At 43.3% G+C, this 64208-nt stretch overlaps 1 protein-coding gene across 5 annotated transcripts; it reads left to right on the top strand.

The window, feature by feature from the left end:
- Positions 1 to 5302: 5302 nt before the first annotated feature.
- Positions 5303 to 46577, top strand: RBM15 (RNA binding motif protein 15). Of its 5 annotated transcripts, none has more exons than XR_003852193.1 (4): positions 5303 to 8071; positions 13324 to 14771; positions 16469 to 16518; positions 43762 to 46577. XR_003852193.1 is itself a non-coding variant. In XM_029573362.1 (4 exons), exons 1-3 carry the CDS (start codon positions 5540 to 5542, stop codon positions 16754 to 16756), a joined length of 2619 nt encoding a protein of 872 aa, XP_029429222.1. In that variant the 5' UTR covers positions 5303 to 5539; the 3' UTR covers positions 16757 to 16793; positions 43762 to 46577. The 5 variants fall into 5 exon arrangements, 2 of the variants coding, with proteins under 2 accessions (XP_029429222.1, XP_029429221.1); XR_003852192.1 differs by having other exon boundaries at positions 13324 to 14846; XM_029573362.1 differs by lacking the exon at positions 13324 to 14771 and adding an exon at positions 16720 to 16793.
- Positions 46578 to 64208: the final 17631 nt, after the last annotated feature.

Here is a 64208-nt window from a genome sequence, read left to right as displayed (position 1 = left end):
TGGGTTCCAGAAATCTGATTCCGTATGCAGCCTGAGGACAAAAAAGCAAATACGTTGTGAATGGAGAATACAATGGAAAATATCATATTGCCTCTGAAATAATCCTTGCTCATCCCATGAGGGACTAGGAAAGGTGCAGAGTAGTGCGTACTGATTGTTATTACCTGAGGAAGGAGATGCAACATCTCTCCTATGATGAGAGGGCTTTTGAGCTGACTGAGAGGAAACATGCTAGAAGTTTACAAAATCATAGTGGAGTGGGGTGGAATGGGCAAATAAAGGAGGCTTATCTACCCTTTCAAATACAACTAAAACAAGAAGACGCTGCATGAAAATAACATCAGCAGATTCAAAACAAATAATAGAAAGTACTTTTTCACTCTGCGCACTATCGAGCTGTCAAATCTGTTGCCAGAGGATGTGGTGAAGATGACAAGCATAGCGGGATTTAAAAGAGGAGGAGAACTCCATAGCCCATTATTAGCCAGGGAGACTAAAGAAAGCCCTGGGAGTGAGTACAGGAATTAGATCTACTTGTGACCTGGACTGACCACTGTTGGAGATAGAATGCTGGGCTCGATGGACCTTGGTCTGACCCAGCACGGCACTTCTTATGACCAATGTGACTAGAAAAATAAAATGTCTAGACCACAAAAGTACAACAAATAATTTTATTTTCATTTTAGGAATTGTATATGTAAACTTTGAGAATGTTCCTTCATATATGTTTGTATTTTACATAGTATAAGTATGGATGCTCACGTGTGCTAAGCTTACTGAAGGTAAATGTGATATTCTGCGATGGCTACTGGCTCGATTAGGCAAGATTGAGGGGGAGAGAGCCGGAGCCAGTCAGAAACACATCTTCACCGGAACATCACACCGCGTGACCCTCCTCTTCTGGCTTTTAGTTGTCACCTTATCACATTGGTTCACCACCTGCAGAGCCCCAGACACTATCACACCAAGTTCCCTTTCTTGGTCTGTGCACATCAGTCTTTCACCCGCTATCACACTCAGCTCTTTTGTATTACCGCATCACAGATGCATAAATCTGTAGTTCTTGGCATTGAATCCCAGCTGCCAAATCTTCAATCACTCAGACTTTCTTAAATCACTTTTCATTCTCTCTACTCCTTCAGATGTGTCCACTCTGTTGCAGATCCTAGTATCATCTGCAAACAGACATACTTTAACTTGTATCCCTTCTGAAATGTTGCTCACAAAAGGTCTTGAACAGAACTGGTTCCAACACCAATCCCTGTGGCACTCTCATCACGTTTCTCTCTTCAGAGTAGGTTCCATTTACCTTTACACGCTGTCTCCTATTGGTCAACCAGTTTGTAATCCATGCCACCACCTTGGTGCCCACTCCCAAGCTTTGCTGAAATCCAACTAAATCACATCAAGCGCTCTTCCTTGATCCAATTCTATAGTCACCCAAACAAAAAAAAAATCTATCAGATTTGTCTGCCAGGATCTTCCCCTGGTGAATTCATGCTGCCTCAGGTCCAGCAACCCACCAGATTGTAGATAGTTCACTATCCTTTCCATTAATTTTCCCACCACCGATGTGAAGCTATAACCGGCCTGAAGTTTCCAACCTCTTCTCTGTTACCACTCTTGTGAAGCGAGGCCACCACTGTTCTTCTCCAATTCTGTGGCACCACTTCTGTTTCCAGGGATCTATTCAGGGCCAGCGCATCACAATAAGCAAACTAGGTGGTCACCTAGGGGGGCAGCAAGAGCAGCCATATGGGGCTGTAAGCGGAGCTTATCCCACTCATAGCCGAGAGAGAACAGACCTGGTGGGCCGCAAGCAGAGCTTATCCCACTCGCGGCCAAGAAGAATAGAGACACAGCGGACCGTGAGCAGCGCCCATCCTGCTTGTGGCTGAGAGAAGCAGAGTCTTGGCGGGCCACAAGCGTAGCCTCTATGTATGTGTGTGAATGAGAGGGATTGTGTGTACAAGAGAGCAATGGTGTTAGTGAGAGGGAGGGAGCCTGTGTAAGGGTGTGCGTGTGTAAGAAAGGGGGTGTCTGAGTGAATGAGGTCGGGGCAGAGCCTGGACCTGGGGGGCAGGGGAACATAAGAACATAAGATAATGCCACACTGGGTCAGACCAAGGGTCCATCAAGCCCAGCATCCTGTTTCCAACAGTGGCCAATCCAGGCCATAAGAACCTGGCAAGTACCCAAAAACCAAGTCTATTCCATGCAACCATTGCTAATGGCAGTGGCTATTCTCTAAGTGAACTTAATAGCAGGTAATGGACTTCTCCTCCAAGAACTTATCCAATCCTTTTTTAAACACAGCTATACTAACTGCACGAACCACATTCTCTGGCAACAAATTCCAGTTTAATTGTGCGTTGAGTAAAAAAGAACTTTCTCCGATTAGTTTTAAATGTGCCCCATGCTAACTTCATACATTTCTTGTATAATTTGTTTGTGCCTACGGTCATTATAAGTGACTGGTTTGTTATGTTCTACTTATGAAAATAATAATATAGCTTCTTACTTAGTCAGTATATCACAATAAATAGTCAGGAGTCATTTTTTCCTTTGGGGAATTTGGTTGTTCCTGGTGTGGTCTTCCAGTACCTTCTCACTCATAACCCCACCACTCAGCTCCACCCTATGACAGTGCCCAGCTAGGCACCAGTGATCAGCAGACAATATGGTTTGATATATCAGCCAAGATAGAGGGAAGTCGCACTAAGATCAAGGTTCTGGATTTAAAAATATAGACTTTGGTAAAATGGCAAAGTACCTTGAAAGGAGGAGATGAGTGAGGTGGAACCAAAATGGGCCATATTAAAAGAAGCAATAGAATAGGTGACATCTTTATTTTAAAAAAATTAAATAAAAGTAAGAAAAAAGGGAAATCAATATTGTTTTCCAAGGTGGTGGCTGAGAAAATAAAGGCAAAAAATGTGGCATTCAAAAAGTTCAAAGGAACACAAAGAGGCACACAGAGAATAATATCTGGTGAAACCGAAAGAGAAGAAAAGGAATCAGAACAGCAAACGTTCGAGTAGAAGAAAAGATTACCAAAGAGGTGAAGAATGGTGACAAAACATTTTTTCAGATATTATTTATTTTATTTAGGTTTTTTATATACCGGCATTCTTGAAAAAATCACATTATGCCGGTTTACATTCGAACAGGGTGTGCAAAAAGTACAAAACTGAATTTAGTGCAGAGGAGTTGCAGTTACAATGAAACAGGGGAACTGGGACGAGAAAATACAGTAGAAGGTTAGACTCATAAATTAATAATTATTTACAGAACCGGAGTGGCCACATTCTTTGAATAGATGGTTGTGATTCAGATGTGGTCTGGGAAGGCTTGTTTGAAAAGCCAAGTTTTCAATCTTTTTCGGAAAGTTGGCAGGCAAGGCTCCTGGCGAAGGTTAGTAGGGATGGAGTTCCAGAGTGATAGTCCGGCTGTCAAGAGAGCTCGTTCTCTTGAGGTTATGTGTCGTGTGAATTTCGAATTGGGTATCTGGAGGGATCCTCTGTAGGCTTCTCTGGTCGGTCTAAGGGAGTTGTGTAGGCTGAGCGGGTATTGAAGGTCAAGTGAAGTAAGGTGGTGGATGGACTTATATATGATGGTAACGGATTTGTAGATGATTCTGAAGTGAATAGGGAGCCAGTGGAGATGAATTAAGATAGGTGAGATGTGATCTCTTCTTCTGGTATTCGTGAGTATTCTTGCTGCTGCGTTTTGGACCATCTGTAGAGGTTTAGTATATGAGGATGGGAGTCCTAGTAGGATAGCATTGCAGTAATCTAACTTTGCGAAGATTATTGCTTGTAATATTGTTCTAAAGTCTTGAAAATGGAAAAGCGGTTTTATCCTTTTCAGCACTTGGAGTTTGTGGAAACAGTCCTTTGAAGTGCGGTTGACAAATGCTTTCAAATTCATATTGTTATCAATTATAGCTCCTAAGTCTCTCACTTGAGGGGAGAGTGGAATGTTTGGGGGGGTGCTGGAATTATTGTTGTTTTCCCGAGAAATTAGCATGAGTTCTGTTTTGGTGGTGTTTAAAATGAGGTTTAGGCTGGCGAGCAGGTCATTGATCGTTGAGTGGCATGATTCCCAGAATTCGAGAGTTTTGACGAGAGATTCTTTAAGAGGGATCACTATCTGGATGTCGTCAGCATAGACAAAGTGTTTGAGTTTTAGGTCGGTTAGAAGCTGGCACAGCGGGAGTAGGTAAATATTGAAGATCCTTGTGGGGCGTCATGGCGGGGAGATTCTTTGTTCTGGATTTTCACTTTGTAGCCTCTGTTATTGAGGAATGTTTTGAACCAGGCTAGAGCTGTACCTGTTATTCCAATGGATGAGAGTTGGTTTATGAGGATGGCGTGGTTAACGGTATCGAAAGCTGCTGAAAGGTCTAACATAATCAGAAGGAAGGATTGTCCTTTGTCGAAGCCCAAAATCAGGTAGTCTGTCAGTGAAACAAGGAGGGATTCTGTGCTGGAAGCTTTGCGGATATATCGGAGAAACGAGGAAGACCAGAAGTGGCATTGTAAGATTGAAAGGCAACAAGGAACAAGGTGTGGAGAAGGATGAAGAAATAGCAGAAATATTAAACAAAAACTTCAATCTGGTTTTTACTAAGGAAGAAGTTAGAGAAGGACTATTGCTGGCTAGCAAGAATACTGATGAAAGTGGGTTAGATACTTCCTATTTACAGAAGAGAGTGTATGGGTGGAACCAGGAAACCTGAAAGTGGACAAGAGCAGGGATCTGAATGAGATAATTAGAAAACTTGTGTCTTCTTATGTTCTTAAACTCTGAGAGGTGCTGGTGCATCTACTGAAAGACCTGTTCAAGAGAATCTTGGACACAAGAGGAGTGGTGCAGGACTGGAAAAGGGAGAATGCAGTCCTGTTTCACAAAACTGGTAGCAGGGAGGCTGGAAGCTGCAGGCTGGTTAGTGTTACCTTGATGGTGGGAAAATGAATGGAAAGACTGAAAAGTAAAGAATGAACTATCTACAATCCAATAGGGTACAGGATGCGAGGCAGCATCCTGTTAAATGAATCTGATTGATTCTTTTGATTGGGTGACTAGAGAAGTCGACCAATGACGAACACTCGCTGCGATTTACTTGCATTTCAGACGTCCTTAAAGAAAGGCTGCTTTGCATGAGATTGATCCCCACCCCCGCTCCGGTAACGATTGACAGCTGCTTCATCCACTCCCAAACGGAAAGGGTCTAGCCCCGACCAACCTCGTGCCAAGCGGGCTGCGCTTGCGCAGCTTTTTCGGTCGGCAATAAGGTGTAGAAGCAGCTGCAGAGTCTCCCGCAGCCTATGACGCAAGGACGGCAGGGCCAACGCCAGGGCTGCAGCCCGCCCCTTCAGCGGTTAGGACGAGCAGCAGCTCCAGCCAATCGCATACCAAGACGGCCGTCAGTCCACCAATCAGCACATTAGACGGGGGTCACGTGGCGGGTCAAGCAGAAAATGGCGTCCGCTTGGTGTGTGTGAGTGGAGCGGGTGGACGGCGGCGTTGGCTCATCATGAAGGGTAAAGAGCGCTCCCCGGCCAAGGCGAAGCGATCCCGGGGCACCGAGGACGCGGTGCGGGAGCGCGCTAATAAGAAGTTGAGCTCTTCGGGCGGCAGTAACGGGAGCAGCTCGGCCGGAAAGCCGCCGGAGAGCGGCGGGGGCCGGCGCAGCCTGCACCTAGACAAGGGCCGTGCTGGCAGCAGAGAGTACGAGGCCCCGAGCTCGGGCAGATCCGGCGGGCTGCACAGCTACGTGTCCCCCGGCGCGACGAGCAGTAAGAGCGCCGACTCCCGCGGAGGCGCAGCGGGCCGCGCCGGCGGCGGCGAGGCCCGGGGCGCGGCGGCGGCGGCGGCGGCGGCCGAGAGTGAGTACAAAACCCTGAAGATCAGCGAGCTGGGCTCGCAGCTCAGCGACGAGGCGGTCGAGGACGGCCTCTTCCACGAGTTTAAGAAGTTCGGTGACGTCAGCGTGAAGATGAACCGGACGGGCGACGAGCGCGTGGCCTTTGTCAACTTTCGGAGGCCGGAGGACGCACGCGCAGCCAAGCACGCGCGGGGGCGGCTGGTGCTCTACGACCGGCCCCTGAAGATCGAAGCGGTGTATGCGAGCCGGCGCCGTAGCCGCTCCCCGCTGGTGAAGGACGCATACCCGCTAGCAGGGGCAGCAGCTGCGTCTGTGGCAACCGTGCCCGGGCACCGTCACCCGCATGCACAGAGGGCACTGTCTCCGGGAGGACTTGGCTACCGAGATTACCGTCTGCAGCAGCTGGCCCTGGGACGCCTTCCTCCGCCACCGCCCCCTCCCTTGCCTCGAGACTTGGAAAGGGAGCGAGACTATAGTTTCTATGGAAGCCGGGTGCGACCGACGTACACTTTGGAGCAACGAGTGGGCTTTCGAGAGGAGGAGATCTCCCCAGAAGACGATCAAAGGGCAAACCGGACACTGTTCCTGGGTAATCTCGATATCACAGTGAGCGAGAACGATCTACGCAGGGCATTTGACCGCTTTGGGGTTATCACAGAAGTGGATATAAAGCGCCCTGCCAGAGGACAAGCCAGTACCTATGGCTTCCTCAAGTTTGAGAATCTGGACATGGCTCACCGGGCAAAGATGGCAATGTCTGGCAAAGTTGTTGTTCGCAACCCTATCAAGATTGGCTATGGCAAAGCAACGCCTACAACCCGTCTTTGGGTTGGAGGGTTGGGCCCTTGGGTCCCCCTGGCAGCCCTGGCTCGGGAATTTGACCGATTTGGTACTATCAGGACTATAGATTACCGTAAAGGAGATAGTTGGGCCTATATACAGTATGAAAGCCTGGATGCTGCTCAGGCTGCTTGCACCCACATGCGTGGCTTCCCCTTGGGTGGTCAAGATCGTCGACTTCGGGTGGATTTTGCAGATACAGAACATCTGTATCAACAGCAATACCTGCAACCATTGCCTCTACCTCATTATGATCTGGTGGGAGAGACTTTTGGCCACCGGGCTCCTGATCCGCTAAGGACCAGAGACCGCACTCCTCCACTGTTATATAGGGACAGAGAGCGTGACTTATATCCAGAGACTGACTGGATACCACCACCCATGAGAGACAGAAATCGTGCGGTATATGACCCCTTAGAAACCTTGGAACGCAGGCGGGATGGCTGGTCCTTAGAAAGAGAAAGGGATCTTCCAAATCGAGACCAGCCCAGGAAACGAAGATTACTTGATGAAGGACGCCATTTGGACCGTTCCCCAGATAGTGATCGTTCCAGAAAGCGACACTGTGCTTCCTCTGAACGTAGCCCTGAGGGCAGCAGTGGACGTGATGGCCGCTATAGTGACACTGAACGCACAGTCTCCCGCATTGAGCGTCCTTCTCCTTCCAGAGATCGCCGGAACAGTTTGGAACGAGGACAAGGCGATAAACGTGACAGGAAGAATTCTAACTCTGCAGAGAGGGAACGGAAGCATAGAGTGGCTGAAAGTAAAAGTCCTTTGAAAAAAGATGAGAGGCCTGAAAGTATTAGTGCCAGGGTGAAATCTCCTCAGAAACCGGATGGCACTCATAAACTATGCCTAGCCTGGCAGGGCATGCTACTACTCAAAAACAGCAACTTCCCGTCCAATATGCATCTTCTGCAGGGTGACCTGAATGTGGCCAGCAGCTTGCTGGTTGAGGGTTCTACTGGAGGAAAAGTAGCCCAGCTAAAGATCACGCAACGTTTACGACTTGATCAGCCCAAACTAGATGAGGTAACTCGACGCATCAAAGTGGCAGGGCCCAGTGGATATGCCATTTTACTTGCTGTGCCTGGAACCTCAGCTGCCTCTGTTGGGGAGCAAGCCACTTCTACCCAACGGCCTTTGCGGAACTTGGTGTCCTATCTAAAACAAAAACAAGCAGCTGGGGTCATCAGCCTCCCTGTGGGGGGGAATAAGGACAAAGAGAATAGCGGTGTTCTACATGCCTTTCCACCTTGTGATTTCTCACAGCAGTTCCTCGATTCAACTGCAAAGGCTTTGGCAAAATCAGAAGATGACTACCTTGTTATGATCATTGTACGTGGGGCATCCTGATTCATTGTGATTGTATCTGCTACTTCATGCTTCATAATGTGATGTATTATGGGATACAGTATAATCTGTTTTATAAGGTTTATGTTATGTTTAAGAGTTCCAGGTTATGTGCTACTGTTCCATAAAGTAGTCCATAGAAGATTAACTTTGAGACCGTTAAGATAACCTTGGTGAGTACTTCCTAAATGGAACAGGAAGCTAGATCTGCCCTTAGTCCAGGACTTCTGTCCATTTTTTTTAAGAACTTCAATTTTAAAGTATGCTTTCCCAGTTAACATGCATGATATTCTTAATAGCCTGAAGTTCTGCATGAAAGATATACACACATTAGCAAATTAACATTGCATTGTTTAAATGTGATCTGAAATCCTCAAACATATTCCCTTCTCGTGTGCTGGGAACGGGTTCCTTTGTTAGGGAATCATTTCTTAGGATTTCATTTGAATGTACATTGGCGCAGAGCTAATTTCTGGGATATTTGAGGCCATTTTTACTTCTTGATTGGGTATTCTTTTGAAGATTTAGCGCTGCTTACATCTTGCATGTTTTAAGTATGTAAGCTAGAAAAAAATTCTTAGCATGTTTTCCTCATTTGCGTGAATTTCGCTGTATCCCATAATACACCTTAAGATTGTAGTAGTAAGAATATTTGGTTAAATATAGTTCAAAGAATTGTTACCTACCATGAATGTTTTGTGCTTACTAGTATGCAAGTAACTTAGAGGTGCTTAAAGAAACATTTAGACATCTAGGTGGTTTATTTTTCTTTTTCAATAAGACAGTTGCGAGGTAGATTCCACAACTTACTGTAAAGCCAGTGTGGTCCTTTGGTCCAGGAAATGCGAGTGAATTCAGTAGCACTTCATAAATGATCTAGAGATTTCAATCCAGTGTTCTCAATGAGAAGCTGTTGAATAGTGTGGAAAATGCATTTTAGTGGGTATTATTTGGGCGGGGGAGGCTTTTGAGTGGAATATACTAAATACAAGTTCTCCCAAATAGTTTATTTTTAAAGGCAGTTGTGTACTTGAGAAATAAGAAAAGCACATTATCCTAGAATCCCATTTCTCGTGATATGATTAATATGCATAACAGTGTTTCTATTCCATTTATAGCAGCTAAAATAGGATATAAATGGAAAAGTTACATTTTTCTTTCCTTTTACAGAGTTCTTGAGGCCTGCTGATTTCATCCCTCTTAAAAATAGTTGCAAATAAAAGTTATGGGTATGTCATTCGTAAATTTGCAAATTAATTTTTGGCCAAGGGGCTGATTAAAAGATCTTGTGCTGTGCATTTAGAAGAATAGGGATAATTATGTGGGTGCATAACTTCCAAACAAAAGGCAATGGAAAAGTATATCATACAATCAAAATCATATTACAAAAAAGATATATTTAAAAATATTTATAATAGTTTTATTTATACAAAGATAAAATATATAAATCACTTTTGCAATGTCTACCAACCATAGCACTGACCATTAAAACATCAAAAAAGAAAGCCACACCATGAAACAGTTTAAAAAAACAAAACACTACACAATCACACAACCTTGAACTCACATGAAGAAGTTTTATTGTGTGAAACACATTGGGAGAAATAAGTCTTTTTATTATTTTTGTGTGTGAGTTTGATGTGTGATTGAATAAGGTGTGTGGTGTTTTCTAACGTTTTTGATGGTTAGTGTTGTGGTTGGATGTATTGCAAAATTGAATTTATATATTTTATATATATGTTCTATTATAAATATTTTTTATATTATAGTGAGTGACTTCTGGCATATGTGGCACACGGAACCCTTCTAAATGCTGGCACCATGCATAGTTTTAAACTCGTGAGCTGGCTGTGCTAGTCTCGCAATGCAGAAAACCTGCAAGTTTGGAACCGGCTCCCGGTGGGAGTGGGTGCTGCTGATGTTTTTTGGGGGATCCTCCTGGCAGATAATTATTGGTGAGGGTCTTCCCATAATGTGGTGGCTTTGCTAGCATTAAGTTTTTGTCTACCCCTGCTAGATTTCTGTAGTGAATAATGCTTTAGCAAGGTTTAGAGGGCCCACTGTGCAAGAACTTTTTCAACTTCAGTTCCAGTGGTAGCAATTATAGACCATATAAACAGCCACTTGGAAAATATTTTTCATGTTTGAACTTTATTAATTTTACATACACTTTTGGTTCCCCTTATTGGCTGCCTATCTCACCCCACTTTTGTTAACCCTTCCAAAATTAATTTCCATTTAAATATCACAATTTACTTTTCCTTAGCCACAGAATGTTCAGGTTCATGCCTGTGTGTATTTATGGGTCGTATAAGAATGTAAATGTGACAATGTTATCTGCATGCTAGTTCATTCTACTAAAATGTCAGGGTGAATGGTAGTGTTGTAAAACATTATTTGAGGGTGCAGAGAGTCAGGTGATTATCCTTCAGCCATTAAAAACATCTTGTCTGGTGGCTGCCATAATCCCTTTTGTATATAATACTTCAAAGTTGATTTGTATGCATTTGTATCAACTATTTTTTTCACTAAATTGATAAAATTCAAAATTACATATTTAGGGATAAATTTGTGAATCAAGATCAGCCTGATTTTAGTTTTCACTGCTTATGAAGTGGATAATTACCTGCTGAATTTACATTCTGAAGAAAAATCCAGAGCATTTATAAAGTGCTTTAAGTAAGACTTATATTTGGGATAAAATTGTGATGACCTTATAGTCTAGCCCTCATATGCTTTCAGAGGTTATTTAGTAAATTGACTTGTGGTGTAGTTTAAATACCAGAATATATTTTATAACATCTTTGACCTCTCCGAAGTCCTGATTTGCTAAGACTTATTTCCCATTCTCTCTCTATGGGATAACAGCTTAGTAAATCAGTGTTAAATTTGAAATTAATCCCCATAACCAGAAATTGGCTGCTAAGAACATGCCAGTTTGTTTGTAAGTAAGGACTTTGTTGCTTGTGACAGTGAATAGGTCTTGTAAGATAACAACTTGCTTGTGTAACATGTTAAAATACTCTCAGGTAATAGAGTATCTACATTTTGAAGGCCTTTGTTTCTTACTGACCTGCATTTAATGTTTCTAATATTTCACTAAGATGGAAAAAAGCTGTAGTTCCTCTGGGGAATGCGAGACTTTAGTGAATGTTAAACTTGGCTGTTTTTCAGTGTTTGTAATTGAAAACTTTCCTTTTTCGTGAATTGGCACCAGTAATACCCCAAATAACAGTTTTATCTATATGGGCTTTCTATCCTGCTCACTGTGTCTTTCTGTGCAGAGAATTTTGCATCTCATGTTAGGTAGGTGTCTGTGAATGCTAGAAATCATTTCTTGTACAATCCTCATGTATGTTTGAGTTGGAAGATGTTCGTCCTTACACTAATGATGGGAATATCCACCGCTTGATGCTAATTTTGTAAAAAGAAATGCAGAGCATTTTAAGTGATGTAATTTTGTTGAAAGCATAGCTAGATTAGCATATCCCTTCTCATTTCCAGCACTTGGAGCAGGTTGTATTGTTAAAACTCCTGGCTTAAAACCCTAATTAAAACAAGAGAGTGGTGGAGGCATGGCTGAGAGTTTGACTCTTAATAACTGAACAATGTAGTTAGTTTCCTGACTTTCCATAGGTTTCTGTTCCTAATGCTAACCATGAAATGAATGCACTTGTTGCCACTTAAATTAAATATTGGTCTGTGTTAAATTTGCTGTTGTGGTTGCTACTGAAAGTATTTTGAAGAGAAATCTTATGCATTATACTATTTCATTGCCATGTTTGGTACAGCCTTTGGGAACGACAGAGCCTATTATGCTTTGAATTGTTCACAAAACACCAACAACCCATTGAATATATTTCCTTTATGTGCACTTGTCTTTAAATGTCTTATTGGTTATTTGGACCAGATATTCCTCATAGTATAGTTTTTGAGACTTGTTTCCTTTTGTCTCGTCAAAAAGGCACTTGTCCAAGATATTTTACATTTAAAATTAACTTGGCTACCACTTCTGTACACTTTCTATTAATCAAACGTGTTAAAGCATTTCGGGAGATTTAAATGCAATTCATCCTAAATTCCATAGTTGGAGCTGCCTCCTTGACCCCCATACAAGGACCAGAAAAAAATAACAAGAGAATGAGGAGTTTTCATTATGTTCTCGTTGGATCCAGAAGAGTATCAGGATGGGGCTCTGTTAGACCAAATTCAAGATGTAAGGCTTTGGACATTTTAATGGATTTGATTAGTAAAAAGTGTATATTGCATACATGTTCTTGTAGTTGGAAAATTGATGATTTGAAGCAGAGAAACAGAAAAAACTTCAAAAGACTGAATTCAATAATGTGCTTGCTATAGTGTGTTTTTTTTATTGGCAGTCAAAACATTTGCTTTTGGAACTTGAGTCTTCTCTATGTCTCTAGAAGACTCAGCATTACGTAGCCATAAAGTCGGACGGTTTTAGGGTGATCATGTTCTCTACACCATGGCTTACTGGATGTAACGTTGAATGAACTTGTTCCCATGGGAAGTTTATGCTGCATGGTGTTTTCTAGCACCACTAGTTGAAAAGGGTTTACTGTTTTGGGCAGAAAGACATATAAAAAAACCTCATATTACAGATTGGGCAATAATGTGAGTCGGGTTATTATATGAACTGATGAAGGAAGGGAAATCTTGCACTGTTTAACTAGTTGTCTTTCATTGGCTGCTACTTTTTAGACCGTTTTATGCAAATTTACGATGCCACCACATGGATAAGAAGTAAATTAGCCCAAACTAAGCTTGAATTACAATATGCATCATTGGCTTGTATAGAAAGTCAGATATTGCATGTTCTAAGATGTTATAAATAACTGTAAACAGACTTCTAAGAAAGTTTGTTTAAATACAGATGTGATTTAAAAAAACAAATTTGTATTTTGTTAGCTTCTTTTTAAGATATATTTGGGTTGTAAACTTTGATTTTAGAAGAGCTTGTTTGGTCACCTTCAGTCTCAGAGGATTTATCTTAAATTAATAGCCATTCAACAACATTCGCACATGAAACAAATTTATGCTACATTTTATGTACAGAAAGGTTCAAGGCTTGGTGACTGGGTATTATTGGTGCCAATTTCAGTGATGGATGTGATAGCTGTAAAAAATGTGACACTCCATTTTGTTCACCTAAATAATGCAGAAAACCCGCTGATGTCTCTTCTATACTTATAATCCTCTTTATTTTCTCCTACAAGATAATCTGCTGGACTTGTGGCAAAGAACACAGGATGCTAAGTTCTAATGGACAGTTCAGAAGTGGAACTTACCTGGGCCTCCATTGGAAGAAAATGTCTGTTTAGTATTAGTGCATTTTACTAAAATGGCAGCTTTAAAAGTTGTGTATCTGGTGTTGTGATGCCAATTCCCGTGTTTAAGTGGAAAAGTGATGACTTCTGTGCTTTGTGCTGTGTACACAAGATTTCTGGAAAAGTAAGGAGTACCTTTTTTATGGCTCACACAGCTGAAAAGTAGCTGTCACAAACCGTACACAGAGTTGAGCTGATTTTGTTTCATTCTAAATAAATTTGTTTCTTTTGAGGAAAATGTTTTTCTGCCTGGAAGTGAATTGACGACACAACTTTGAGCCCTTGTGGTGTGCTGCTAACTGCTTGACTTGTAGCAGAAAACTGCTGAGAGTCATAAGCAAGAAGCAGGGAGAACATCAGTTACTTATTGACCAGCCTGTTTTTGCCAAACCTGGAAAATCTAGTGCATTTCTTGCTGTGCTCCCATTGTATGCAGTGAAGGGGATTATTTGCTGTGATCTCCCTATCTTTAGATGCATCGATGCTGTCACTGGCATACAACTGGGAAACATGTTAAAGTCTCCAGACAGTGACCAAGGCAGAGTCGTCGCTGGCTTCAAGAGCCCAAGTTTCTGAATTAAGTTTTCAATTTATTTTGTTCACCCAGCTCATGGGCTTTAGTTTGATTTAATTTGAAGAAAAAGTTTGAGATTTCTTTGAGTTTTGCACTTAAACCTTTGCAGCAAGTTGCCAAAAGAGAGAAGGCTGCGAATTTTCTTACAAAATGTTAATTGTAATAAAACCTTTGACAAGTTCAGGAGCTTTGACCAGAGTTTTGCAGCAATGGGGTTTTAGTTCTGAATGGAAGAAACATTCCTGAGGGGCTCAGATTTGTAATTTATCCTTTGCCCTGGTTTCAGTGCCTTCATGTGTCCCTTTCCACCTGCTACGGATGTGCATGCACCCTGAGCTTGTAACTAGGTACGAAAAAACACAGTCTTTCCCAGATACCTTGGTTTATAATACAGATTGTGAAAAAAAATGGAGGCACCATTTTAATATAATGTTCTGCTGCTGCAGTTTCAGCATTACTTTGTGCTGTTTTGTACTCCTGCGTTTTGAAAGGCTATTCACAGTACAGGAGTACGGTGCAGTGTTTTCAGCAGGGGATTTCTTGGCACAATGGCAACACCTAAGCTCAAGAAGAAATTAAAATCACTACATCATTTATCTTCAGAACCCTTTTCTTGATCTGAATTAACTAGTTTGCCTGGCTGACAGTCCAAACGAAGACCTCTTCAGGATGAACGTTTCTTCCTTTTGCCTGATAACTTTTCAGTGGATAAAGAGCCTCTACCAGTCCATCTTGAAACAGGATTGCAGCTAATAGGCAACAGGTGATTATCAGCTAAGGACTCCACGCTGGTGGCTACAAGTTTTGTGTTCTCTTGCTGTAAATCCCTTAGAAACAGGTAAGAGGGTTTAACAGGGCAAACTAAATGATTGCTTAAAGGGATGGTGTCCAATACTGCTTAAGTATGTAGAATTTATGAGTTATGTTCCCTTAATTATTCATTAGTCTTGCATGATGCAGCAGTAAGGGTACCCAGGTTCATTTGGAGGCCCTTTTTTGGCTGGAAATAGTTTAAATACCCTGCAAGTGGACGATTTTTATACTTTTGTCAGGTTATAGACATGTGCTGGTATGCTTTTCTGTCCCTCTGTGATCATCACTACTTTTAAAATCAATCCTAGTGTTAAATTGAGCTCAGTATCAAGCCACCATCCAACTGTTGACACCAGCAGCTGCCATCTGGTAGGAGCATGACAGGAACATATGAAAATTAATAGGTAGCACTACAGTTTATTGAAATGGACCTACTTTGGTCTTCAGTAACAAAGACCTGCAAGTGACCATAATTAGAAGCATGAAAACCTTAATTATTAATATCTTGAGAGCATGTAAATAGCATAAATACAATTTCACTTGTGTGCTGTTAATTTTGGTGATATCCTTCCCCAAGTTGTGCAGAACAAGTTTGAGAAAGCAAGGCCTGTGCCTTTTTCGTCAGCTGAAATGACACTTTGCTGCTTAAAAATGCTGGTGATGCTATAGTTTGAGGAGAAACAGCAGGCATGAATATATTAAAAATATTCTAATTTAATTTAGAACAAAAAGAAAATTGAATACAGTAAATCTGTTTATGTAAACTCAGTGTTATAGTGTGCCCTGAACAGAGATACCTCTCATTTCTTGCTAAATATTAATTACGTAGAATAATTTTTTGCCTTTAAAAAGCAATTGTATATTGTGCTGCTTTTGTTTACTTCTGGTTATGGAAAGTATTAACAAAAAAAGTAATTTGTATACCAGAGATTGAGCAATAGCATACATATAAGACTTCATTTGCTGTTGAAATACCTATTGGTAGAAAAGCAGACCTTTTTATGGAAGTGAGTCATAAATTTTGTTTACAATTATCTAGGAAATCAGAAACTTGTGAAATAACTAAATCCTTTCCAGTAATGGAAACACAGGAAGATCAGATAACTGTTTTCTGTGTGATAGACTGAGAATCATAAACTGCTTGAGCGGCCTGACTAGCTGTTTTATCTAAAACACTTATTAACCATCATAATAGGCACTCTCGGCAGCCTTTTATTTAATTGTAGGCCAAAAGTTGTGTGTTTTTTTTTTTTTTGTTTTTTTTTAATATTATGCAGATAAAATGCACTTATCTTGTTTTTCAGAGAGAAATAAGATAAGTTTATTTTATCTGTATAATATTGAAAACCTAAAAAATGCTCATTTGGCCTATGATAAAATAAGTCAGTGAAGGCAGTTTGCTGCCAGGAGTGCTACTAACTTGTAAAGAAGATGCTGTTTTAGTTCTGTGTTGTTGTCAGAGCTGTTATAATCTAACCATGCCTTTCAGATTACATTTTTATAGTGCCCTGGATTCCAGAATACTTGTGCAATCATTAAATATTTTATAATCTTGCATACTTAAGACTGTTCTTCCTGGTTGATCGCAGAGAAACTTGTGCCCCTCTCATAATGACTGATGGGTAATGGTAAGTTATGTCTTCACAGGACTCGTCAGTGTGTCCGGGCTGGCTACAGACGGACATCGTATCTGTCTGGTAAATATAAAAAGTTACAGCACATTTATTCTGAAAAATGACAGATGTGGCCTGTGCTTTCAGGACATAAATGGCTTGGGTGGGTTAGTAGGTTTCAAGGTATCTTATAAGCTTTAATTATTTTTTTAAAGATAAAAAGAAATAAAATGTGAAATGCTAATAAAACAACATTAAATGTGCTCTCCTTTCTTTGGAAATTAGGGCAAAATTGTCAAGAATTGGATGGCTCTGTTCATAGAGAATACTGTTTGATAATTTTAACCAAGAACTGCAAAGTAAGATATGAGGGGGACAGAATGACAGATAAGGGCCAGAAGGCTCATTTAGTCTGCCCAACTCACCTTTATAATCAAAGGGATTAACTCAGTAGGCCGAGTTTATTTGTTATGATGATCAGTTGTATGAGGTACATATTTGTGAGTATAGGATCTGATTCATACCCTTTTGGAAATCCATTTCCACACAGTTTGAGGTAAGCTTTGATGCCCAAGAGTGCTCTGCTACTCTTGAGGTTCTTGGGAGCAGCTTTTTAAAAAGCTTCCTAGAATAATTTAAATTACTGTTTTAGAGATTCCTTTTCTTTCTGCATTAGGCTTGCTCTTTCATGTTTTTATAGCATTTTCTTACTCGAGACAGTTTGAGCTCCGTTGCCAACTGCAACATTGATGGACAGATCTTGAATGGGTCATGAATAGGGAATCCCTGTTAGAAACTAAAATTCCCCCTATATCTATGATAGGAGGAGTTGGGCTTTGATTTATCATTTTCCTGTTTGATTTGCGTACTTGCATAGACTGAAGAATGAATATCTTCTGTGGCAGTATGGCAGAAGTAGATATATTGTGCACTTTTCTGAGCTCCCAACATGTTTGGATTTATTTACTAGCCTTTCTAAACCCATGCTCAAGGTGATTTATAATTTAGCTACAGTAGATGGGGCCTTGCCCCAGACTGGGTTTGAACAAATATCTGCAGAGATACCTGCACTGTGCATATAGCTGCAATCCTGAAAGGCCAGTTGGAGTCTTGCCTACAGAGGTTTGGGACACTTGCAGTTAGTTCTTTACCACTTCCTCTGGGAATTTAATTTCAGAACTTAATTGTGCATTGAGTGAAAAAAAAAAAAAGTATTTCCTAGCATGTAGCCAGATGGACTCGGGACCAATGGGTTATGTGCTCCCCTGCTAGCAGATGGAGACTGAGTCAGATTTCAAAGCTGACATCGCCTTAGATATACCCCTACAGTGACTTCAGCCATTCAGTATATCTCCGTCTCCTAGCAGATGTGGATGCTATCCCACACCAGCAGCGGTGTTAAGCGGGATTGCAGCACTAGTTCAAAGGAGAAATTTACCTTTAAATTTGAAAGGAAGATCGAGTCCCACTCTCCTGCGGTGATACCTAAGGGTCCCTTCCCCAGCTGAGAATACCTGAGGTGATTTCTGAGATCCCTCAGAGGTGAGCCTTGGTCCGTTAGCCGGCTCCTGGCATGAACTTTGCTGCTGAAGCAGCTGAAAGGCAGTGGGTGCAGGAAGCCGAGCGCGGCGGTGACAGCCTAAGCCCTGTCCCCCGCAGCCAAAGACCGTCTCTGTGCTCAGCCAGTAAGAGCTGAGACCAGGTAAGTAGAGAAGAACTCCTCCGATCCAGAGACTTGGAAGGGTTTTGGTAAGTCTTTCCTCTGGGTTCCTTGCTTGGTGTGCTGTACCGACAGCATTCCCGATCCCATTCGGAGAAGGGGGTTTTCGAGTGGGTTGAGTGGCCCCCCCCCCCCCCCCCCCCGATGGGCTAGGCCCCGCTTCAGACTCGGTGGACACTCCATGTAGTGGTCCACGGCGCCATCTTGTGCGTGGTTTGGTGCAGCGCCATTTTCCCCCCTTCATCTGTACAAGCGGTGCTGGCCAGCCCGTGCGCCCAATGTGCACGTAAGTACGCACAGCTGCACCCAAAAGCACAAGCATGCCTTGGCGCACAACCAGCCGCTTAGATTTACGTGCATTGAGGCGAGACTGTGCACGCTCGAGAGGCAATATCCGGCTAAGCACACAAGCTACAGAGGTTATGGCCCCGGCAGCAAAGAGACTCAGGCGACACTCCCTTTGTGCTGCCTGCCATATTAGGACGGCACAGTCTGACTTGGAGTCCTTCCTTTGTCAGCACTGTGAGGAGGCCCAGGGAGGGCTGGATTCTCAGAACCTTTCCAAGTCCGGCCCATCCCAATCTGAGGACAGGTTAGCCACGACCTTATCTGGTAGCACCCCGAACCTGAGCAATTCCAGGGCTGCGTCCTCCCTGGGAGAGGGCAGTTCAGCAGCCCCTACCCCAGTTCCTCCTGGACCAATTATAGGCCCGGCGACCTTCTCTTGGAATTTTTTCAGGGCCTTCAAGCCTTTGTTCAGGCGCAGTCAGCCCCGGGCTGAGCCCCAGCTGGGAAGGTCTCACCCTCCTATCCCTGTCAGCATGTCTTGGGACATGCCTCACCTCACCAAGGATATCCTTGAAAGGGACCCAGACACCATGGATGATGACAGGTATTCATTGGAGGACGGGGAAATCCTTCCAGGCCTAAAGCCATACCATACCATGCTTTGATTTTTCCACGGAGATGAATTACCAACCCTAGTCTCTTGGACCCTGAAGACTCTGGGAATCCCAGGCACGGACCCTATGTCTGAGTCAAAGAAGAACCTCATCGTGGTGTCTCTATGGAAAGCCTTTTGCTATTTCTCGATGCTGGAAGCAATCCAGGAGTTGATTGACCTGGAATGGGATTCCCCGGAAGCAAGTTTTAAAGGAAGGTTGGGCCTTGTAGGCCTTGTAACCTCTGGACTCAGTGGTCAAAGAATGCCTGTGTTTCCCGAAAGTGGACGTCCTGGTCTGCACAGTCTTGAAGCAAACTACTATCCAAGTAAAGGAAGGAGTGGCCTTGAAGGGTGCTCATGATAGGCAGTTGGAATCCATCCTTAAGCATGCCTTTGACGCGACAGCAATGACAATGCAGATCATTTCCTGTTGTGCCCTGATGGCTCATTTGTGTCTGCTTCTCTTTTGAGAGAGGGAGATAGCTCAGGGGTGCATGCTGGCGAGGCGATCAAACCCGCCACAGCCTTCCTGGTGGATGCAAGCTCGGACCTAGTTAGTACCTTGGCCAGAAGAGTAGCCTCAGTGGTGGCGGCCAGAAGATAGCTATGGTTGCGAAATTGGTCAGCGGACCTCACAAAGATGCCCTTTAAAGGGATCTCTCCTATTCAGAAGCGAATTGGAGAAGCTAGCCAGTAAGTGGGGTGAATCTCCAGAGCCCCGGCTACTGGAAGATAAGAAAAAGAGGTCACAGCACTCCTCACCCATGAGGGGTTGGGCCAGGTACTCCAGCACTTCTGGCACTATCGAAAGTCATCATCTTGGTCCTCAGGAAGGTCTCAGTCCTTTCGGAACAGACAACCAAAAAGAGAAATAGGTTTGGACTCGGGTTCGACCCGAACTTCCCAGTGAAGTTTGGCTGACCCATCCATGGGACAAAGAGATAGAAGAGGGAGAGTCATAAGAACATAAGAACATGCCATACTGGGTCAGACCAAGGGTCCATCAAGCCTAGCATCCTGTTTCCAACAGTGGCCAATCCAGGCCATAAGAACCTGGCAAGTACCCAAAAACTAAGTCTATTCCATGTTACCGTTGCTAGTAATAGCTGTGGCTAATTTCCTAAGTCAACTTAATTAATAGCAGGTAACGGACTTCTCCTCCAAGAACTTATCCAATCCTTTTTTAAACACAGCTATACTAATTGCACTAACCACATCCTCTGGCAACAAATTCCAGAGTTTAATTGTGCGTTGAGCAAAAAAGAACTTTCTCCGATTAGTTTTAAATGTGCCCCATGCTAACTTCATGGAGTGCCCCTAGTCTTTTTATTATCCGAAAGAGTAAATAACCGATTCACATCTACCCATTCTAGACCTCTCATGATTTTAAACACCTCTATCATATCCCCCCTCAGCCGTCTCTTCTCCAAGCTGAAAAGTCCTAACCTCTTTAGTCTTTCCTCATAGGGGAGCTGTTCCATTTACCTTATTTATTTATTTATTTAGGGTTTTTATATACCGGCATTCGAGAACGCAGTCCCATCATGCTGGTTCACATTAAAACAAGTGTGCATCGTAAACAAAACTTATCATTTTGGTAGCCCTTCTCTGTACCTTCTCCAACGCAATTATATCTTTTTTTTAAGATGCGGCGACCAAAATTGTACACAGTTTTCAAGGTGCGGTCTCACCATGGAGCGATACAAAGGCATTATAAGAACATAAGAAATTGCCATGCTGGGTCAGACCAAGGGTCCATCAAGCCCAGCATCCTGTTTCCAACAGAGGCCAAAACCAGGCCACAAGAACCTGGCAATTACCCAAACACTAAGAAGAACCCATGCTACTGATGCAATTAATAGCAGTGGCTATTGATTAATAGCCATTAATGGACTTCTCTTCCAAGAATTTATCCAAACCTTTTTTGAACCCAGCTACACTAACTGCACTAACCACCTCCTCTGGCAACCAATTCCAGAGCTTTATTGTGCGATGAGTGAAAAAGCATTTTCTCCGATTAGTCTTAAATGTGTTACTTGCTAACTTCATGGAATGCCCCCTAGTCGTCCTATTATTCGAAAGTGTAAATAACCGAGTCACATCTACTCTATCAAGACCTCTTATGATCTTAAAGACCTCTATCGTATCCCCCCCTCAGCCGTCTCTTCTCCAAGCTGAACAGCTCTAACCTCATCAGCCTTTCCTCATAGGGGGAGCTGTTCCATCCCCTTTATCATTTTGGTTGCCCTTCTCTGTACCTTCTCCATCGCAACTATATCTTTTTTGAGATGCGGCGACCAGAATTGTACACAGTATTCAAGGTGCGTTCTCACCATGGAGCAATACAGAGGCATTATGACATTTTCTGTTCTTTTAACTATTCCCTTCCTAATAATTCCTAACATTCTATTTGCTTTTTTGACCACTGCAGCACACTGAGCCGACGATTTTAAAGTATTATCCACTATGATGCCCAGATCTTTTTCCTGGGTGGTAGCTCCTAATATGGAACCTAACATCGTGTAACTACAGCAAGGGTTATTTTTCTCTATATGCAACACCTTGCACTTGTCCACATTAAATTTCATCTGCCATTTGGATGCCCAATCTTCCAGTCTTGCAAGGTCCTCCTGTAATGTATCACAGTTGGCTCTCTATCAGCAGTGGGTCGAGATCATGTCTGACAAATGGGTACTAGATGATATACGAGAAGGATATGCTCTGGAATTTCATAGCATCCCTTGGGAGAGGTTCATGATGTTTCCTTGCCACTCCCAGCACAAGAAACTGGCAGCAGAATCCACACTGATAAGGCTCCTCAGTCTTAGGGCTATAACTCCAGTAACTACACGCAAAGTAAATATGGGGCATTCCATCTATTTCATCGTGCCCAAGAAAAAGGGTTCATTCCAACCCACCCTGGATCTCAAGAGCATCTGAGGATAATCCACTTCCGCATGGAAACTCTTCGCTCCGTCATAATGGCAGTACAACCGGGAGAGTTTTTAACCTTCCTGGACCTCTGAGGCCTACCTTCATATTCCAATCCATCAAGACTGCCAGCATTTCCTACACTTTGTGGTACTGGGCTACCATTACCAGTTCCGGGCATTGCTCTTCGGCCTGGCAACCACCCCAGAACATTCTCCAAAATTATGGTGGTTGTGTTGGCGGCACAGAGGAAAGAAGGGATCCTGGTGCATCCTTACGTTATAGACTGGCTGATCCGGGCAAAGTTGTTGGAAGAGAGCTTCTAGATGACCAGCAGGGCCAGCTGTCTCCTACAGGAACTCGGTTGGGTCGTGAACATGGACAAGAGCAGCCTCAAGCCTTCCCTGTCCTTAGAGTACCTGGGGGTCCGATTAGACAGCAAGCAGAACAAGGTCTTTCTCCCTCCCTCAAGGAAAAGGAAACTGATAGACCAATTGCGTCTGTTAACGAACATGATGCACCCCAGGATGTAGAACTATTTCCAGGTCCTTGGCCTCATGGCCTCAACCCTGGATGTAGTACCATGGGCGAGGGCACATGTGCGGCCTCTGCAACGCTCTCTACTGTCACGCTGGAACCCACTGTCTCAAGACTACTCGATTCGCCTCCACCTAACAATGTAAGTATGCTCTCGGCTCCAGTGGTAGCTATAGGAAGTTCACCTAAGCAAGGGTGTAAGCCTGTGCCCACTGAACTGGGTTGTCCTCACAATGGATGCGAGCTGACAACCCAGGGGCAATGGACCAAGGAAGAGGCGAACTGGAACATGAACTGCCTGGAAGCACGAGCGGTCAGATTAGCATGCCTGCAGCCACAGGCTCCAGGGGCAAGCAATCCACCTGATGTCGGACTACACAACAATGGTTTCCTACATCGACTGCCAGGGAGTAACAGAGAGCCATCAAGTGTCTCTGGAGATAGACCTCCTTATGGAATGGCTGGAGTTAAACCTATCTCTGCCTCCCATATCATGGGAAAAGACAACATCAGAGCAGACTCTCTCAGCAGGGAATGGATGTTGACCAGAGCCTTCCAGTTCTTAGTTGGCCTCCCATCCATCATCCTACTGGCTCCATCTCACAGTGCGAAGGTTCCACAATTCTTCAGTCCCAGACGAGATCAGTGCTCCCAAGAGATCGACGCCCTTGTCCAGACTTGGCCAGAGGAGGACTTACTGTACGCCTTCCCTCTGTGGCCTCTAGCGGGCAAGGTCGAACACCACAGAGGATTAGTCCTTCTGGTGGCCCCGTATTGGCCCAGACGCCTGTGGTATGCAGACATGCGTAGCTTTTCGTGGCATGTCCCCTTTGCTGCCCCTCGCATAGGGACCTTCTCCAGCAAGGTCCAATTCTTCACGAAAACACGACTCTATTCTCTTACGGTCTGGCCCTTGAGAGTGCTCGCTTTCCTGGGTGGTAGCTCTTAATATGGAACCTAACATTGTGTAACTACAGCAAGGGTTATTTTTCCCTATATGCAACACCTTGCACTTGTCCACATTAAATTTCATCTGCCATTTGGATGCCCAATCTTCCAATCTCACAAGGTCCTCCTGTAATGTATCACAATCCGCTTGTGATTTAACTACTCTGAATAATTTTGTATCATCTGCAAATTTGATAACCTCACTCGTCATATTCCTTTTCAGATCATATATATATATATATATATATAAAATTGAAAAGCACCGGTCCAAGTACAGATCCCTGAGGCACTCCACTGTTTACCCTTTCCCACTGAGAAAATTGACCATTGAATCCTACTCTGTTTCCTATCTTTTAACCAGTTTGTAATCCACAAAAGGACATCGCCTCCTATCCCATGACTTTTTAGTTTTCTTAGAAGCTTTTCATGAGGGACTTTGTCAAATGCCTTCTGAAAATCCAAATACATTACATCTACCGGTTCACCTTTATCCACATGTTTATTAACCCCTTCAAAAAAAATGAAGCAGATTTGTTAGGCAAGACTTCCCTTGGGTAAATCCATGTTGACTGTGTTCCATTAAACCATGTCTTTCTATATGCTCTACGAGTTTGATCGTGAGAATAGTTTCCACTATATTTTTTCCCAGCACTGAAGTCAGGCTCAATGGTCTATAGCTACTCGGATCGCCCCCTGGAGCCTTTTTTAAATATTGGGGTTACATTGGCCACCCTCCAGTCTTCAGGTATAATGGATGATTTTAATGATAGGTTACAAATTCTAACTAATGGATCAGAAATTTCATTTTTGAGTCCTTTAGTAGCCTAGGATGCATACCATCCTGTCCAGGTGATTTGCTACTCTTTAGTTTGTCAATCTGGCCTACAACATCTTCCAGGTTCAGTGATTTCGTTCAGTTCATCTGACTCATCACCCCTGAAAACCATCTCCAGAACTGGTATGTCCCCAACATCCTCATTAGTAAACACGGAAGCAAAGAATTCATTTAGTCTTTCTGCAATGGCCTTATCTTCCCTAAGAGCCCCTTTAACCCCTCGGTCATCTAATGATCCAACTGACTGCCTCACAGTTTTCTTGCTTCGGATATATTTTTAAAAGTTTTTATTATGAGTTTTTGCCTCTGGCCAACTTCATTTCAAATTCTCTTCACCTGTCTTATCAATGTTTTACACTTACCTTGACAATGCTTATGTTGTATCCTATTTTCTTCAGATGGATCCTTTTTCCAATTTTTGAAGGATGTTTTTTTGGCTAAAATAGCCTCTTTCACCTCACCTTTTAACCATGACGATAATCGTTTTGGAAGTAAGGCCCCTTTCTTAATGTGTGGAATACATATGGACTGCACCTCTAGGATTGTATTTTTAAACAATGTCCATGTCTGTTGAACACTTTTTTAACCTTTGCAGCTGCACCTTTTAGTTTTTTTCTGTTTTCCTCATTTTATCAAAGTTTCCCTTTTGAAAGTTTAGTGTTAGAGCTGCAGATTTACTTATTGTCCCCCTTCCAGTTATTTAAATTTGATCATGTTATGTGATCACTGTTGCCAAGTGGCCCCACAACCGTTACCTCTCACCAAATCCTGCATTCCACTAAGAATTAAATCTAAAATAGCTCCCTCTCTTGTTGGTTCCTGAACCAATTGCTCCATGAAGCAGTCATTTATTACATCCAGGAACTTTGTCTCTAGCAAGTCCTGATGTTACATTTACCCAGTCAATATTGGGGTAATTGAAATCTTATGAAAAAAGTGGAAACCAAAAATCTATAATTATAGCAAAGTCTAAATGAAGGTGTCAGCAAGCCTGACATTGTGTAACATCAAAGAAACCAACCGGTCTTTTAATCATTCTCCTTCAAAAATTTGTTTTTATTTTTAATTCAAAAATGGGTATTTTTTCTTTTGTCCACTTTTGTCCACTTTTTTCATAACATTAACTAGTGTGGATAACTGCTGACTCCCTGTGTGTTAGCTGGGTAATTGAAATCTCCCATTATTATTGTACTGCCAACTTGGTTAGCTCCCCTGATTTCTCTTGGCATTTCATCATCTGTCTGATCATTTTGTCCAGGTGGACAGTAGTATACTCCTATCACTATACTCTTACCCAACACACATGGGATTTCTACCCATATAGATTCTACTGAGCATTTAGTCTCTTGTATGATCTTTATCCTGTTGGACTCTATACCCTCCCGGACATAAACTGCCACACCCCCCACCAACTTGATCCTCCCTATCATTGTGATATAATTTGTACCCTGATATAGCACTGTCCCATTGGTTATCCTCCTTCCACCAAGTCTCTGTGATGCCAATTATGTCAATCTCATCATTTGCTGCTATACACTCGTAACTCTCCCATCTTACTACTTAGACTTCTGGCATTGGCATACAGACATTTCAAAGTGTGTTTTTTGTTAGTATTAACAACCTGCTTTTCAGTTGTTACGGATAATTCAGAAATCATTAGCTTCGGTGATTTTTTACATATGGGCACATGGACTGTTTGCTTTTAATGGAACCTCTCTGTTGGGATGCCTTAGCTCTCCTGTTTCATTAGTATCATTCAAGGATGTATTTATTTAAGGTTTTTATATACCGGTATTCGTCGAAACATCATATCAATTTACATGTAACTTGTAACAGCAGGGAGATAGGTGGAACTTGGAGAGAATACAGAGTTATATAACAAGCTTCGGAAAGATCAAGTAGATAATAAATATAAGCAAAACATGGAGTTGAGGTTATAGTATACATGTGGGGTAGGCAGGGATAGGGCGGAACTTGGAGGGGAAAGGGTGAAGTAAAAAAAAAAAATTTTTTTTTTAAGGGGGTTCAAATATTGCAGTTCCCTGTACGTAGCAGGATCAGTCCAGACGGTGGGTTATGTCCCCTTTCCAGCAGATGGAGTCAGAACAGAATTTTGGTAGAGGTTCTATATGACCTCATCACCCTGGTCTCTAACTTCAGTATCGTTCTGACTCCAGCAGATGAGAGCAGGGAACCCAGAGTTCCCCACTGTGGTAGCTTAGTTTTTTTTTCTCTAGGCTCCTTTCTTTTTAGTTTTAAGGGATCAAGTAAGAGAGTGTTTTATTATCTTTAAATCTAGAGAAGTTTTGTTAGCACTGTTAGTACTCAAAAAAAAAAAAAAAGTTTTTCCTTCACCGGAGCTTGCTGACAGGCTTGCCTTCTCTTCTTCTCTTCTCTTTTCTTCTCTTTTTTTCCTTAGGGGTATTCGTACTGGGGTAAGTGTGTTTTATTTTTTCCTCAGGTGGACATTTTTCTTATTTTTACTTCGAAGCTTTAATTGGGGTGCACGCTGGTGGTGCCAGCCCCTCCCCCCCCTCAACGGACATTTTTTGCTTACCCCCGCGACGTTTCAATTCCCCGGGGCTGCCAGCTACCGAGAGGGCCTATTCCTCGGTAGTTCTTCGGGTTAGCAGGGGCAGCTGGTTCCTTGAGCACAGGCTTTTGCGCGAGGGAGTTTTTTGCCGCGCTTTCAGTCATTTTCTTTTTTTCTCCTCACCGGGTCAGATGCCGCATTCTGCGGCTTGCGTTTCCTGTGGCCGGCAGGAAGAGAAACTATCGCCTGAGGGGAAGTGCTCAGGCTGCCTTCCCGAAGGGGAAGCCAGCCCTCCAGCGGGGGATGTGTGCGGCGTTTCTGACCGCGCAGCACGGAAGCGGCAAGCCCCGTTCCCGCGCACCGCGGGAACAGCGGCCATTTTGGAATCTAACTGAGGGGGAAATCTCTGAGGAGGACTCCCTGTTTACCTCAGCGCCGCTTCCAAGAACATCTTCGAACAAGTTAGAGACTGGACACCGGGAGGGGGAACCCCCGGAGGTCTCTACTGGGGGAGTACCTTCTTTTTCTCCCGACTTTATTGTTTTAATGCACAAAGCCTTTCTACAATACCAGGATGCGCCGATGGATCTCCCGGGACCCACGCCCCCCAAGCTGATACGTTTGTCAGCCCCTCTGGGGGGACCTTCCTCTCAAACTACAGCACAACCTTCGGGAAACAATCCTGAACCCTCCAAGAGCAATTTTCTCCCTCCTAGACCCCTCGTCGATGGTCAGGGGGGGATCCCTTTGGGAGATACTTCGGGGGATGATCCCTCCTTAGCAGCTCCAATGGAGGGAGATGACCCGCGGGTTCTCCGCATTTTTCAACCTGAAGAATTAGAGGATCTTATACCTCACATTTTGAGAGAAATGGACATCGACCCTCCTCCGGAACCAGTCGGTCCGGATTCTAATGTCAAAAAGTGAGACCCTCTATTAGCGGGGCTTCGGCCCCTGGCTAAAGCTTTTCCTACTCATCCTTCTTTTCTCCAGCTCATTTCTCGGGAGTGGGATACCCCTGAGGCGACCCTCAGGGTCCAGCAGGGCTATGGAGAAGCTCTATCCCCTACCACAAGATTTTCTGGATATTCTAAAAGTTCCTGCAGTGGATTCGGCGGTTTCGGCGGTGACAAAACATACTACCATCCCTGTCACGGGTGGCACCGCTTTGAAAGACACTCAGGATAGAAAACTAGAAGTGTACCTCAAGAGAGTTTTTGAGGTTTCGGCATTGGGGATGCGGGCAGCTATTTGTAGCGCCTTAGCACAGAGAGCGGGTCTAAGATGGGTAAAACAACTTCTCACTTCTCAGGAATTGCCAGAAGCGGAAGGCCAACAGGCGGATCGACTGGAAGCCGTTCTAGCCTATGGGGCAGATGCTTTCTATGACCTCCTTAGAGTCCTTGCGCGCTCCATGGTGGCGGCGGTCTCGGCTCGGCTTCTACTGTGGCTTAGGAACCGGTCAGCGGATGCCTCTTCTAAGACGCACCTAGGGTCTCTTCCCTTCAAGGGAAGATTCCTTTTCGGTGAGGATTTGGACCAAATTATCAAGTCCCTCAATGAGAATGCTGTTCATAAACTTCCTGAAGATCGTCCGAGGACTTCGAGGTCCTTCTATTCCTCAACTAGGTATTCTGCCAGAAATCAGCGGAAGACCCGAGCCACGCGTCAACAAACTCCTCGTAATCTGTCATATCGTTCAGGTTCTTGGAACCGGCCCTTTCGTGGGCACCGTTCCGGTAGGGGGGGACAGGGACGGAGCTCAGCTAGTTCCACCTCCCTCAAGACTACACAATGATGCCAGGCGAACCCACGATCCGGTCCCCAAAGTGGGGGGCCGGATTGCCCTTTTTTATGAGGAGTGGGTCCAGCTGACATCGGACCAGTGGGTCTTAGACATTCTAAAGCACGGCTACGCGTTGGATTTTGTCCATCTGCCCAGAGACAGGTTTCTCTTCTCTCCATGCGGTTCCCGTTCCAAACAACTGGCAGTTTGTCACACTCTCAACCGGCTCTGCGCCCTCGGAGCAATAGTGCCGGTTCCCGCCTCTGAGTTGGGTCGCGGTCATTATTCCATCTACTTCTTTCCGTCCTATCCTGGATCTCAAGACGGTAAACAAGTTTCTACGGGTTCCTCGTTTTGGTATGGAAACCCTTCGTTCGGTTTTGGCAGCGGTACATCAGGGCGAATTTTTGGCGTCGTTGGATCTCACAGAAGCCTACCTTCATATTCCTATCTGCAGGGAGCATCAGCGCTACCTCAGGTTCAAGATTCTGGGTCGTCATTTCCAGTTCCGCACCTTGCCATTCGGCCTCGCCACGGCGCCCCGAGTATTTACGAAAATCATGGTGGTGGTGGCGGCAGCTTTGCGCCGAGAAGGCATTCTAGTTCATCCTTACTTGGACGATTGGCTGATTCGAGCAAAGTCCTTGGAACAAGGCCGTCAGGCAGTGAACAGAGTACTTCGACTACTCCAGTCTCTCGGTTGGATTGTCAACTACACCAAGAGCCATCTAGTTCCCTCTCAGTCCTTGGTGTTTTTAGGGGCGCGTTTTGACACGAGAGGGCATGGTGTTCCTCAAGCAGGAAAGAGCACAGGCTCTCCGGGATCAAGTTCTGAATTTCTCGTCTCTACCGGAACCCACAGCGTGGGATTATCTGCAGCTACTAGGAACCATGGCCTCCACTATCGATCTTGTACCGTGGGCTTTCGCCCATCTGCGTCCTCTTCAAAAAGCCCTACTATCCCGATGGAAACCAGCGTCGCGGGACTATCGGGTGCTCCTTCCAATTCCGAGGGAAACCCTAGACAGTCTTCAGTGGTGGTTGGACCCTCAAAACCTAGCCCGGGGATTCTCCTTGGAGGTTCCGGATTGGATTGTTGTCACCACAGATGCCAGCCTTGTCGGATGGGGGGCTGTTTGTCAAGAGAGTTCACTCCAAGGCCGGTGGACAATGATACAGTCACGATGGCCCATCAATCGGTTGGAGACCAGAGCGGTTCGTCTAGCTCTCAAAGGGTTTCTCCCTCGAGTGCATCAAAGGGCGGTTCGGATTTTATCGGACAATGCGACCACGGTGTCCTACATCAATCGTCAGGGAGGCACGCGGAGTCTCCAAGTCTCTTTGGAAGCGGACAAGTTGATGCATTGGGCGGAACGACATCTCTTGCGTCTCGCAGCCTCTCATCGCAGGCGTGGAAAACGTGCAGGCAGACTTTCTCAGTCGGCAGTGCTTGGATCCAGGGGAGTGGGAAGTAACGGACGAAGCGATGAATCTGATAATCTCTCGCTGGGGGCGTCCTCACCTAGACCTCATGGCCACCGCAAGCAATGCAAAGGCTCCACGCTTCTTCAGCCGCAGAAGGGAGCATGGAGCGGAAGGGGTCGACGCTCTAGTTCTTCCCTGGCCAAAGCACGTTCTCATATACATTTTTCCTCCATGGCCTCTGGTGGGAAAGGTAATATGGAGGATCGAGATCCATCAAGGTCCGGTGATTCTGGTAGCCCCAGAATGGCCTCGTCGTCCCTGGTTTGCGGACCTTCTTCTCTTAGCCACGGACAGTCCAGTACGCCTCAGTCATCTTCCACGTCTACTTCGGCAGGGTCCTATATTTTTCGAGCAGGCACATCGCTTTTGTCTAGCGGCTCGGCTTTTGAAAGGCGCAAACTGAGACGACAAGGTTACCAAGAAGAAGTCATTTCGACTCTACTGCGGGCGCACAAACGGTCTACTTCGGTAACTTATATTCGGGTCTGGAAGGTATTCGAGACTTGGTGCGGGTCGCATGATATTCAACCCTCTAATGCGTCGGTCCCTCAGATTCTCTCATTTCTACAGGAGGGGCTGAACTTGGGCCTCGCGTATAACTCTGTCCGAGTACAGGTGGCGGCTTTAGGTGCCTTATTACATTCCGGGACGGACTCGCTTCTTTCTTCCCATCCGGATGTTGTTCGTTTTCTTAAGGGAGTTAAACACTTGAAACCTCCCTTACGTTCTCCTTGTCCATCTTGGAATCTGAACTTAGTCCTGAGGGCTCTTAGTGGTCCACCTCTTCACATCCCCCCCTCTGTGGGGGGATGTGAAGAGCGCCTTTGTATACTGATCTGGTAGGGCGCTTAGAGGCATGTAGGCGAATTTTGTTGTTGGATATATTTCTCCGAACATGCACTGCTGAGTACACTAGGTGCAGTCAACCATGGAGCGATACAGAGGTGGTATGACCAAATTAATTTTATTCTCCATTCCTTCCCTAACATTGTTTGCTTTTTTTGCTCACCATCACACACTGAGCTGAGGATTTCAAAGTATTGTCCACGATAATACCTAGATGTGTAGGGAATGGCTAAGTGATAAGATTTATCTGGTATCAGACAGATAACCTACAATCGTTTATTGATTAAGACAGTAGAAACTTAATCTTTCTTGAGGTTAATGAGATTTTATTGTAGCCTCTTCCTGGGTTATAACTCCCAATAATGGATCCCAACATCGTGTAGTTACAGTTTATATTTTTCCTATGTGTATCATTTTGCACTTGTCCACATTAAATTTCATCTGGCATTTGGATGCCCACTCTCCCAGTTTCGCAATGTCCTGCATTTTCTTACAATCCGCTAGTGATTTTACAATCGCAATAAATTTTGTCTGCAAAATTGATCACCTCACTTATCGTTTCCTTTTCCAGATAATTTGTAAATATATTAATGCCCCAGTCCCAGCATAGATTCCTGGGGCCACTATTTACCTTCCTCCATTGAGAAAACTGTTAAGTCCCATTCGGCTTCCTATCTTTGAACTAGTAAGCAATCCACAGTAGGACATTGCCTCCTATCTCATGACTTACTAATTTTTCTTAGGGGTCTGTCATGAAGGACTTTATCAAACACCACCTGAAAATCTAAATACGCTACATGCATTATCGGAAAATGTCATAATGCCTCTGTATCGCTCCATGGTGAGACCGCACCTTGAATACTGTGTACAATTCTGGTCGCCGCATCTCAAAAAAGATATAGTTGTGATGGAGAAGGTACAGAGAAGGGCAACCAAATGATAAAGGGGATGGAACAGCTCCCCTATGAGGAAAGACTAAAGAGGTTAGGACTTTTCAGCTTGGAGAAGAGACGACTGAGGGGGGATATGATAGAGGTGTTTAAAATCATGAGAGGTCTAGAACGGGTAGATGTGAATCGGTTATTTACTCTTTCGGATAGTAGAAGGACTAGGGGACACTCCATGAAGTTAGCATGGGGCACATTTAAAACTAATCGGAGAAAGTTCTTTTTTACTCAACGCACAATTAAACTCTGGAATTTGTTGCCAGAGAATGTGGTTCGTGCAGTTAGTATAGCTGTGTTTAAAAAAGGATTGGATAAGTTCTTGGAGGAGAAGTCCATTACCTGCTATTAAGTTCACTTGGAGAATAGCCACTGCCATTAGCAATGGTTACATGGAATAGACTTAGTTTTTGGGTACTTGCCAGGTTCTTATGGCCTGGATTGGCCACTGTTGGAAACAGGATGCTGGGCTTGATGGACCCTTGGTCTGACCCAGTATGGCATTTTCTTATGTTCTTATGTTCTTATCCACATATTCATTAACTCCTTCAAAAAAAAAATATAGCAGATTGGTGAGACAAGACATTCCTTAGGTAAATCCATGTTGGCAGTGTCCCATTAAACCCTTTCTATAAGTTTAGAATAGTTTCCACAATTTTTCCCAGCACTGAAATCAGCCTCATTGCTCTATAATTTCCCAGGTTACTACTGCAGGCCTTTTTAAAGATCGGGGTTAAATTGGCCACCCTCCGATCTTAAGGTAGAATAGACTATTTTAATGATAGATTACAAATGAGTAATAACTCAAAAATGAAATTAGAGATCTTTCTGAGCTCTTGGGGTATACTATCTGGTCGAGATGATTTGCTACTCTTTAGTTTGTCAGTTTGCCCTACTACATCTTCCTCGCTCATTGGAAGGGTTAGGGTTAAATACAATTTCTAGCACGGGTATCTCCCTAACATCATCCTTAGTAAACACTGATGCAATGAAGTCTTCCCTAAATGCTCCTTTAGCCCCCTCTATTACTAACAAAATATTTTATTTATTTATTTATTTAACATTTTTTTCTATACCGACCTTCATGGTTAAATACCATATCAGGTCGGTTTACATCGAACAGGGGTATATAACTGAGATAGGAAACAAAAGTTACATTAAACGAGGAACGTGAACTTGGAAGCTTAGGTAGCTGGAAGAAAAAGGCCCGAAGAGGCCTATTGAATGTATTTATAAATGTTTTGACTTTTATGTTATAATCCACCTAGCACATTTATTGCAATAGGTGAATATAAACATTTTAAAATAATGGTTCAACTGATTCCCTCACAGGCTTCCTGCTTCAGATGTATTTAAAAATGTTCTGAATTTTTTCCTCTATAGCCATCTTCTCTTCAAACTTTTAGCCTGCCTTATTGTTCTGCATCTGACTTACCAGTGCTTGTTTTTTCCTATTTTCTTCAGTTAGATTTGCTTTCCATTTTTTTTAAGTTCTTTTAGCTAAAGTTGCCTCGCACCTCATCTTTTAACCATGTTGGCAGTCATTTGGCCTTCATGCTGACTTTTTTAATGCATGGTCTGGGCTTCCTGGACCAGTTGCTCTATGAAGCAGTCATTTATTTCATCTGAAACCTCTGTAGTCTCTCCTGATGTGATATTTACCCAGTCAGTATTGGGGTAATTGAAATTTCCCATTCATACAGTGCTGCCAAATTTATTAGATTCCCTAATTTGTTAGCATTTCATCATCCATCTCTTCATTTTGGCTGGGTAGATGGTTGTATTCCTCTGATGCTATACTTTTCCCCATCACATGTGGAATTTTATCCATAAATATTCTACAGTTTGTCTCCTGCAGGATTTTTATCCTGTTGGACTCTATGCCATCGCTAACAAAGTACCACTTCCCAGCCTAGTTGATCCACCCTATCATTGCAATATAATATGTACCCTGGTTTAGCACTGTTCTATTGGTTATTCTCCTTCCACCAGGTCTTTGAGATGACAATTATGTTCACCTCTTCATTCAGTGCTATACATTCTAACTCTCCCATCTTACATTTTAAACTTCTGACGTTTGCATAGAGACTTTCATATACATTTTTTTAGCAGTTGAAAAAATTTGGAACATTTTAACTCAGTTCTTTACTTACAGGCACTTGTGCTGCTTTTACCTATATTGGAATCTCTCTATCAGGATGCTCTAACTGAGATATCTCCCTCTTAACCAGGTGCTGCTGAACCACTGTCTGCTTTCCCTCTTGTTCTAGTTTAAAAGTTGCTCTATCTGTTTTAAAGGTTAGCACCTGCAGCCAGGTTCCATCCTGGTTTCGGTGGAGCTCATCATTTCAGAATAGGCCCCCCCTTCCCCAAAATGTTGCTCAGTTCCTAACGAAGACCTGTTCCCTGCACTGTCATCTCATCCATCTATTGAGAATCCAGAGCTCTGTCTGCCTCTGCGGTCCTGCTAATGGAATGGGGAGCATTTCAGTGAATGCTATCCTGGAGGTTCTGGATTTCAACTTTCTACCTAAAAGCCTACATTTTGGCTTTGAGAATTTCCCTCTCACACCTTCCTATGTCGATATCCACATGTACCACGGCAGCTGGCTCCTCCCCAACATTCTCTAAAATTCTATCTAGGTAATGCATGAGTTCCACCACCTTTTGCACCAGGCAAGCAAGTTACCAAACAAATCTTCATATCCACCAGCTATCTACATTCCTACTGATTGAATCACCCAGTTTTTTGCCGACCATCCTAACCCTTCCATTCTGGGTACAAGCCCTTGGAGACAGTCCTTTGTGTGAGATGATCGCTTCCTCCACCAAGGTGATGCTCTCCTTTCAGATAACCTTGCTTCTCCAAGGCAGCATAGGGGCTGCCAGTTGGGATTTGGTTACAATGTCCATGAAAGTAACTATATACATGGCTGCCTCAGCTAACACTCTGGTCTCCAGAGATTGTAGTCATTCTCCGTAAACCAGGAGCTCTGCTGTATATTGAAGTGATGATGGACTTCCTCCACCCAAGGGCTTTGAGTACTACTACCATATCATCCCAAGCCCCAATCAGCCCAAGAAGCTGAAACCTGGCTGTCGAATCAAACCCTGTTCCTTTCCACAGCAGCTTGTAGCACTGCCACTCGGATATGGGCAGAACATTTTTCCATGCTTATTTTCTATTTCTAAAAATTGTTTCCTAAAGGCTATTAGTAACAATGAATAGATACCAATGCAATATTAGGCATGCTTGGTAATTTCAAGCTTTTAAATTTTAGTATAACAAATTCAAATGTTGGCTATCAAATCAGATTGCATATACTCCTTAACTTCTGGAACACTTAATCAGGCCCACATCTTCACCCATCAAAGACCATTTCTACACAACTGGTTCTTGGTGTCTGTGTATGCATGAGGAACTTAATTTAGCTATCTGTGTATTGTACTTTGTGCTCATTATTTTATATTTTTATTACTACCAAATATACCCATCATCCTAAATACTTATACAATTTGCACCCAAAATTTACCTCGTATCATCAGGGCATGTCTGTTATGCATCAACATATGCTGAATGCTCTTTAACCTACCTTGCAGTTTGTTTGGGAGAGGTGGAATTTCAAATGTTCATAACTCTAGGGAATTAGGAAAACTTGCACAGTAATATTTTTATGCAGATTTTCTGCTGATAAAATTTAATTTCCAGAAAATCCACATTTCTGCTTCAGCTGAGCCTCTGGGCTTGTTTTTCCCTCCCCGTACCTACCAATATCCAGTCTTAATCATTACTGAAAATATTTGTTCTCTGATGGTAGTCCTTACATAAGGGTGACCTCTTCAGATGGAGCCTGACTCAAAAAAACTTATGTCAAGAAACTTTGACTAGGTACATTGAGCATGCCCTATACCACATATCCCTTTTCAGTCTTTTTTTCTGCGGAGCTGTCAGCATCGCGGTCAGATTGAGCTCTAAAAATTTTGGGTTTTTTGTCTTGTGGGAAACCTCTCTTTGCAGGTTTTCGCTGTCTCTCTTCAAAAGTTCATCACCAGGTCCCTTTCTTTGCCTCCCCGTAGTGTCCCCAGTCAGGGTTTTTGGCATTTGGGTAAGTTTTTTTTCTTTCACAGTCTCTTCCCCCTGCAGTGGCCTTGGTGGCAGTCTTCCTTCGATGCCTGCTGCCATAGACCACTTTTCTTTACTGATTTTTGCCCCGCCTGGCTTCCACCAATGCCCCCAGTACCAGAGGACTATGTTGATTACTGATCCTCATGAGGTTTGCATCCTCTGCCTCGGGGCATTGCATGTCGTCCAGTGTTGCCACTTGTGCACCCAGATGACCCCGAAGGGACGTCTGCTTAGACTCAACAAGATGGACAACTTCTTTAGGTTGAAGAAGTCCAAGTCGTTGGCAATGGCGGCATCGACATCGGAGGACCTTTGAGCCACACCAATGGACACCATGCCATCGATTATTGGGTTCGCTGGTTCTGTCTGGGGCCGCCAGAGACAAACTGGCGATCTCCTTCGGGACGAGGACATTGGGTTCATCGTCTTTGAACTCTGCACCAGGGAAAGAATGGGCCAAGCATTGGCACCGGTCACTCGCATGGTGCCAGGCATGGGGGGATGCAACTGCTTTTGCTGTGATGCCCCCGTGGCAAAGAATGTCAAACCTCCATCTATGCTTAGGGTCTCCACCACTCCTGGTGCCAGTCACCGATCCTCCTTGCGGGTCCAAGAAAGTTCTGGCCATCCCTCCTGCCTCCCAGTCGGTGTTGGCATCGGCAATGTTTGAGGAGGAGCCAGTGTCGAGTCCAGCTGGCGGTGGAGCGAGCGCTGCAGGGCTTCAGTCCCACGGCATCGATGGCACCGGAGCCAGGGAAGCACATGCTGGTACTGCTTTTTGAGAAACTGTGTACTCATCTGTGTCTTTCCGACCCAGCTGGCGTCTGTTCCTGGAACGGCATCGTTGTCCTGCAGGGCATTGAGGCCTACCCCTACCTATAAGGGTGCTCATTGTCTGTTCCTCCTCGGAGGAAACTCTGTCAAGACTGGTGGAGACACTGAGACCGGTGACCTTCCAACCAGTTTCATCAGTGCCTGCACCTCTTGATGTCTGTTGAGCAGCTAGGGCCCCATCTCCCATGGTATACAGTGAGGATGAGAGTTTTTACGATCTCTTTGGGAATGACCAGACTGAATCCTCCTCCAAGGAGTCAAATGGTCTCCTGTCAGACCCTTCTCCAGAAGAGCGAAGGAATTCCCTGCCTGAGGACTTGACCTTCAAAAGGTTTGTCAGGGTGATAGCAGAGGCCTTTCCATTCCAGTTTCTGACTGAAGAAGACACTAGGCATAAAATGCTTGAGATACTTCATTTTGTGCAGCTTCCTAAGGAGATATGGTGGTTCTGGTACCAGAGTTCCTTTTGAAGTTGCTGAGGATTTGGGAACACCCACTCACAGTGCCTCCCGTGAATAGGAAAGCAGACGGGGTTTACCTGGTCCAGAAGGCTGCCGGATTTGATAAGCGTCAGCTGCCTCACCAATCGGTGGTGGTCGAATCCATCCTCAAAAAAGCCAAATGCTTTCAGGCCCACTCCTTGGCACCCCCGGGGAGGGACCACACAGTGTTGGACGCTCTTAGGAGGAAGATGTTACAAGGCGCCATGCTTATTGCCTACATCACCGCCTACCAGCTCTACATGAGCCAATATTTGCGGGGCATCTTGGAAGTAGGTGCAGGAGGTTATTTATTTAAATGATTTTATATACCGACAACAGTTTGCACATCGTGTCGGTTCACATGTAACTTACAACCAAAGTATATATAGGCATTGCCTTTACAAAGAACAGTAAGCAAAAGAACTCTGTAACAGAACAATAGCTAGATAAATTGAAGAAGGGGGGATTCAAAATAGGAGTGACAGGGGGGGGGGGTGGGGGAAGGGTAAAACAATGACACAGGGATGGGTTATGTACAAGGTTTAGAGAATCATTCGTTATGTACACTGGTAATATACAAAGTTATATAACCCCGAATTCAACACTCGTTCAAGGTGAGGTTGTATATGAGGTTATATATCATAACATTCTTTATATACAAAGGTTAAGCGATGCATTTGTGGTTCCTTATTGGTTTTTGGTTTTTTTCTTTATTAGGAGGGAGATGACGGGAGGGGAGGGCTAGAGGGGTGAGTGTTAGATGTAGGTCCTGAGAGGGGAGTGTTGGTAAGTGATGATGACAGGGTTAGAGTGTTAGTAGGTGATGATGATTGGGGTATGCTTGGAGGAAGAGCCAGGTTTTGAGTTTCTTTTTGAAAGTGGGTGTGGAGGTTTCGGTGCGAAGGTCAAGAGGCATAGAGTTCCAAAGGGTGTGGCCTGCAAGGGAAAGGGCTCTGTTGGTTGTGGAGATAAGTCTCGTAGATTTAATGGAAGGAGAAATTAGTGTTCCACGGAGTGAGGAACGGGTAGGTCTTGTGGAGGTGCGAGGGAGGAAAGGTGGGTTTAGCCAGTTGTAGTGTTCATTTGTAATAAACCGGCCTGATATGAAGCTTGTCATGAAGTTCGGTATAGAAAAATGTTAAATAAATAAATAAATAATACTTTTGTGAATGAGGGTTAGGGTCTTGTAGATAATTCGTGAGTGAATGGGAAGCCAGTGGAGATCAATGAGGGTGGGAGTAATGTGGTTTTTCTTATTAACATTAGCGAGGATGCGTGCAGTAGCGTTTTGAAGGAGTTGGAAAGGTTTGATGTGGGTAGCCGGGAGTCCAAGGAGGAGAGCGTTGCAGTAATCAATCTTCGAAAAAATTATAGATTGGAGTACAGTGCGGAAATCAGAGAAATAGAGAAGGGGTTTGAGTTTTTTGAGGGTTTGTAATTTGAAATAGCAGCTGCTGAGAATAGATTTGATATATGGTTTGAAGGTGAGTTGGTTATCAAGTACAACACCCAGGTTTCGTGTGTCGGAGGGAAAGTTGGTGGAAGGGAGGGTAGAGGGTATAGGTATTGACGCATGTTTAGAGGAGATGAGAAGGAGTTCAGTTTTTTGGGGATTGAGGGCTAGGTGCATGTCAGTGAGGAGCTGGTTGATGGAGGCAAGAATAGTTTCCCATTTTTGGAGTGCGGTGAGAATGGAATTTGTGAAGGGGATGAGGATTTGCACATCATCCGCATAGATGAAGTGTGTAACACCGAGGTTGGAGAGGAGGCTGGTAAGGGGGAGCATATAAATGTTAAATAGGGTGGAAGAGAGGGAGGATCCTTGGGGGACGCCACAGTCAAGATTAACAGGGGAGGATGCAAAGTTGTCGGTGAGGACTGTGTAACTACGGTTTTGGAGGTAAGACTTAATCCAAGAGAGAGCAGTGCCTGAGATTCCTATGCTGATGAGAGTATTGATGAGGATGTTATGATTTACGGTATCGAAAGCGGCAGAAATATCTAGCATGGCAATAAGATAGGAGTTACCAGCATCCATTCCTTTGATGATGGTATCTGTTAGGGAGAGGAGTAGGGGTTCTGTACTGAGGTGTTTGCGGAAACCATATTGTGTTGATAGGAGAATGTTGGATTGTTCAAGATGGTCAGAGAGGTGGGAGTTTACTAGTTTCTCGATGACTTTGGAGAGGAAAGGGAGATTGGAGATGGGACGGAGGTTATATAAGTTGGAGGGATCAAGGGAGGGTTTTTTTAGGATGGGCTTGACCACAGCTTGTTTTAGGGAGTTAGGGACCAAGCCATGTTGAAGGGAACAGTTCACGATTTTGGAGAGTGAAGTGGCTATAGTTTTAGGAATGGCGAGAAGAAGTTTGGTGGGAATAGTTTCCAAGGGATGGGAGGAAGGTCTCATCTTTTTTAAGAGGCTTTTTAAGAGGTTACTGAGCAGCTGCCTTAACAGCAGCAAGACACCCTCATGTCATTAGTGCACAAGGGATTGGAATGTAAAAAACGTGAGGTCCGTGTGATTAACAATGTTTTCAAAATGGCATTGAGGGTCAATGCAGCAGGAATGGGCGCCCACGGCCTGGCATGGCTGTGGGCCTCAGATCTGACAAGAGGTTCAGGAATGACTCGCTGACATGCTGCGCACTGGATAGAATCTCTTTGGAGATAGTGAAGGTTGCTGTGCCCAACTCTGGGACCATCATGAAAGCCTCCAGCAACTCTCCACCAGCACTCCTGACCCATCATCCTCATCCATGTGGCCGTCAAGGCAGGGGTCCAGGAAGTCTTTTTCGCCAGAAGAAGTACTATCCTCCACCTCCTTGATCCTGTGTACATAGTCAGAGCTCATATGGCCATTCCAGGCAGCAGAGAGCTCCCAAACCCCAGCCAGCAACTCTGCCAACTCCGGGGATGGGATTTTGACTGTGCCGTATGGAACGTAAACCAGTTGCCAGTACTTGGGATGATGGACCCTCCAGTTCGGGCAGATGTGGATCTTTGCAAACTGGAGGCCTAGTGTAACCTTGGACCAGTGGGTTTTGTCCATCGTCCGCCAGGAGTACCAATTAAACCTATTGGATGTCCTGCCAAATTGCCCTCCGTGTCTGTTTTGGGGGCCGGTAGCACATCGGGAGGGACTACAGATAGCTCTCCTCCCTCTTAATGGCCAAAGCGGTTGAGTCGTACCACCAGGGCAAAGAGGGTGGGGATTCTACTCAAAGTTCTTCCTGATTTCAAAGAGAACAGGACTCCATCCCATCCTACTCCTGAGGACCTTGAACAAGTTTCTAAGAAAAGAAAAGTTCAAGATGGTTTCCTTGGGCACCTTGATCCCCCCCCCCCCCCCTTGCAAGAAGGGGACAGGCTATGCTCCCTTGACCTAAAGGACACATACACCCAAATCGAGATCTTCACCGGTCAGAGGAAGTATTTCTGATTTGTGGTGGGGAAATAGCACTTCCATACCGGGTATTGCCGTTCGGGTTTGCATCCACCCCACGAGTTGTCATGAAATGCCTAGTTGTGGAGATGGCGCACCTCCGCAGACTGGGAGTGGATGTTTTCATGTATCTAGACAAATTGGCTCATCGATTTCTGTCGGGCAGGGGCCATCTAGTCCATGCGCTTGACCATCCAGGTATTGGAGTCACCAGGGTTAGTTTTCAACTACCCAGTGTCTCATCTCAATCCATCACCTCAATTGGACTTCATCAGAGCCCTGCTCAACATGGCTCAAGCCAGGGCCTTCTCGCCATGTCAGAGGGCTGTCACTCTAGCGACCATTGCTAGAGAGGTGCAACAGAGCCAGCAGGTTTCAGTTTGGCACATGTTGAGGTGGTTGGGCCACATGGCCACCACTGTTTGTCACTCCCTTGGCATGCTTACATATGTGCAGAGCTCAGTGAACCCTGAAGTCACAGTGGCACAGGCCACTCAGAGCCTCCAGGATTGCATCTGAGTCACCCCGTGTCTCTGGGTCTCTTTGTCTTGGTGGCAGGTACTCTCCAATCTGGAACGGAGGATGTCCGTTTGATATCTCCCTGTTTAACTTTTGCTAACCACAGATGCATCTAACCTGGAGTGGGGAGCTTATGTAGATGGGCCCGGCACCCAGGGACTGTCTCCGCTCAGGAACGTTCTTGTCAAATCAACTTCCTGGAGTTTCAGGTGATCAGGTATGTGCTATGGGCTTTCAGAGATTGACTGGCCAACAAAATTGGCCTGATCCAGATTGACATATCACATGGTTAATTGGTTGTCAATAAGCAGGGAGGTATGGGATCATACCTCCTGTGTCAGGAAGCAGTCCAGATCTGGTCCTGGGCCCTGGCCTACAGGATGGTGCTCAGGACCATGAACCTGGCGGGAACGTAGAACATGAAAAAGGCTAAGTCAAGCCTTCAGAGACCGTCTCTGGGGGAGCCCAGACATGAATCTGTTTGTGTCCCCCCTGCAACCAGAAGGTGCCTTTCTTCTGCTCCCTGTCCAGAGCAGGCGGCAAACCAGCCTCAGTCGCCCTTGCCTGTCATTGGAGCAAGGGTCATCTGTATGCGTATCCTCTGATTCCCATAGTGGTGAAGACTCTCTTGAAGCTTCGCGAGGACAAAGGGACTATGATCCTCGTAGCCCCTAATTGGCCGAGACAGGTCTGGTTTCCACTACTACGGGAACAAATCAGTCTGAGGATTTCCTCTGATCTCATCACGCAAAATCGGGGCAGGCTGCAGCATCCCAACCTCCAGCTCCTGTCACTCACAGCCTGGATTTGAGAGATTGATCCTGCAGCCGCTTGATCTTTCTGAAGATGTTTCGGGTCCTGGTAGCTTCCAAAAGCCTTCCACTAGAAGGTCCTACGGACTGAAGTTAAGCTGGTTTCCATGTGGAGTGACCAGAAAGCTCTAGATCCGTTCTCCTTCCCCACACAAAAACTGCTTGACTACCTTCTACCCCTATCAGACATCATCTTAGTACGATTGGCACATATCACCACGGTGTAGATGATACTCCCATCTTTGTACAGCCCATAGTTGTACGCTTCATGTGGGACCTGCTTCAATTTAAGCCTCCCTTAAGGCCTCCTGCTGTATTTTGGAACTTCAATGTGATATTGGCTCAGCTGATGAAAGCTTCTTTTGAGCTGCTGTGCACCTGTGACCTGAAGTACCTGACCTTGGAAGGTCATAGTTCTGGTGGAGGTCACTTCAGTGCGCAGTGTCAGCAAGCTCCAAGCCTTAATGACTTATCCACCTTATACTAAGTTCTATCATGAGAGGGTGGTCTTGCAGTATGCACCTTAAGTTCCTGCCAAAGGTGGTGACAGCTTTCCATCTTAACCAGTCAATCATCCTGCCAAATTTTTTTCCCAGGCCCCATTCGCACCATGGTGAAACGAGCATTGCACAGTTTGGACTGCAAGCGGGTCTTAGCCTTCTACCTGGAGTGGACAGAAGCCCATAGACAGTCCACCCAACTTTTTGTTTCTTTTGATAAGAATAGGTCGGGCATTCCCATTGCCAAACAGACACTATCCAGTTGGCCAGCAGATTGCATCTCCTCCTGTTAAGCCCAGGCAGGACTGCATCTTGGAGGTCATGTCAAGGCTCATTCTGTCAGAGCCATGGCAGCGTTGGTGGCCCATTTGCAAACAGTTACTATGGAGGAGATCTGCAAGGCTGCGACACGGAGTTCTCTCCACACATTCACATCCCATTACTGTCTGGGTAGGGTTGGCTGACGTGACAGGTTCAGCCAGTCTGTCCTTCGGAATCTCTTTGAGGTATAGAACCCAACTCTCCTAACCTATAGCCCATGGATGGGTTCGGGCTGCTTTCTGCTCTGTTACCAAAAGCACTGGTGGTGGTGTGCCTGTTGGCACCTGTATAGGTGTCTGTTTCCTTTTGTGTTGGAACAGTGTGTAGGTAGGGATTCACCCATGTGTGAGGAATACTATCCAGCTTGCCATGGAGAAAGCAGAGTTGCTTACCCGTAACAGGTGTTCTCCAAGGACAGCAGGATCTTAGTCCTCACGAAAGCTGCCCACCACCGTGCGGGGTTGGATTTCTCCTATTTTTTATTTTATTATAACTGTTACGAGACTGAAGAGGGACCCTGTGTGGACGTGGTATAGGGCAGGTTGGGCATGCTCAGTGTACCTAGTCAGTTTCCAGATGTCACCCATGTGTGAGGACTAACATCTGCTGTCCTCGGAGAACACCTTACTCCTGCTGGAACTGTATGGCCTCCATGCTGTCACCTTCCAACTGATCTCAAACTGTTTGGAATGCATCCATTCACCAATTTGTTTAACACAGTTTGCTTTCTATTGTGCTATTTTATTTATTTAATATACTTATTACTTGCTCCATCCAAAGGTGCGGCACAATTAAAACATTTATCAGATTGTCACATCACTAACAAAAGAAACGTAAGTAATTCCTTGATGAGACTCTGGGTTCATAACAAAAGTCATGAGCTGTTTGTTCAAAAACTGTGAACATTCAGGGTATTTACTTAAGATTTAATATTACTATTTGATAGCTGTGCTGAATGCTTGTTAAAAAAAAAAAAAAAAAAAAAGTTTTAATATTTTAAACATGGTTCATTTCCTAAGCCATCTGGAAGCAAATTCCATGAAACCAAAAAAACACATTTGCATATATTGTCAAGATATAATAACCTTGGTATAAAGTGATAGCTGTAAGATTATGGCTGCTGCATCTCGGTACATGAGAGGGTCTATATATTTTTAAATGGAGCAGCTTGACTTAAGGCTTTATGCACAGGAGTCAATATTTTCTTGTGTTTTTTGTTTGTTTTATTTCCCCCCCCCCGGACTATTTTTGGAGGGGCAGGTAATAAATACCCTTAAATATTAAAAACTGAATTCACTGGTAGCTGGTGACACATCTGAAGAATTGTAGTAACATGACTTTGCCTTGTACCTATCAGAATTTGAGCAACCTGCAATATTCTTAACTAAAAGTGCTCCTATCCTACCTGTGCCATATGAATATTCACTAAGGTACAGAATTTGAGATTGGTTCAGTTTCTCAGCCTAAATCCAGTTTACTCTCTTTTCACTTTTATTGTGTGCTTTGCATGTCTCTGAAACTATTCTTTTGATGTATGATTTAAGTAAAACTTTTCTAATATGCTGTCCAGTGTATGAGCTCAGCATAATCGAACTCTGCTGCAGTCTCTTAAGAAGATGGAGCATTTGAGCATTAAACAAAAGCCATCTCTTAGCCTTTAATCTTCTTAAATTTTGATGTTTCCACAATATCCTGCCCTAGATTTAATAAAAATAGCAGCATGAAAGCTGCCAGCCTATTGTATGCTGGTAATTGGCCTGGTAGCTCTTTTGGCTTTCTGTTCAGTTGGAACCTATGCCTGTTGCTCTACCACACCATGAACCATTTTCAACTCTGTTGTCTTAAAATTGTTAAAGTAGCAGTGCTGCTTATACATACCATAAGTGTTAACCATATCTTCCCTGGGTTTTTCTTTTTAAATTTATGAATGTTTCGGGAGGAGCCAAGATGGCGGATTGGAGCGGACGAGAGTGAGATCGCTCCGTCGGTTTGTTTCCTGAATTTGCAGTAATGCCGCATACCTTGAGGAAAAGACAAGCTAAGGAACGCGCTCAGCCTGTTTCCTTGGCTTTTCCTAATCAAGGTCTGATGGACGCCCACATCGTCAGACAAACAAGTACTCCGGGAGATGGCTCGCAGCAGGAGGAGCTTCCCTGCATGAGCTTCAGCCAGCTGTGTCCCCGGAGGATCTGGTGATAGCGAGACACGCATGTGATTTCTTCAAGGTCTGGTGAGGAAGGTATTGGTGATTTAAAAGAGGCAAGTGTGGGAGACCTTGGAGGCCCTGTGAGGCCTTTAATACAGTGCAGCCGGTATTGAAATTCAGCAGCCAGGTGAGGATTTATTATTTGATGCTATAAAGCCTGGAGAAGAACTGGTTAGACCTCAAATAATGTCTTTCGATTCAATTTGGGACACAATCCAAATGTTAAATGAGAATTTATCTTCACAACTTAGTCCGTTGGTGACTACTATAAAACAAATTGATTCCCATATAAAAAATGTGGAGAAAGAAGCAGAGTGGGCAAAAAAGGAGCAAATGAAAGATTCCCTTAAAATTCAAAAGAATATTATAGTGGAGATTCAGATGTTAAATAAAACAGAGCAGCAAAATAATGGGAAGGAAATATCCCAGCTGTTAACTGCTGCAGCTAGGAGTTATGTATTTTGTAACCTATTTTGTACTATGCAGTGTTCATGCTGTGGTTTCAAATAAGAAGGTGGTATTTCTTACCAATAAAAATATTTTGAAAAAAAAAAACCCAGAGCAATTAGAAAACCACATAAAGGGGAAAAATCTTAGATGTATTAATTTCCCCAAGGATCCACTGGAATCACCAAGGGATATGTGGAAAAAGTATTTAACTGAGATACTGAAAATTCCTGGACAGCATTGCCAATGACATCCCTCCCCCATATAAGAACATTTCAGATGTGGGAAAAGGATTACAAGTTCTCACCCCTGCATTTCCTGAGCTGGATCTTACACATTGTTTGGAAGCTACTCAAAAAAAATCAATGGTCGCCTTCTACTTTGTTTCTTTCTTACTTGAGTTGGAAAAGGACTGGATATTACGGATGTATTTCAGACATCGAACTGAGTCTCTTCTAGGTTTAAAGATTAGTATTTACCATGAACTTGCAAGATCCACCCAATCGAAGAGAAGATTATTCTTCAATTAAGATCCCAAGTAGTTCAACTTGGGGCTTTCTTTTTGCTGAAATACCCATGTAAATGTATTAACTTTCAGGGTAATACTTTCATGTTTTTTATACCCCAACAGTTCTCTGAGTTTTTGAAAGAGAAAAAGCCTTGTATAAATATTTCTTCTTTGGCTACTGAATGAGTACTCAATGACCTCAGCTTGTTTGATCATAAAATGCTTTCTGTATCTGATCCTATTTTTTCCTTATTGTAAAATTTCACCTGATGTTATTTGGAATCCTCCCTAGATGAGGACTTTATAAGCAATATTTTCTGATTCCATTGGTATTTTGTATTTCTTAGCAATATATTTCCTTTTGTTTGTTTGCAAATCAAGTGGTTACTTGAATATGTAAATGAGAAAACTCAAAATTAAAAATTAAAAAAAATATTTGTGAATGTTTGTTTTCCCTGATCATTTCTGCTAAGATCTGAGAATTACATGTTTGTTTCTCTGTTTCTGCTCAGTATGGTGTCACTGAAACAAGACATCTTGTATTGTTGTTCAGCCAGTATCAACCTAAGTTCTTAATATACGGTAACTACAGAATAAAATTCTTTAGAGGGTAAAGCGGTGAGAGCAGAAAATTGACTGGCTTTCTTAACCAGAGGGATAGATCACTCTCTACCTCCCAGATGAGACCAAAATTGACTAATGGATATTACTTCATTACAGCTGCTCCTCTTTGACAGTCACTGTACTCCATGCTGGAATGTGGTAACTTTTTTTGATATCTTTGGTAATGTAGAGCAATAAATATTCACTTGACTGAATAAATTTGACTTGAGCAGCATGCTTATATTAACAGGCCTAACCTGTTGAATATTACAATATGCTGTAACATTTTTTTGGAGAATAAACATGTGGACAGAGGTGAACCGGTCGATGTGGTATATTTTGGATTTCCAGAAGGCATTCAACGAAGTCCCACATGAGAGGCTTCTAAGAAAACTAAAAAGTCATGGGATAGGAGGCGAGGTCCTTTTGTGGATTGCAAGTTGGTTAAAAGACAGGAAACAGAGAGTAGGATTAAATAGTTTTCACAGTGGAAAAAGATAAACAGTGGATTGCCTCAGGGACCTGTACTGGGACTTTTTAATATATTTATAAATGATCTAGAAAGGAATACGACAAGTGAGGTTATCAAATTTGTGGATGATTACCAAATGATGCAGATTGTGATGAATTGCATGAGGACCTTGTGAGACTGGAAGATTGGGCATCCAAATGGCAGATGAAATTTAATGTAGACAAGTGCAAGGTGATGCATATAGGGAAAAATAACCCTTGCATGTAGTTACACGATGTTAGGTTCCATATTAGGAGTTACCACCCGGGAAAGAGATCTAGGCATCAAAGTGGATAAGAAACAGAAGAACATAAGAAAATGCCATACTGGGTCAGACCACGGGTCCATCAAGCCCAGCATCCTGTTTCCAACAGTGGCCAATCCAGGCCATAAGAACCTGGCAAGTACCCAAAAACTAAGTCTATTCCATGTTTCCATTGCTAATGGCAGTGGCTATTCTCTAAGTGAACTTAATAGCAGGTAATGGACTTCTCCTCCAAGAACTTATCCAATCCTTTTTTAAGCACAGCTATACTAATTGTGCGTTGAGTAAAAAAGAACTTTCTCCGATTAGTTTTAAATGTGCCCCATGCTAACTTCATGGAGTGCCCCCTAGTCTTTCTACTATCCAAAAGAGTAAATAACCGATTCACATCTACCCTTTCTAGACCTCTCATAATTTTAAACATCTCTATCATATCCCCCATCAGCCATCTCTTCTCCAAGCTGAAAAGTCCTAACCTCTTTAGTCCTTCCTCATAGGGGAGCTGTTCCATTCCCCTTATTTTGGTAGCCCTTCTCTGTACCTTCTCCATCGCAATTATATCTTTTTTGAGATGCGGCGACCAGAATTGTACACAGTATTCAAGGTGCGGTCTCACCATGGAGCGATACAGAGGCATTATGACATTTTCCGTTTTATTCACCATTCCCTTTCTAATAACTCCCAACATTGTTTGCTTTTTTGACTGCCACAGCACACTGACCCGATGATTTCAATGTGTTATACACTATGATGCCTAGATCTCTTTCTTGGGTTGTAGCACCTAATATGGAACCCAACATTGTGTAATTATAGCATGGGTTATTTTTCCCTATATGCATCACCTTGTACTTATCCACTTTAAATTTCATCTGCCATTTGGATGCCCAATTTTCCAGTCTCACAAGGTCCTCCTGCAATTTATCACAATCTGCTTGTGATTTAACTGCTCTGAACAATTTTATGTCATCTGCAAATTTGATTATCTCACTTGTATTTCTTTCCAGATCATTTATAAATATATTGAAAAGTAAGGGTCCCAATACAGATCCCTGAGGCACTCCACTGTCCCCTCCCTTCCACTGAGAAAATTGTCCATTTAATCCTACTCTCTGTTTCCTGTCTTTTAGCCAGTTTGCAATCCACGAAAGGACATCGTCACCTATCCCATGACTTTTTACTTTTCCTAGAAGCCTCTCATGAGGAACTTGGTCAAACGCCTTTTGAAAATCCAAGTATACTACATCTACCGGTTCACCTTTATCCACATGTTTATTAACTCCTTCAAAAAAGTGAAGCAGATTTGTGAGGCAAGACTTGCCCTGGGTAAAGCCATGGTGACTTTGTTCCATTAAACTGTCTTTCTATATGTTCTGTGATTTTGATGTTTAGAACACTTTCCAGTATTTTTCCTGGCACTGAAGTCAGGCTAACCGGTCTGTAGTTTCCCGGATCGCCACTGGAGCCCTTTTTAAATATTGGGGTTACATTAGCTTTCCTCCAGTCTTCCGGTACAATGGATGATTTTAATGATAGGTTACAAATTTTTACTAATAGGTCTGAAATTTCATTTTTTAGTTCCTTCAGAACTCGGGTGTATACCATCCGGTCCAGGTGATTTACAAGGGGGAAAGCCGACAGTTACTTAGCAGTGCATGGTTCGGAGAAATGTATCCTTGAAGGATACTAATGAAACAGGAGAGTTAGGGCATCCCAACAGAGAGGTTCCATTAAAAGCAAACATAGTCCATATGCCTATATGTAAAAAATCACCAAAACTAATGATTTCCGAATTATCCCAAACAACTGAAAAGCAGGTTGTTAAAACAAACAAAAAACACACTTTGAAATGTCTATATGCCAATGCCAGAAGTCTAAGAAGTAAGATGGGAGAGTTAGAGTGTATAGCAGCAAATGATGAGATTGACATAATTGGCATCACAGAAACTTGGTGGAAGGAGGATAACCAATGGGACAGTGCTATATCAGGGTACAAATTATATCGCAATTATAGGGAGGATCAACTTGGTGGGGGTGTGGCACTTTATGTCTGGGAGGGTATAGAGTCCAACAGGATAAAGATCATACAAGAGACTAAATGCTCAGTAGAATCTATATGGGTAGAAATCCCATGTGTGTTGGGTAAGAGTATAGTGATAGGAGTATACTACCGTCCACCTGGACAAAATGGTCAGACAGATGATGAAATGCTAAGAGAAATCAGGGGAGCTAACCAATTTGGCAGTACAATAATAATGGGAGATTTCAATTACCCCAATATTAACTGGGTAAATGTAACATCAGGACTTGCTAGAGATATATATAAAGTTCCTGGATGTAATAAATGATTGTTTCATGGAGCAATTGGTTCAGGAACCAACAAGAGAGGGAGCTATTTTAGATTTAATTCTTAGTGGAACACAGGATTTGGTGAGAGAGGTAACAGTGGTGGGGCCACTTGGCAACAGTGATCATAACATGATCAAATTTAAACTAATAACTGGAAGGGGGACAATAAGTAAATCTGCAACTCTAACACTAAACTTTCAAAAGGGAAACTTTGATAAAATGAGGAAAATAGTCAGAAAAAAACTGAAAAGTGCAGCTGCAAAGGTTAAAAGTGTTCAACAGGCTTGGACATTGTTTAAAAATACAATCCTAGAGGCACAGTCCATATGTATTCCACGCATTAAGGAAGGCAAAACGATTACCGTCATGGTTAAAAGGTGAGGTGAAAGAGGCTATTTTAGCCAAAAAATCATCTTCAAAAATTGGAAGAAGGATCCATCTGAAGAAAATAGGATAAAACATAAGCATTGTCAAGTTAAGTGTAAAACATTGATAAAAAAAAGCGAAGAGAGAATTTGAAATGAAGTTGGCCATAGAGGCAAAAACTCATAATAAAAACTTTTTTAAATGAAATTTCTGACCTATTAGTTAAAATTTGTAACCTATCATTAAAATCATCCATTGTACCTAAAGACTGGAGAGTGGCCAATGTAACCCCAATATTTAAAAAAGGCTCCAGGGGTGATCCAGGTAACTATAGACCAGTGAGCCTAACTTCAGTGCCGGGAAAAATAGTGGAAACTATCCTCAAGATCAAAATTGTAGAGCATATAGAAAGACATGATTTAATGGGACACAGTCAACATGGATTTCCCCAAGGGAAGTCTTGCCTAACAAACCTGCTTTGTTTTTTTGAAGGGGTTAATAAACATGTGGATAAAGGTGAACCGGTAGATGTAGTGTATTTGGATTTTCAGAAGGCGTTTGACAAAGTCCCTCATGAGAGGCTTCTACGAAAACTAAAAAGTCATGGGATAGGAGGTGATGTCCTTTCGTGGATTACAAACTGGTTAAAAGACAGGAAACAGAGAGTAGGACTAAATGGTCAATTTTCTCAGTGGAAAAGGGTAAACAGTGGAGTGCCTCAGGGATCTGTACTTGGACCGGTGCTTTTCAATATATCTATCAATGATCTGGAAAGGAATACGACGAGTGACGTTACACGATGTTAGGTTCCATATTAGGAGCTACCACCCAAGAAAGAGATCTAGGCGTCATAGTAGATAATACATTGAATTCGTCGGCTCAGTGTGCTGCAGCAGTCAAAAAAGCAAATAGAATGTTAGGAATTATTAGGAAGGGAATGGTTAATAAAACGGAAAATGTCATAATGCCTCTGTATCGCTCCATGGTGAGACCGCACCTTGAATACTGTGTACAATTCTGATCGTCATATCTCAAAAAAGATATAGTTGCGATGGAGAAGGTAAAGAAAAGGGCTACCCAAATGATAAAGGGGATGGAACAGCTCCCCTATGAGGAAAGGCTGAAGAGGTTAGGACTTTTCATCTTGGAGAAGAGATGGCTGAGGGGGGATATAATAGAGGTCTTTAAGATCATGAGAGGTCTATAGATGAGAGGTTTATAGATGAGACAATAGCCAAGTCCCAACTTCAGACTGGCAGCCCTGGTGCTCCCTTGGAGGAAGAAGGTCTCATGATTGGAGACCATCAACCTGGTGCAGCAGGCAAGGATCCTGTAGCAAGGACCTGCTCTCCAGGTGATGCATTGTCCTTTTGCACCATGGATATCTCCCCGAGGCCTACTGCCCAGGAGGGAAGGGTTAGGTCGGCAGTCATAGTTGGTGATTTGATTATTAGGAATGTAGATAGCAGGGTGGCTGGTGGGTGTGAGGATCGCTTGGTAACTTGCCTACCTGGTGCGAAGGTGGCGGACCTCACGCGCCAAATTTAGGCTCTTACGTAGAAAGCTTAAATCCAGAACCTCCAGGGTAGCATTCTTTGAAATGCTCCCTGTTCCATGCACAGGTCACCAGAGGCAGGCAGAGCTCCGGAGTCTCAATGCGTGGATGAGACGATGGTACAAGAAAGAGGGATTCAGTTTTGTTAGGAACTGGGGAACCTTTTGGGGAAGGGGGAGTCTCTTCCGAAGGGATGGGCTCCACCTTAACCAGGGTGGAAACAGACTGCTGGCGCTAACCTTTAAAAAGGAGATTGTTCTAGTTTAAAAGCTGTTCTAAGGGTAAAGATGACAGTCACTCAGCAGCTCATGGTTCGGAGAGAGGTATCTTCAAAGGATATTAATGATGTATTAGAATTAGGGCAGCCTGACAGAGAGGTTCCAATAATAAGAAAAGTAGTCCAAGTGCCTATAACTAAAAACTTACCTGAGCTAAAAAATTATAATTTATCCCTATTAATTAAAAAGCAAAATCAAGATACAAACAAAAAAAAACACTTTGAAATGTTTGTATGCTAATGCCAGAAGTCTAAGAAGTAAGATGGGAGAATTAGAATGTATAGCATGAATGATGACATAGACTTAATTGGCATCTCAGAGACATGGTGGAAGGAGGACAACCAATGGGACAGTGCTATACTGGGGTACAAATTATATCGCAATGACAGATAGGAGCACCCGGGAGGCGGTGTAGCGCTTTATATCTGGGATGGCATAGAGTCCAACAGGATAAACATCCTGCATGAGACTAAATGCACAATTGAATCTTTACGGGTAGAAATCCCATGTGTGTCGGGGAAGACTATAGTGATAGGAGTATACTACTGTCCACCTGGTCAAGATGGTGAGACTGACAGTGAAATGCTAAGAGAAATTAGGGAAGCTAACCAAATTGGTAGTGTAGTAATAATGGGAGACTTCAATTACCCCAATATTGACTGGTAAATGTATCATCGGGACACGTTCCTGGATGGAATAAATAATAGCTTTATGGAGCAATTGGTTCAGGAACAGACGAGAGAGAGAGCAATTCTCAGTGGAGCACAGGATTTGGTGAGAGAGGTAACGGTGGTGGGGCTGCTTGGCAATAGTGATCATAATATGATCAAATTTGAATTAACGACTGGAAGAGGAACAGTATGCAAATCCACGACACTTCTGCTAAACTTTCAAAAGGGAAACTTTGATAAAATGAGAAAAATTGTTAGAAAAAGACTGAAACGAGCAGCTACAAAAGTAAAAAGTGTGCAAGAGACGTGGTCATTGTTTAAAAAAAAAAATCAATCCTAGAAGCACAGTCGATGTATTCCACACATTAAGAAAGGTGGAAAGAAGGCAAAACGATTACCGGCATGGTTAAAAGGGAAGGTGAAAGAAGTTATTTTAGCCAAAAATTCTTCATTCAAAAATTGGAAGAAGGATCCATCTAAAGAAAATAGGATAAGACATAAGCATTGTCAAGTTAAGTGTAAAACATTGATAAGACAGGCGAAGAGAGAATTTGAAATGAAGTTGGCCATAGAGGCAAAAACTCATAATAAAAACTTTTTAAAATATATCCAAAGCAAGAAACCTGTAAGGGAGTCGGTTGGACCATTAGATGTCCGAGGGGTTAAAGGGGCTCTTAGGGAAGATAAGGCCATTGCAGAAAGACTAAATTAATTCTTTGCTTCTGTGTTTACTAATGAGGATGTTGGGAACATACCAGTTCCGGAGATGGTTTTCAGGGGTGATGAGTCAGATGAACTGAACGAAATCACTGTGAACCTGGAAGATGTAGTAGGCCAGATTGACAAACTAAAGAGTAGCAAATCACCTGGACCGGATGGTATGCATCCTAGGGTAATGAAGGAACTCAAAAATGAAATTTCTGATTTATTAGTTAAAATTTGTAACCTATCATTAAAATCATCCATTGTACCTGAAGACTGGAGGGTGGCCAATGTAACCCCAATATTTTAAAAAGGCTCCAGGGGCGATCCGGGTAACTATAGATCAGTGAGCCTGACTTCAGTGCCGGGAAAAATAGTGGAAACTATTCTCAAGATCAAAATCGTAGAGCATATAGAAAGACATGATTTAATGGAACACAGTCAACATGGATTTACCCAAGGGAAGTCTTGCCTAACAAATAGTGTATTTGGATTTTCAGAAGGTGTTTGACAAAGTCCCTCATGAGAGGCTTCTAAGAAAACTAAAAAGTCATGGGATAGGAAGTGATGTCCTTTCGTGGATTACAAGCTGGTTAAAAGACAGGAAACAGAGAGTAGGATTAAATGGACAATTTTCTCAGTGGAAAAGGGTAAACAGTGGAGTGCCTCAGGGATCTGTACTTGGACCGGTGCTTTTCAATATATATATAAATGATCTGGAAAGGAATACGACAAGTGAGATTATCAAATTGGCGGATGATACAAAATTATTCAGAGTAGTTAAATCACAAGCAGACTGTGATACATTACAGGAGGACCTTGCAAGACTTGAAGATTGGGCATCCAAATGGCAGATGAAATTTAATGTGGACAAGTGCAAGGTGATGCATATAGGGAAAATTAACCCTTGCTGTAGTTACACGATGTTAGGTTCCATATTAGGAGCTACCACCCAGGAAAAAGATCTGGGCATCATAGTGGATAATACTTTAAAATCGTCGGCTCAGTGTGCTGCAGCAGTCAAAAAAGCAAACAGAATGTTAGGAATTATTAGGAAGGGAATGGTTAATAAAATGGAAAATGTCATAATGTCTCTGTATCACTCCATGGTGAGACCGCACCTTGAATACTGTGTACAATTCTGATCGCCGTATCTAAAAAAAGATACAGTTGCGATGGAGAAGGTACAGAGAAGGGCAACCAAAATGATAAAGGGGATGGAACAGCTCCTCTATGAGGAAAGGCTGAAGAGGTTAGGACTTTTCAACTTGGAGAAGAGACGGCTGAGGGGGGATATGATAGAGGTGTTTAAAATCATGAGAGGTCTAGAACGGGTAGATGTGAATCGGTTTTTTACTCTTTCGGATAATAGAAAGACTAGGGGGCACTCCATGAAGTTAGCATGGGGCACATTTAAAACTAATCGGAGAAAGTTCTTTTTCACTCAACGCACAATTAAACTCTGGAATTTGTTGCCAGAGGATGTGGTTAGTGCAGTTAGTATAGCTGGGTTTAAAAAAGGATTGGATAAGTTCTTGGAGGAGAAATCCATTACCTGCTATTAAGTTCACTTAGCGAATAGCCACTGCCATTAGCAATGGTTGCATGGAATAGACTTAGTGTTTGGGTACTTGCCAGGTTCTTATGGCCTGGATTGGCCACTGTTGGAAACAGGATGCTGGGCTTGATGGACCCTTGGTCTGACCCAGTATGGCATTTTCTTATGTTCTTATTGTGTTCCAATACGAATTTATTAACAAATATACAGGCAAACGAACCAGTAGCACTCTTAATAAGCTTCCATTAAGTATGTTGGAGAATTGACCAAAGAAAATCTGTTACTTGGTAACAACTGTTGTAAGACAGGGGCTGAGAAACTACAGTCTTCAAACAAATCTAGCCTACTACAAGCAACATACCGATCTTATTGGAAACAATACAAACAAACAGGCTGTAACTGTAAGGCTCCCTGCACTATAGCCCAACCAGGGGTTAAATCCTAATTCCTTGCTCTCATAAGGGGGAGGGGAGCGAGGAACCGATCCTGAAGCCGGAGATTCTGACCTGGTGCCCATCTTATGCTCCCATGTAACCGTGTAACTATGGAATTAAACTTAATCCCAGAGCCATGGCTCTAAGATCCTTTTCCTGGGTGGTGAATCTTGATATTATCATCCATCTGGGAACCAACGACCTTGCTAGAAACAGCATCCAAGCGCTACAGAGAGATTTCCAGTCTCTAGCGAAGCAGATTAGTCACATGGCGACAACCTTCGCCGTTTCAGAAGTGTTACCTGTTCAGGGAAAGGGGAAGGAGATGCTAAACCCTGTTGATAACTTCAATGTATGGCTCCAATCCTGGTGTAAAGAAAAAATGTTTTGGATATATTGGGGGCTGGGGCCGTGTATGGAACAGAAAAAAGCTCTTTGTCAAAGATGGCTTCCATCTGTCTGTGGAGAGAGAAAGGATCCTAAGGATTTATGTCATCAGGCATTTAAACTAGAGGACGGGGTGACAGTAGGACGTTAAAATGTCACCCCCCCCCCCCCCCTCCCCAATACAAATGCAATGAAAAAGGGCAAAGGAGATAAAAGTCAGCTAAATAACTCACAAGGGAGTCCAAGAAAAGCAGTAACATGTAGCAGAATAGCTGGAAAGCTTGAGCACAAATTAACTCTCTAGTAGCCCCAGCTTCTAACATCATGAAGAGAAGCAAGGTATAGAATTGATTCCACGTCTCCTGCATACATCATGTCAATCCAAACACTTCATTCCTGAAGAAGATCCCGAGATCCACAATAGCACTGTGGGCAACTCTTCAAGTTTTTTACTAAAATTATTACATCTTTCTTTCCCAGACTCTCACATTTACATTCATGTGGAAAAGCTGCCATCTGCTGGTTGCCACAATTCTTAGATCATGTGCCTGTACTGAGCATTCAATTTGGAGGTTTGAAATCACAAGCAAGAGCTGTGAAGACAAGAAAAAGCATTCTGTTCCTAAAATGATTAAGAGGGACATTTTCAAAAGTCATTTGCCCAGAGAAATGAGCTGTCTGGAAACTGCCCACTTCTTATCTGGTAAAAGTACATGCAGGGATCAACACAACATGTACTTTTAGCTTTATAAGAAGTAGGCATTCTAGGGGCCATGCATAGGAAACTGGAAGAAAATACCATACTTAGCTTACATTTTCAAATGTACATGGAGGACTTTCAAGGGAAAATGTTACAGCAGAGAAAGAAAAGTGCAAATGTTTGCTGGTACTTTTGCTTTGGGAAATTTTCAAAGGCAAAAGTTGTTCATGCTGTCCTTTAAAAACTGTTGCTCAAGGACTTTGCATCAATACAAGTACTTTTAAAAATTGCCCCAACAGCTTCAAATGACTGGGGACAATGGGTTAGTAATAAGCACCAGCATATTGTTAGCAGGAAGAATAAGATTCCAATGGGCCAGAAGATGTGGTTAGTGCAGTTAAGGCCTCATTTTCTAAAGTATCACAGGCCTGCGATACTTTAGGTAATGAGGGGCGGGGGGCCAAAATGGAGGGCAGTCCTGTGCTAGCCGGCAGCGATCGCACTGCCGCGGTGCGATCGCTGCTGGTTTCGCACCCAATAGCGCCACTATAGAAGGTGTAGCTATTGGGCGCGAAATAGGACGCGAAAAGGCCCTTACCTTTTTGTCATCCGCGGCGCCTTCGCCCCGACTCCTCCTCTTCCAGGGCCGACTCCGCCTTGGTATCGCATGCGATAAGGGACTTTTCGCGTGTGAAACATCCCTTATCACCTGCGATCTGTCTGGTAAATGACCCCCTTACTGTAGCTGGGTTCAAAAAAAGTTTGGATAAGTTCTTGGAGGAGAAGTCCATTAACGGCTATTAATCAGGTTTACTTAGGGAATAGCCACTGCTATTAATTGCATCAATTCACCAACTTGAACGTACAAGGGAAACCTTGTCTGGTGGTTTTTTGTACGGAGGTTTCTAACAAGGGTAACCGATTTACAGTTATCCTTTTCTTCTCCGTCTATTATTCTTTTATTATTTTCAAAAGCATTTGTGAAAATGTTAACTTTTTTATTTTGTTTTTCTTATTTCTCTTAAAATCCCTTCTCCCCTGATGCTTTTCCGACCCACTCCAATTTCTGATTCATACTTATCAAGGTCGCCGCCTTTATTGATGTTCATGGGTACGGAGCTGCCTGTCCAGCCTGATTTGGCTAACCTATACATGTCAGCTTTCGAGGAGAAGTGGGTATATCATAACAACTATGGAGATCACATAAAATTATGGAAAAGATTCATAGACGACATTTTCGTCATATGGCAAGGAGAAGAAGGAGAACTACAACATTTCATACAATGGTTAAATGGATGTAATCCACATCTGCAGTTTACAAGCCAGCATCACAAGAATACTATAGCGTTTTTGGACATCCAGATTATACTCACCCAGGAAGGATTTAATTTCACAATTTACCGTAAACCTACAGATAGAAACACACTACTTCATTATTCATCTTTTCATCCCAATCATCTTAGAGACAATCTACCAGTGGGGCAATTCCTCCGACTGAGAAGGTTATGCTCGACAATTACAGAATTTAAGACACAAGCAGAGGATATGACCAATAGATTTCTGCAGAGAGGATATCCAGCAGCAATAATAAAAAAAAGCATACAAAAGAGCAAGATGGGCCAATAGAGAGTTGCTTCTACAACCAAAAGCCAGTGCAGAAAATGAGAAATTGATATGTGTGCTACCACACACACCACAAACACATATGCTAAAAAAGAGTATCTTAAAGCATTGGTCCATCTTACAAGTTCATCCAAACTTTCAAGAAAAACCCACTTTTGCCCTCACAAAAGCTCAAAATCTAAAGGACCTGGTAGTTCATTCAAATTTGTTACCTGAGACTACACGAGTGAAGAACACACGAAAAGGTCAAGAGGCATGTGGTAAGTGCAGTACATGTCAGTTCAAGCATGAAGGCACAGAATTGAATATTCCAGGACGGAGAACATTCAGTTTTAAAGGTTTTTACACGTGTGGATCAACGAAAGTGATATATGCACTGTGGTGTGCATGCCATAAAGTGTATATAGGTAAAACAATGCGTAAGATCAAAAATAGAATTCAGGAACATGTCAGCCGATTGAGGCATCAAATAGAAGGGGCTCCATTAACAGACCACTGGCAACAAATGGGACATCCACCGGAAGAGTTCAAAGTGGCGGTACTTTTTCAGATGCAAGAACATCCAAGAGGTGGAGACCTAAACACCAAACTAATACAGATGGAACAAAAGTTCATATATACTTGGGACACTGTGGCTCCAAAAGGGCTTAATCGAGAGATTGATTGGACAGTATACTGGTAAAAAAATATGAGCTGGAGAGGATGAGCTCATCATTAGGGATCACTCACATTGGATCGAATTGGGTAACAATATATGGGTACAACTAACAAAAAATGAGTAAAGTTAAGAAGAACACACACTTCAAAGGAATTATACCACATTTAATAGACAAATATTCAAGATCTCAAAATTTTATAAAGAAAAACCCACCAGATCTCAAGGACCACGATTCTAAGACAGACTTTTAAACACTAGTATAATATTAATTAATTAAAAAACAGCTGATTGATATGGTCAAATCAGACGAATGCTCTGGTAGTAGCTAGCTAAGGAAAGAACAAGCGTGGTCTCCCACCGCCGCCCGAAAACACTCCCAGCGTGAATTAGAGATATTGAATTTTGAGATCAACGGACGTAGTGGGGATAAGTTCTCCATCAGGTCCGCCAAATAAAAAAGTGCCAAGAAGAACAGTATTCTTTGATTATGACCATATAAGTAAAGGAATTTATTTGAAAGTAAATACAACACAAAATGTGAACAAACATACAATACTGAAGTAAGAGAGATCATTAGCGGTATCAAGGAGGAACCCTATTGAGACATCCGTCTAGACAGAGAATCTACAGATAGGCGCGGTTCCATGCCCCGCCCGGAAACGCCCCCAGTGTCAATCAGTGACATTGAACAAGAAGCAGGAAATGTTTAGCGGACGTGGTGGGGACTAGTTCTCTACCAGGTCCGCCCAATCTGAACAAAGTAATTCAAACCAATAAGACATAGGCTTCTATCAGGTCCGCCAGTCCCGAAAAGGAAAAACATTAAGAAATTAAAAAGCAATATTAAGATAGCACAGTTGGGTACAGAAACAGAATAATACACAACGTAAGGGTTTAGCAGCCTCTAATAATAGATACATTAGGTCATCCGAATTGCAAATAAAAGCCTGTAGAGGGAGGACACAACAAAGATAATTAATCCTGATTATACACACGTGAGGTAGCCTCAATCTGACAGAGATTGGGAGGTGCGTTCCTAAGGCAGGTATAAAAAGAGTCAGAGTAGACTAGACGCCCAGACAAGCACAGAAGGCGTCGCACGATTGACACACGACATATTGAAGAGTAAGTTTTTACTTAATGAAAAGGTGGGAATAGGTTTAAAATTGAAAATATCTTGAAATGATGTTTTTATAATGCATAAATAAACACTGTTATATGTTGAAGGTAACATGGATGCTGTGAACCCGATATAGGACACAGTAAATTCTCCCATAGTCCCTGAAGCAGGCACATAGTGCCGAAACATGGCCCGTGTAAAAAGTCAGGCTGGACAGGCAGCTCCGTACCCATGAACATCAATAAAGGCAGCGACCTTGATAAGTATGAATCAGAAATTGGAGTGGGTCGGAAAAGCAGCAGGGGAGAAGGGATTTTAAGAGAAATAAGAAAAACAAAATAAAAAAGTTAACATTTTCACAAATGCTTTTGAAAATAATAAAAGAATAATAGACGGAGGAGAAGAAAAGGATAACTGTAAATCGGCTACCCTTGTTAGAAACCTCCGTACAAAAAACCACCAGACAAGGTTTCCCTTGTACGTTCAAGTTGGTGAATTGACTAAAAAGGGAAAGAGGTTGGTTAGTGATTAATTGCATCAGTAGCATGGGATCTTCTTAGTGTTTGGGTAATTGCCAGGTTCTTGTGGCCTGGTTTTGGCCTCTGTTGGAAACAGGATGCTGGGCTTGATGGACCCTTGGTCTGACCCAGCAAGGCAATTTCTTATGTTCTTACTACAAATTTATTTTATTTATTTATTTATTTTATTTAATTTCTTTTCCTATACCGATGCTCAAGACTAGGTCTTATCGTACCAGTTTACAATGTAACTGAGGGGAAACCAATTAACATCAAGGTAGAAAGTAAAGTTACATTAAACAGGGAGCATAAAACCTGGGCAATGGAAGACAGTACAGAGTTTAAACTAAGAAACAATTAGAGAGAGATAAATATATAAATCAACAAAAACTGTAAGATACAAAAACATAGGTTTATCCTAGGCAGTTATTAGCCTGGTATGTCCAGAGGGAGAAGGAAAGGGTGAGGTTGGGTGGGGGGAAGGGATTGGGGAGGGGTGGGGGAGTGAGAGTCAGTGATGGTTGAGGAGATCCTTCAGCGGTAGGCTTCTGCGAAAAGCCAGGTTTTTCAATTTCTTTCTGAAAGTTGAATGGCATTGTTCTTGGCGTAAGTCTTGTGGAAGTGAATTCCAATGTAGTGGACCTGCTGTTGAAAGAGCTCGCTTGTGAATAGTGTTGTGGACCGATGATTTGTTGGGGGGGGCCTTGAGCGAACCTTTGTAGGCAGTTCTGATCGGTCTTGCGGAAGTATTTGTTGGTATTGTATAAATTTATTGGTATTGTATTTATTGGTATTGTTTATATATTAAATTTATTGGTATTGTTTATTGGTATTGTATTTATTGGTATTGTTTATATATTAAATTTATTGGTATTGTTGGTATTGTATAAATTTGTTGGTATTGTTTGTTTTTAAATTTTTATGTATGTATTAATTGATTTGTAACTGCATTGATCTTTTGCAATGTGGTATAAAAATTGTTTAAAATAAATAAATCCTATGGCCAATTCAATGACATATTTTGTAGCAATTTTCAAAAGCCAACTTGAGTAAAGTGCATTTACATATCTAAAACCCAATTTACGCATGTAAATACTTTTAAAAATCAGGCCCTTAACCTTCCTACATTTACCTATGGCTTCTATAGTTTGGAGGAGATAATTCAAGTAACAGGGATGTGCATGGGAACATTTTTTAAAAATGTACTTTGTTTTGATTCTTTTCATTTAATTGAAATACAAGAAAAAAGGAATAAAGGAGCCTTGTTTGCCCTTTCCCAGTGCTGCCAAAAATAAATGTTAAGACTCATCCCAGCCTTTCCCTTATTTTCTACCCTCCCTGGACATGTAATCTTACCCCATACATGGAAGTGAATAAGTCAGAATGGGGTAGGAGTGATCCATAGTCACTCCTGCCCTGCCAGGTCCTGTTGTCAAAATGGCACCGCCCCCCCCCTAGTTTGAGGCCAATATCTGCACGCTGGGGATGGGCTGAATATGTCAGATCATAAAATTCTCACGTTATCATGCGACCAAAATGAGCTAAGGCAGTGTTTTCCCAACCTGCTCCTGAAGGCACATCTAACCAGTCAGGTTTTCAGGATTTCCCCATTGAGATATATTATGTATACCCCGGTTGTTCAATGTATGCAAATGTATCTTATCATATTCATTATGGATATTGAAAACCTGAATGGTTAGATACGCTGACCCCTGAAGAGCGTTGGGAAACATTGAAGTAAGACAACAGTCACAAACAAGAGCAAAGTCCCAACCATCCCAAGCATCTCAGCCATAATTGTGGGTCCTGAATGGTTCACTCCTTATATGCTCTCAAATTCCACATAAAATCTTCTTCACCCACAAAAGCACATGCACAACCCAGAAAACCCAGAGCACAAGCCAGCTTCACCCAAACTCTAGGTTATAGGACCTGTCGACATGCATCCCTGTGAACTGGGCCCATGCAGTATGGTGCGCTCGACTGAGCGCATCCTTAGCCCCCGTTTGGTCACGTGGTTTTGATGCACTATTTTTATCCCTTATACAGTAAGGGGTAATAGCACGTGGAAAAAGTGCGGCCAACCCCCCCACCCCCCCGAAACTAATAACGCCCGCAACATGCAAATGCACACTGATGAGCCTATTAGTTATTCCTGCGAGATCCAGAAAGTAAAATGTGCAGCCAAAGGCAGGCGTTAATTTCAGCCGGCACCGGGAAATTGTACAGAAAAGCAGAAAAAACTGCTTTTCTGTAACCCCTCCGACTTAATATCATAGCAATATTAAGTCGGAGGCCCCAAAAAAAAAAAAAAAAATCAGCCCACGGGTTGGAAGACGGTTGCTCAATTTTTCCGGTGTCCGTTTTCCAAACCCGTGGCTGTCAGTGGGTTCGACAACTGACGCCAGTAAAATTAAGCGTCAGCCGTCAAACCCACTGACATTCACCGCTTTTGCCAATAAGGAGGCGCTAGGGATGTGCTAGTGTCCCTAGTGCCGCCTTATTACCGCGGGCCCTCATTTCAATACTAAATCACACGCCCAGGAGAGCAGCCTGGGTGCGCGTCGGGAGAGCGGGCGCTGGGGGTGTACCGGTGCTGCTGAGGATCATGCTGTCACACTGAACCCGCACTTTGTGTTACCAGTGTGGGAGGCTGGGGGTGTACCAGTCCTGCTGAGGATCATGCTGTCACACTGAACCCGCACTTTGTGTTACCAGTGTGGGAGGCTGGGGGTGTACCAGTCCTGCTGAGGATCGTGCTGTCACACTGAACCCGCACTTTGTGTTACCAGTGTGGGAGGCTAGGGGTGTACCAGTCCTGCTGAGGATCGTGCTGTCACACTGAACCCGCACTTTGTGTTACCAGTGTGGGAGGCTGGGGGTGTACCGGTCCTGCTGAGGATCGTGCTGTCACACTGAACCTGCACTTTGTCTTACCAGTGTGGGAGGCTGGGGATGTACCGGTGCTGCTGGGGATCGTGCTGTCACACTGAACCCGCACTTTGTGTTACCAGTGTGGGAGGCTGGGGGTGTACCAGTGCTGCTGAGGATCGTGCTGTCACACTGAACCCGCACTTTGTGTTACCAGTGTGGGAGGCTGGGGGTGTACCGGTGCTGCTGAGGATCGTGCTGTCACACTGAACCCGCACTTTGTCTTACCAGTGTGGGAGGCTGGGGGTGTACCGGTGCTGCTGAGGATCGTGCTGTCACACTGAACCCGCACTTTGTGTTACCAGTGTGGGAGGCTGGGGGTGTACCGGTGCTGCTGAGGATCGTGCTGTCACACTGAACCCGCACTTTGTGTTACCAGTGTGGGAGGCTGGGGGTGTACCGGTGCTGCTGAGGATCGTGCTGTCACACTGAACCCGCACTTTGTCTTACCAGTGTGGGAGGCTGGGGGTGTACCAGTGGACCCCTTAATCTCAGAATTTGTATCGATATTAAAAAGGTTATGTGTATTTCATTATTCTCTTAAGAGAAGGGTAGATTTTTCTAACATAATGATTAAGTAGCTTTTCCAAAAGCACAGAATCCGATTGAGGTGACTACTGCATGATTATTTGGCGCAGAGGTATAAAGAAGGTGCCTGTCATTAATAAATATTCATGTTTCCAGTTTGCTTTTAATATATCTTGCTATGTCAGTTCTGAAAATTAAAATGTTATTGATAAGAAAAGAAATGGAAAGCTTAAAGATCCACTTCAGAGAAACATCATCCATCACTTGGTCTGCTGCACAATTAACAAGGATGAATGAGCAAGCTCGTGTGCC

Source organism: Rhinatrema bivittatum, chromosome 12 (genome assembly GCF_901001135.1).
Source record: "Rhinatrema bivittatum chromosome 12, aRhiBiv1.1, whole genome shotgun sequence".
Classification (NCBI taxonomy): Eukaryota; Metazoa; Chordata; class Amphibia; order Gymnophiona; family Rhinatrematidae; genus Rhinatrema; species Rhinatrema bivittatum.
Note: the sequence above shows the minus strand (reverse complement) of the source record. Positions and strands in the feature narration are given on the sequence as shown.

Excerpts from the sequence above, each read along its gene's own strand:
- RBM15 (XM_029573361.1), top strand. The coding sequence starts at position 5,540 with ATGAAGGGTAAAGAGCGCTCCCCGGCCAAGGCGAAGCGATCCCGGGGC. Across the intron at positions 8,072-16,468 it reads ACTACCTTGTTATGATCATT|GACTCGTCAGTGTGTCCGGG; the intron begins GTACGTGGGGCA and ends ATGTCTTCACAG. Across the intron at positions 16,519-43,761 it reads ACGGACATCGTATCTGTCTG|GTGCGGCACAATTAAAACAT; the intron begins GTAAATATAAAA and ends CTCCATCCAAAG.